The 72089-nt window shown below is 33.7% G+C and overlaps 1 protein-coding gene, 1 long non-coding RNA gene and 2 other non-coding genes across 5 annotated transcripts; 1 reads left to right on the top strand and 3 right to left on the bottom strand.

The window, feature by feature from the left end:
- Positions 1-33715: 33715 nt before the first annotated feature.
- LOC130814349 (small nucleolar RNA snoR136) lies at positions 33716-33853 on the bottom strand. The gene has a single exon (XR_009042379.1). It is a non-coding gene; the product is annotated as a small nucleolar RNA snoR136 (small nucleolar RNA).
- A 70-nt stretch (positions 33854-33923) lies between these two features.
- LOC130814370 (small nucleolar RNA SNORD25) lies at positions 33924-34010 on the bottom strand. The gene has a single exon (XR_009042397.1). It is a non-coding gene; the product is annotated as a small nucleolar RNA SNORD25 (small nucleolar RNA).
- Positions 34011-42103: 8093 nt separating this feature from the next.
- Positions 42104-43141, bottom strand: LOC130813442 (uncharacterized). The gene has a single exon (XM_057679275.1). The coding sequence runs from the start codon at positions 43139-43141 to the stop codon at positions 42104-42106; it is 1038 nt and encodes a 345-aa protein (XP_057535258.1).
- A 2067-nt stretch (positions 43142-45208) lies between these two features.
- LOC130814234 (uncharacterized) lies at positions 45209-47884 on the top strand. 2 transcript variants are annotated; one of them, XR_009042342.1, is made up of 4 exons: positions 45209-45306; positions 46078-46256; positions 46985-47110; positions 47182-47884. It is a non-coding gene; the product is annotated as an uncharacterized LOC130814234 (long non-coding RNA). The 2 variants fall into 2 exon arrangements; XR_009042341.1 differs by having other exon boundaries at positions 46078-46313.
- Positions 47885-72089: the final 24205 nt, after the last annotated feature.

The following is a 72089-nucleotide window of genomic DNA, read 5'->3' as shown; positions in this document are numbered from 1 at the left end:
GTTTCATATAATAATAAAAATGAAATAAAACATTAAAATCATGGCAGAAACTGCAGCTCGTGACTTTCAGCAACAGGCGACGAGTCGTTGCTCCTCAGGGGCGACGAGTCGCATACTCTCTGCTTGAATTTCTTGACTTCAGTGAAATGGCGACGAGTCGTGACTATTATGCAGCGACTCATTGCTTGCTCGCTGATCTTCATTTTGCTCAACAGTGAATCGTCGCATACTCTCTGTCTGGATTTCTTGACTTCTTGGGGCGACTCGTCACTTGTCTTCTGATCTCATTTTTGCTCAGCGACGTGTCATGGCTTTTGACATAACTTAGCTACGACTCGTTACTCCATAAAAACCTAATTAAACTCCGATTTCGCCTCAAAATCTAATAAAAGACAATGCTAATCACATAAGACGAAAATATGAGAACTAATATCAAAATCCACCAATAATACCACAAAACCATCATAAAAGGAGTGTAAAAATAAATATAATAAGTGAAAATAATTGCACTTAAAATAAACATAATAAGTGCAAATAATTGCACTTATCAAACTCCACCATGGTTAAACTTTACTTGTCCTCAAGCAAATCAAGGAGAAAATTTATGAAAATCAAGGTTAAGACACAGTCTCCAATTCCTAAGCTACTTCTTATGCCTCCCTTTGCTAAATTTCACTAATCCCCGGTGTTTGCCAAGAGTCCAGATATCCTTACCACTTGCCCCCTTCACCTGGCGAATACTAACACAGCACAATAGCAACAGTACAAAATAAGTACTCAAAATCCTTGCACTTTTAACTCCTTAAGACTCCTAAAGAATAAGGAAAAGAAAGAATTTAAACATTTATTCCTCCATTTGTGGCCTACCTAAAACCTTCCTTATGTCTCTCACTTCATATGTCGCCGCTCCAAATACAAAATGAAATGCATAAAATTTTAAATCACTCCGTTTCTCTTATTTTGCCTTGGAACTCATAATTGGATTCTCAACCTAGCCACTCATTAACTTTTCTATTTCTCACTTGCTTACCCACTCATGCCGCTCTTTTGCCTAGTTTGCCCATTTCGATTTTGAACCAAGTTGGGCTTTTCTCTTTTCAAGCATTTTTTCTTTTTCTTTCCCTTTTTCATTAAAAAACACCTACAAAATTCAGCTATAATGAAAGTAAATTACAATGTATATGCAAGCTAAATTGAATGAGGGAGTAAGGGTATCTCACATATTTATTTATCTAGATTCATTTTCTTACGAGACCCAACTAAGAGACTCACCTTCGTGTGCTCATTCATTTTAATAAACAACAAAAAATCTTTTTGATTTGAACCTCTTTATTTTAGAAATCGTAATTGTATTTTTAATATGATTATATGTTAATATTTAAATTCTTATATAAAAGGGATTTATTAAAACTACTTCTAAATTTATTTAATATAATTATAAAATCCCCAAAAGTTATTAAGATATTAAATAATGACGTCGGAAAATCTCGGGGTGTTATAGACTACCCCCCTTAAAAGGGGTGTTACAGTTTAATGGCTAGCATTCTCTCTTATATTTTTATTTTTTCATTTTTCCTTGTTTTGGGTAGGGGTTACACAAAAAGGATAAACTATAATAATAACAAGGAAAAATCAAAAATAATTATGACTAACAAAAACTGAACTAGGAAAGAAAAAAAAACTAATATTACTACACTAGGATAGCATAAAATCAATAGCTAACAAGTGTAGATTGCCCCCCATGCTTATCAAAAGTGTAGACTTAGTCAGAGATAGGAACAACAACAAGAGAGGGGGGTGAATTTTTTTTGTTACGAGTTTAAGCGTTTTTGCCCTGTTTTCGCGGAATTAATTAAAATAAATAAAGCTTAAACTTAGAGCGAAATAATGAAAGAGACTACACGATTTTTACGTGGAAACCTTCTAGGCCTAATTAGAAGGAAAAACCACGACCCCACGAGATTTCTAAATTCTCCACTATGTTTAAGGCAATTCGTTACAATTACATTAAACACCTTGCTTCACTCGAAGCGCATCAACTAGGCCAACTTCTCTCTCAAATTGCTTCACTTAAAGCAACAAACTTAGCTTCACTAAAAGGTAAACTCATCACTAGCTTCACTCAAAGCTATCTATTTCCCCATTAGACTCACCCAAGTCTAATTACAAATATCACTCAAAATCCCTTACAAAAAGGAATAAAAATTCTCTAAAATAAAATCAATAAGTTGCACAAGAAAATATTATAAATTATTTGGCAATTTTTAAAACAAAAAATTTCTTGTAAATTTCCAAAAATAATCGCATGAACTAACAAAGCTCACACGTTGGATATGTCTAGGAACAGCCGAAAGGACCTCTTATTTATCGAACTAAAATCCATAATAAAAAGGAATAAACCAACCACTACTCCCTTATCCCAAATAATAAGGAGAGTAATTTGGATCTTAAAATCCAAGTCATCCTACGGTTAGTCTTTAAAAACTAGGTATTAATCTTGACAAAATCAAGCCCACGGTTATCTAATAATAACCGTTGTTCCCAGATACTAATAGTAGATACTGTTTTCTTTAACAACAGTTCCCATATACTAAAATTAGCTGCAATTCCCTTTTCCAATAATAACCACGGTTTACTTTAGCTAAATTTAGATACGGTTGCCCTTAGCTAATAATAGGGACGGTTACCTATTACTAATATTAGCGACGGTTACCTTTAGCTAATAATAGCAAAGGATCCATAAAAATCAGCTGCTGTTCCTTCTTAGCTAAATTTAGTCATTTATTAAACATAAATCCTAAAATAAAGGCTTATATTTAGAAAATCACACGTTAGATATTTTAGAAAATATTTTGCCAGTTAACTTTAATAATTTATAAATGCAACAAATTAACTTTAGTTAATACATCAACTAAAAATAATAATTAAAAAATAATAATCAGAAGTTTCAGTGGACGTAAGCTGACTCCAGTTCAGGAACAGTGCGCTGTCTCCAATTTCCAGTTTTGTTAGAACATCCAACTTGGGAACAGTAGACCTCTTGTCTCCATTTTACATCCCAAGCGATATACTTCTTCTAACATCTTTTGGATCCTTTTGACACGTAGATTTCCATTAACCAAGTCATAGGTACTAGCAACGATCATAATCACGACCGGATATCGACCTTCACACAATCTCTAGAAACATATTTGTTTAAATAATGTGTAGTCATCATCAAAACTCAAGAGGTCCAACAAATTACCCCTTTTTGATGATGACAAACTTTTAAACAAACTTAAATAAAATAGAGTAAAATCAATATTAAAGAGCATGTTAGAGATTAAAACAACTCTTACATAACTTAGTAAATTAATTCATAACAATATAACTTACCAAGCATATCTTAAAAACAAATTACTCTAATAATAAAAATTATTTAAAATAAACATAACAAAACTTACCAAAATTCTGAACAATATCAGCATTTTTATCACAGCATTCATGTAACAATTTAGAGCATAGAGCATAAGTAATCACAGTAATATCAGAGCAAATCACAAATAATTTACTAATTTGATGATCAAAGCTAAAAACAATCAGTTTGGTTAAAATTAACCACAACTAAACTTATCTTAATTTTATCAGAACATATGGATCAAAGTGTAAAGCAATTCAACTCAATCATTTTATATCAGAGCAAGTATTAGAGTATGTAAAATTTATAAAATTAACAGAGATAGAGCATATCACAGATATAGCATAGTACTTAGCCTCAGATCCTCAGATCATAACCTCAATCCTAATGCACAAAAGAATAGACCCGATATAAACTAAGCATACTCAAGCATTATTTAAGTTTGTGCCAAATATTCCCCCTTTTGACATCATTCAAAAAGAAGTAGGATAATCAAGCCACAACACTAAACATATAGCCAAAGATTGAATCAAGATGCAATGATCAAAAGCAATAACTAATAAATGCAAGCATGATGAGCAGGGATTAAACTTCACAAACAGTTAGTAGCATAAAGAAAATGTAGTTCAACAAAGTATGAATTACAGGAACTGTACCCCAGCTGGTACAAAGAAAAACATAAGTAGAATAATGTTTGAGTGAATGATGGTTAGGACAATTAAAATATTAAAAGCAGTAGGAGGAATCAAGATGTAGGAGCTTCTTCATCAATATATTCAGTTTCCACCTCAATAGTATCAAGCTTTGCACCTAGACGAGCTTCCATTTGAGTCATCTAGTCTGTAAGAGAGCTTAAGGAAACACGAACTTCATCTTGGAATGCAAAGAAGCGAGCCTGCAATTCATCTAGCTTCAGGAGTATTGAATAAAGAGGGGCTGTGGGAACTTTGGTCTGGTCAAAGCCTTGGTTCTGTGATGTGTGTACAGGTGGTGGTGAAGTTGGTATCGGTGATGGGGTGGTGATGGGAAATGATGGGATGATGGAGTGGTTGGCTTTGGTGAGGGAGGATTACTTGGTTCAGCCGTTTTATAGGACGTAGAGTCCTCATCAAGAACAACTACAGGCTGTTTCCCTTTGGATGCAAGCCTTCTGCTCTTCCTTGGAGTTGAGCCAGACTGTTTCATAATGGGCATAGAGACCTCCTCCTTACTGACACTAGTATCGTCCTTCTCCTTCTCCACAGCTTACTTCACAACTTCCCCCTTACTGGTTACTTCCTCATGTTCCCTATCAGAACGCCCTTCTGCCTTCCCAGTGGCAGAGGGAACAGGCTCCTGTTCCTCATTTTCAAACCCTTCCTCCTCCTGTTCCTCCATTTCTTCCTCTGCTTTATCGGTTTCCTCCTTATTGTTAGAATTGACATTGATTTGTTCAGCAACATTCTTAAGAGTCCCATTTTCATTCAATTTAAGATGCAAGTTACTCAAACACTTAGGTCCTATTTTGTTATTTAGACCCATGGGAAAGTTTTGACCTTCAAGAGGAACACCTAGCTTTCTAAAAACCCAAGTCAACAAACCACCATATCTTATCACATATCCTTTTGAAATACAGTCACTCAAGTGAGAAATCATTAATGAAGGAAAGTTAATTTTGATGTTATTTGCCATACAGTAAATTAGTGTTGCATCTCGCAGATTAACTTCACTGCGTTTGGAAGTGCGCGGCAAAATGAATCTACGTGCTATGTTATATAACAGTTTGTGCATAGGAGACAATACATTGTGGCTAACCTTTCCTCGTTTTTCATTTATGCCCAAAAACTTCCAGACATTCTTCTCATCAATCCCAGAAAAAGCTATTTTTGACACAACATAATAAACATCAAATCCAATGGCAGGCACTCATAGCCATTCTCCCAACATCAGACTATTAAATTCAATTTTGACCTCCTTAATAATACTCGTACAAACACCATTATCAATAGAAAAGTTTGAAACGAACTCACGCATCAATTCTGGGTACATTGGATTGCAACAGTATTCTGCCATCAAAGATTCCTGGAATTGATTTTGTAAGATTGCGTGTAATTGTGGAAAAAAGGTGGATTCATAGCATTGTTTGTCGAGACCAAACCCAACTATCATTTCCTTGGATAACTCTTCAGTATTCATGTAAACAACAACTTTTTCCTTTTTGGCGGAAGTTGAAGATGATTTGTTTAAAGAAGAGTCTCTCTTTCTTTTGTTGCTTGCATGTATTCCAGAGGCAACAGGAGTACCCTGTTGTTCTCTTGAAGATGACTCTGGTGCAGTGATTTGAGGTGAGGGGTGAACAATTTTTAATGGTTTGGGCTGTTTCATTTTGGGTGTGCGGTTTTTAGTTTTCATTGTGATTTTGAAAAATTAATAGCAAATGAGAGAAAATTTTTGGTTTGTTGATTGCAATTGAAGATGATGAAGTGGTTAGGGTTTGACGTGAGAAGATGTATATATTGAATGTGAGGGGACGTGTGAACTCTTTGTATGAAAAGGAACTAGGCGGATTTAGAGAAGAATTGCGATGATTCGACTCCTACTTTTTAATCAAATTAAAAAAAATGCTGGAAAAAATATATATAAATTGAACAATATAAAATAATTTTATGAGAATGAAATAAATGGAAATTTTATGCTACTATAGTTTGATCAAATTAAACATGCAAACATGAGAGCATTCACAGTATTTACTTTTAAATAGTGCGTACCTGATCCTTTCGATAATTGATTTTTCAATCAAGATTTTTGTGGTTGATCGACCTTTTCAATTTTCATTTTGTCTTTAAGGATCATACTTGTCACTTACTTCAATGCAGCTTAATCATGCCAAGTTCCAATCTCAATTTTTCGTGTTGTTCCCTTGGAAGTGGTTTAGTCATGATATCTGCAACTTGCTCATTTGTGTTAACATACTTGACTATTATATTTTTATTTTCAACGTTGTCCTAAAGAAAATGATGTCTTATATGACTGTGTTTAACCCTAGAATGATGCACTGGATCTTTTGATATGCATATGGCACTGGTATTATCACAATAAGTAGTAACGCATTCAAACTTAATACCAAAATCTCTTCGCTGCTGTTTTATCCAAAGCATTTGGGAACAGCAAGCTGCAGCTGCTACATATTCAGCTTCGGCAGTGGATAATGCAACGGTGTTTTGTTTCTTGGAACACCATGAAACTAAACATGAGCCAAGAAATTGTACCATACCTGAAGTACTTTTTCTATTCACAAGATCTCCTGCATAATCTGCATCACTAAAACCTTTCAAGTCATAGACATCACTTTTAGGGTGAAATAGGGACAAGTCATCTGTTCCCTTCAAATATCTTAAAATTCGTTTTACTGCAGTGAGATGTGATTGTTTAGGATTGGATTGAAATCTAGCACATAAGCCAACACTGAAAGCAATATCGGGTCTACTAGCAGTTAGATATAATAAAGAGCCAATCATGCCTCTATACATAGTTTGATCAGTATTTGTTCCATTTGGGTCTTCATCTAATCTAACATTTGTAGCCATAGGTATAGTTGGTTTTTGCATTATTCAGGATATATTTCTTGAGAAGTTCTTTTATATATTTTTGTTGGTGAATAAAGATACCATTAGCTGTTTGTTTAATTTTTTAACCTAAGGAAGAAGTTTTGTTCTCCCATCATACTCATTTCAAATTCATTACTCATTAGGTTAGCAAATTCTTTACACAGCAGTTCATTGGTGGCTCCAAAAATAATATCATCAACATATATTTGAACAATTAAAATATCAGAACCTTTATTCTTAAAAAATAAGGTTTTGTCAATTTTACCTCTAACAAAATCATATTGAATCAAGAACTTTGACAGTCTTTCATACCATTGCCTAGGAGCTTGTTTCAAGCCATAAAGAGCTTTATCAAGCTCGTAGACATGATCAAGACAAGAGGTGTTTTCAAAGCCTGGGGGTTGTTCAACAAAACTTCTTCATCAAGAAAACCATTTAAGAAAGCACATTTCACATCCATTTGATATAATTTAAAGTTCATGAATGCAGCAAATGAAATTAAAATTCTAATAGCCTCTAACCTTGCTACCGGAGCAAATGTCTCGGTATAATCAATTCCTTCTTGTTGATTGTACCCTTTGACCACGAGCCTTGCTTTGTTTCTTACGATAATTGCATGCTTATCTAATTTGTTCCGAAATACCCATTTTAAACCAATCACCTTTTTGTGCTTTGGTTTGGGTTCTAAATGCCATATTTCTTTCAAATTCATTCAATTCATCTTGCATGACAACGATCCATTCAGAATCCTTTAGAGCTTCTTCATGATTTTTGGGTTCAAGTGATGATAGGAACGCAAAGTGTGCACAAAAGTTTCTCATTTGGGATCTGGTTTGTGTTCCTTTATTCAAATCACTCACAATCAAGTCAAGAGGATGACATCTTTGATATTTCCAAGGTTTGGGCACAAATTCTCTTGTAGGAACAGTAGTATGCTCTGGATCATTCGCTTGATTTTCATTCTGTTCAGCTACTGGATCATCTCGCTCATCTGTGGGAACAACTGGATAGGGAACAGTCTGCTGGTCCTGATGTACTGGCAGTTTCTGATTCTGATCAGACCTTTCTGCTTCTTCTGGAATCAGCTGTTCACCTGCTGTTCCTTGATCTTGCTCTTTCATTTCTTCATCATCGTCCTCAAGATTTGCAAGACCTATTTTAAAATTATTTATATCCTTTATCGCAGAACTGAGAAATGCTAAGTAAGTTATGTTTCAAATTCTCGACTAAAAATACATTATCGATTGCATGGGAACTGGACCTTCCAACTTTTCCTTTGGCGATTATCTCACCCTTTATATTGTCACCGAAAGTTACAGTTCCCCCATTATAGGCTTCAAGTGAGAGAAATTTAGATTGTCACCCGTCATGTGCTTGGAACACCCACTGTCGAGATACCATGAGTTGTTCCCCCTCACTTGGACCTGAAAAAGAATTAATTGTTGGTAACTGGAACCCAGACTTTCTTGGGTTCCTTGTCGATTATGGATGAATCAGTTTTCTTAAATCCTATGTTATCGACATAGTTTCTGTTGGAGACAGTGTACTGTTCCCTTTTGGTACACTGGTCCTTCAGATGGCTAGTTCCTCCACAGAAGGAACACATTCTGTCACTAGGGAGATCAATGTAAGCTTTCTTCTTCTTGTTATTCTTAAAGTAATTTAGGCCTTTTGAATTTTTACTTTTGGCATCTTGAATCCATTTGGGAGTAATTTTGATTTTCCCTTTTTCTCTTGAATTTAATTCAAGCTTATTATTTTTGATACGGTTGGATTTTAGATTCGATTTTAAATTTTGAAAATCATTGCACAAATCTTTAGTAGATGCATCATTCAATACTTTATTCAAGCCTAATAATTTGTATTGCGATAACTCAATATTAAGAATAACATTTTCCTTTTTAATTATCTCCATATTTTCCTTTAGAATTATATTTTGGTCCAACAAATCAAAAAAATCTGTTTTGGACATCGGATCTAAAGGTGTTTATATAGGAGATATGGTCTTTACTTACTTTGAGCTCCTTTTCCAATTGGAGACACTTATCATTACAATTTTCAAGTTTAATTTGTGTCTGCTTTAGCAACTCTATTAATTTATTTTTACTCATTTTGGATGGATGGTCAGAAAATGTGTAAGAAGTGTTTACCTGCTTTCCTTTGGATTTCTCCTCCTTGCTTTCATGCATGGCCATGAGACATAGGTTTGCTGTCTCTTCCTCTTCGGAGACTGCAGTTTCATCATCACTTTCAGATTCTCCCCATGCAGCGATCATGGCTTTGCGAAAGTCGGTCTTGTTAAATTTTCTTTGCTTAACGGTCTTCTTAAATCCCTTGCCTTTCCCTTGCCCTTTTCATTTTTCCAAATTGGGCGATCCTTGATGAAGTGCTCGGAACTTCCATATTTCTGGCATTCAAGATTGGATTTAGTTCTTCTTTCTTTGTTGTTTCTTTTATTTGAATACCTACTGTTCCTGAAGAACTTCTTGAATTTACGTACCAGTAAGGCAGCCTCTTCCTCATCACATTCTGATTCGTCTTGTTCCGCTGCTGCCAGGGCCAATCCCTTGTTCCTGGAACTATCTGCTGTTCCCAAATCTGATTCATGCGTCATTAGGGAACCAGCCAGCTCCTCTAGATTAAACTTTGTAAAATCTCTGGACTCCTGTATGGTTGTAACCTTGGCCCTCCAGCGCTCATCTTGAGGAAGGCTTCTTAGGATCTTCCTTACTTGTTCATCGGTGGGAATTATTCTTCCAAGAGAGACAAGTTTGTTTGTAATGTTGGTGACCTTGTGAACATCTCTTAGATGCTTTCTCTTGGTTCCATAACAAATATTTCATATTTAGACATCAATAAATCAATCTAGGAACGTTTAACTTCAATTGTTCCCTCATGGGTAACAGCCAGCAGGTCCCATTTGGCAGATTTGCACCCCATTATTCGATTATGTTCATTTGGTCCTAGACCACAGTGAAGTAATTTTATGGCAAGAGCATTTATTTCCATCTTCTGAAAATCTTCTTTTTCAAATTCGGTTATGGGTTTGGGAACAATTTCATTGTTGGAGTTAGTAGTGGTTACCTCAAAATCTCCAATTTCGATGACTCTCCAAACTTGATAATTTTTCGCTTTGATGAAGATCTCCATCCTATTCTTCTAATATGTGTAGAATTTTCCATCAAACATGGGTGGTCTTTGAGTGGAGTACCCTTCTTCCATTCGCTCGTTCATAATTGACATTTTGGGAACACCAGGATTCTGCCATCAGGGTTTCCTGATCAAATGGGAACAGGGCTCTGATACCAAAAAGCATTGCCCACAATTTTTAATAGCGAAGCAAACACTACTAAAAAAAGTCTTATTTGTATCTTTGTTTTAAGCTTATTTGTATGTTATATTGGGAGTTACTAATAAGAGGGCTATAAATAACACATTATTTGTATCTTTGAAAACCCAAAGATACAAATAACAATTATTTGTGTCGTTTGTTTGAAACCAAAGATACAAATAACAGGTTGTTGTATCATTTATGTCCAACAAAAGATACAAATAAGATGTTATTGTAAAGAAACAAAGACATAAAACATAAGGACACAGATAGGGGAAGTTTAGAGCATGTGGCTCTTAGTGAACAATTAAAGAACCCCTGCGGAAAAAGGAAAATGACTTCTGCCTCGACCTCATGGACTTTAAATGAGCCCCTTTCTCTTTCTCTTTCTTTCTCTCTCTCTCTCTCTCTCTAGGCTTCCAATTCAGCAATTTAAGTTCTAGGGTCTTGGAGTGAAGTGCCCGCAAAACAGGGGCAGACCTAGTAGGCTCCGACGTACGCAAGTGACCTCACTGATATTTAAAAAAATTAAAAATTTACAAATAGCTGTCGCAAAGGGGAATCCAAACTGCGACATGTGCGCCTCTCTATACTATTTGAACTGCAACCAACTGAGACATAATATCTTAGTGATGTATTATAAGCTAACCTGTATATAACTCTTTTTATTCCAAAAACTAGAAATACTTGAGACTCAGTAGTTGCACTATCAAGTCTATCACGAAATTGCTTGATTGTTGACGCACCATCAGTTTTTAAATATTAGGGCATACTCCAATCGTCAACCACCACTGTGAATCTGTGCCATTAGCCGTGGACCTGCCGCGGTACCGCCGCCAGTTTGCCACCGTAGACTGCTGTTTTCCGATTGCTACGAGCCCCAACCCACCACCATTGCATCCAATTTTGCAAATTATATTCAATTTAAATCAAATGTATGATTTTTTTTATTTTAATCCAATTTTGCAAATCTATTTTATTTTGCAAATTCTATTTAATTATAATATTATAATTTTGAAAATATTTTTTTATCGATTGAAAACATTAAATTTTTGTATTAATATTTTTTTTGTATTAATGGTTTCTTTCATAGAATTAAATTGAAAAATATAATTTTTTTAATGATTTTTTTATTAAATTATTATTTTATCGATTGTGCTATCACTGAATTTGAGTTCTGGGTCCGCCATTGCCGCAAAATATGCAATTTGGGCACCTTGAGCCATCATCAAAGAGCTCAAATGAGTATTAATATCATACATGTCTGAGTCTTAGGAATCATGCAACTTGTTCCACGAATAATTGCAAGTGTCTTGGAGGATCTACAAGCAATCATCTAAGCAGTTTATACAACCCTTCGTCTGGTCAAAGCGGCCTAACATCTGCTGACGCTAGGCCTGGTCTTCCTCATATGAATATGAGGGTACCTGCTACCCATACACAGGCTGCTAGTAGTATTGCTCATCCTGAGAAGGTTGAGCATACTAGGCCTCTTTAGGTTGGAACTCAGCTTGCTATTCGTTGCCCCCTCCTTTTCATCATCGCCACTTTCCTCACCCTCAATATCTACTCCAAACAACCAAACTGCATGATGCAGTTAGTATTGGATGAATATCGAACAATGTGTCGGGCTGTGGGGGAAGAGAAAGCAAATGCCCATTAAGACAGACAAGGTAAGGGTCTTGGTTGCCCTTACAATAGAAGAATTTCACCCGACGTAAGGTAGTATAGTCATAACTGATACTTGCATTGGTAGACAAAGTTGCGCAATCCTGGGGTATCTCAATACCATGATTCCATACAAGTTGGTTAATCATCCCACCTATAGAGATCTTGCTCGTGGGAGATTTTTGTATCTCCAGGCAATTCTGTACAAAGAGTTGTACCCAATTAAGCCGTGTGGGCCGGGGGATCGCTAAAGCTCTTAAAAGAGCCAACTCTGCCTCCGCAACTTGGGTAGGCTCACCTTGACCAAAGATGGTCATGGCAAGTAGTCTATATACATAACGGAATGCAAGAGGCCAGATTTTACTGATTTTATTACCCGTACGTGCATAGGCCAGGCTCTCAGTCATTTAGGACCAAAAGTTATGATATGGGATGGAGAGAGGACTAAGATTTTATACCTGGGGTGTTATAGTAATAGCTCAAAGGATGGAGAAATCACCTTAAACAATGTAGTTCTTTAGGGGATTGAAGAGATTGAGAATTTAGGATTTTAGAGTGGAGGAAGATGAAAAGATTGAGAGTGGAGTAAGAGGGCGATGAGGATGGGTATCGTGTTCCTTGCAATCCCACGCCCATTATACGCGCACCGAAAAAGAGATGAATCGCTATTTCTATGGCGACGAGTTGTCGATTTCCTTTTGACTCGCTCTTCACCTCATGACTTAATGTTGCTTAAATAATTGGAGATCAGTAGGTTTGCAGCGAGCTGTAGCCTAGGGGGGCAATTCGTCGCTTTCCTTCTGTTAGCTTTTTAAGCACTCCAGTGCATGTGCAACGAGTTGTAGCTTTGAGGAGGTGACTTGTGGCTCTTATTCTGTCCTGTACACCCTTATTTATTTTTTCACTACGGATTAGATACAAAATAAAAGCATAATAATAGCAATGAAAGTATTATAGAATAAAAATGAGTAAAAAATAATAATATGCACAAGGGTACAGGTTGCCTTCCGCAAAGTGCTTGTTTAACGTCTATGGCTCTACGCAGTTCAACCTAGTTAACTAGGCTCTAGGAATATATCCTCCCAGTTCTTAATGGTTCTCCTACATAATAGTGTTTGGCTCAATGCCCACTAATCTTAAATGGTCCTCTATCTCCTATCACTTCTATAGAACCGTGTGGAAAGACTTTAGTGACTGTGAATGGTCCCCGCCATTTAGACTTCAATTTACCAGAGAAAAATCTAAGTCGAGAGTTATATACCAATACCTTGTCTCCTTCCTTGAACATTCGTCTATTAATCCTTTAATCGTGCCATTTTTTTGTTTTCGATTTATAGAGTAAGGCACTTTCGTAGGCTTTAAGGCGGATTTCATCTAGCTCATTCATATCTAGCAATTTCTTGGTACCTGTAGCTTTGAATCAAAGTTAAGGGTCTTGATGGCCTAATGGGATCTATGTTAGTTCTAATTCTACAGGAAGGTGATAGTTTTTCCCATAGATTAGCCTAAAAGGTGTGGTTATGATAGGGGTCTTAAAAGTCGTCCTATAAGCCCATAAGACATCATCAAGCTTTTCAAACCAATTCTTGTCGGATTTATGCACACTCTTTTCAAGTTTGACCTTAAGTTCCCTGTTAGACACCTCAACCTATCCACTAGTTTGGGGGTGATAAGTTAAAGAAAATTTGTGCAACACCCCGTACTTCCTAAGAAGTGACTAAAACTTATGCTCAATGAAATGAGTCCCATTATCTCTTATGACTATGCGGGAGCAACTAAAACGTGAAAAAATAGTCTTTTTTTGAAGAACTTGGTTACAACCCTCGCATAATTTGTTTTGGTGACAATGGTCTCCACCCATTTAGAAATATAATCAACAACAACCATAATATATTCCTTTCCAATTGATGAAGGGTAAGGACCCTGAAAATCAATGCCCCACACCTCAAATATATCAACTGCAAGTATAGGGGCCATAGGCATAACATTAGCCTTAAGTAGGTTGCCAATTAGTTGCCAACTTGTTGGCACATCTCTAAAGAGTGTAGGCCAATAAAATCTACATTGGAGTATTTTAGCTGAGGTCTTAGATGCAGTTGCATATCCCACCACAAGGTATATAATAATAATATTTTATGATAGAATGTATCTCAACCTCTAAAATGTAAAGACGCAACATGTTGTCTGCACAAGACTTACGCAGCAAAGAGTTATCCCAATAGTAGTATCGGAGATCATTGAAGAACTTCTTGCTATAGTGTATGGTAAGACCTGTGGGCACTACTCCACTAGCAAGGTAGTTTGCAATATCAGCGAACCAAGGATTCTCATCAACAACTGCAAGATTCATTAGCTCATCATCTAGGAAAGAATCATCAATGTCAGGCGTACCTGACACCTCATTTATAATAACTCTTGAAGAAATAATATCCATCTTATGAACCTGTGTTCAGCATCTTTCTTATTCACCAGAAATTTAAGATTAGAATGGTGAGTATAAAAAATTAATCTTAGACCCTATCATATAGGATCTAAACTTCTCCAAGGCATGGACCATTATAAGGAGCTTTTTCTCTGTTGTTGCATATTACAATATGTGCCTCATTTAGTGTTTTGTTAGCATAGTATATGGCACGTAGCTTGCATCCTTTCTTTGCCCCAACACTGCCCCTATTACTTGATCACTAGAATCGCACACAAGCTCGAAGGGCAGGTTCCAATCTGGGGGCTGAATTACAGGTGCCGAAATGAGTACTTGTTTTGACTTCTCGAAAGCATGTAAACAATTTTCAGAAAATGCAAAAGTTATATCCTTAGCTAAGAGCTCAGTCAAAGGTCGGGCTATTTTAAGGAAATTTGGTATGCACCGTCTAGAAAAACCAACATGCTCTAAAACTACGGATCCCCTTCATGTTAATTAGAGGGGGTATCTTTTCAATTACCTCGACTTTAGCCCTATCAACCTCAATACCTTGGTTTGATACCATATGACCAAGAACAATTCCCTATTGTTCCATAAAATGGCACTTCTCCCAATTCAGAACCAAATTGACTTCTTCACATCTAACAAACTCTTCCTCCAGATTGGCTAAGCAATCATCAAAAGAGTTGCCATATACGGAGAAGTCATCCATAAATACATCCATTACCAGTTTGCCTCTAACTACATCAATTATATCGATCTCGTAAATGGATTCATTTGGGACTAAGGCACTCAAAACATCCCTAATTGCAAATTCTACCTTCTCCACCCCCACATTCATTACCAGTTTGCCTCTTGCTACATTAATTAGGGTACTAGTGGTCGCGAGACATAGTCTCCTTAATATGATGGGGGTATTGACATCCTCAGGTATGTCCATAATAACAAAATCACAAGGTACTACCAGTTTGCCAATCCTTAAAGCCATATAAAATAATATTCTCTTAGAATAAACAATACTAGGGTCAGCTAATTGTAGTGTCATCCTAGTCGGGATTAATTCAGTGACATTCTGAAGTCTCTTATACATGGTGTAAGGCATTAGACTAATACTGGCACCTAGGTCACATTAAGCTCTATCTACAGAATTATTATCAACAGTGACAGGGATACTGAAACTGTTAAAGACAACTAGCTATGAAGGTTAGTTTTCAATCGTAAAAGCATTAAAATTTACCTCTTTAGATACTTGGATTATCTCATTTAGTTTCTTTCTCTTAAAAGAGGTAGTCTTAAGAAATTTGGGAAAGACAGGTATCTTAGACATTGCATCCAGGAAGGGGAGTTCAATAGACACATATTTTAGCAATTTTAAGAATTTCCTATATTTCTTTTCTAACTTAGCTTGCATTAATTTCTAAGAAAAAGGCATATGCTTAATTAGAATATATGTGACCTTGAACTTGGATTTATCATGTTTCTCATTTATCACAATATTAGTGGCATCATTATCATGGACTATAGTATCATCAATACATCATTATTCACCACATCATTAGAAATAACATTATCAGACACTTGGTTTTCAAAAGGTACCTCTACTAAAGGGGGATCAGCTAGCTAGTTACCGCTTCTTATAGTTGCTGCATTGATAGCCTGATTAGGCTCCTTACCTTTACGCTCTGGTTGGCTTGGGAACTAATTCAAGGCACGAGTATTTACTTGTTATGCCATATGAGCGATATTTGTCTTCAACATTTTCATGTGGGATACACTAGATTGGATGTAAGTTCATAGCATGTTCCTTAATTCGCCAACTTAGGACTCAAGACTAGGTTGAGCTTGATGATTGTACTGCTTATATGGAGTTGGATGCTGAAATGGAGGTCGTGGGTTCAGTGTGTTGGAGCTTATGTATGACAGGTTTAGATGATTCTTATAAACTGTATTGTACATGTTAGAGTATGGGTCTCCAGGCTATTTACCGTACAAAGCATTTGCCTCCTCAGAGATTTAGGGGCTATTGCTTGAATAGTGCCCAATGACACCACATATATCACATAAGTTACCAATAGCATTAAAACTAGATGCAGAACTTACCATACTCACTTTAGCCATATGTTCAGTGCGATTGGCTATTGGTTTGGTTAAAGCTTTGATGAACTCAGATCAGTACTACTTGCATGTGAAACCAGACCTCTCTCATTGCTCCATGAGAAACCATTTTTGCCCAAGGTCTTAAAGAGTTTTAGGAGGTCCTTATGCAGTTTAGAGTTCTTGTCTTCGCCATATGCGACATTAATCGATGATTTGTGCTCATCAAACAGTCCTCCATTAAAGGACTGGGCAAGCAACCAATTTGGGATTTGGTGACGAGGGCAACTCATCTAAAGGTCCTTGAACCTCTCCTAAGCTTCATAAAATGACTCATGTTTGTAGTTGTGTCCAAATCTGTAAGGTCTTGCGTAGGGGATAGAACTTAGCCAAAGATCCATTGGCTAGCTCTTCCACGCCCTGTAGATACCAGCTGGCTCAAATTTGAGCCAAGCTTTGGCCTTATCCTTCAAGATAAAGGGAAAAAGCCTCATGCGTACCGCCTCCATGGATTAATCCTTGGCGGTAATAGCTTAGTGTCACATCGCTCTACAAAGTCGGCGATGTGATTATGGGGGCTCTTAGAATTAAGCCCATCGAACTGATTCCATTGAATCATCTGTATAAGATGTGGTTTCAACTCAAAGTTCTCTACACCAAAGTCAGGTTTAACGATGCAGGGCATAGATATGTGGGTGTGCAAAGGCGCACCCAATTGGCCGAATTATTGGTTCATGTTGGCCATCTGTTCGCGTTGTTACCTCAACCGCCTTATGTGTTCGCCGTTTGGTCTGCGTGCGGTAGCCTCAATCTCTGGATGAAAACATTATAGAGATCGTGCTCTCCTATGCATCCAGATAGTTCAAGCACAGATAAGGTCTGGGAGAGGAGACAACATACAAGTATCATGTAGCTCAATAAACTAAACAAATAAATTATCTGTTGCTTCCCGTACAACGGTGCCAAAAAATTGGTAGGAAATTTTATTTTAACCGCAAGCGTATGGTGTACGTGTAGCTGCCGGTCGAAATCGAGGAAGCGAGTTAATGAATCTGTTCAATTAATAACCACTGGATACCAAATAAGGAATTATGTGATATTGAATCCACTCTAGTACGGTACTAACAACAATTAAAGACAATAATTAAAGACAATAACTAAGGGATTTAAATGTGACAAGAAGAAAATTAAAATCAACAATTCAAAGTTTAAGTAATGATTAAAAGGGCTCTAAATTGTCGTTATCACTTAAATTCTCGTATGAACACAACCTATAAAATATCTATAAAAATTGGGATATTTAGATGATTAAAAGTGATCTTGTTAATCTCAAGTTTCTTGCTATTTTGATTAACTATCAGATTCAGACCTTAATATCAACTCTCACACGCTCGTTCCATTTGCTGAATTAATAAGAATTTAACTAAAGTTTATCCTAAAGCAAAGTTAATCCTAATCTTACACCCCCGTTCTATTAGTTAGTATAACAAAACATATTTAGTTTAGAGTAATTAGCCCAATTTAATCATTAAACCCATATTTTATAGACACTCTTAATAGTATTAATTCACATTTTGAATTTAATTTCAAACCCTAATCCTAGAACAAGAAAATTACTCACTAATCATTCTAATAAACATAAAATCAACAATAAACAAACCTTAATTATGGTAATTAACACGATGAACATAAATCATTAAACACAAGATATAAAAACTTACTTATTGAAAGAACATAAATAAACCATCAACTGCATCAAATTAAGTAAAAAGTAACCATTAAAAACAATAAAAACTAAGTTTCTATCTAAGAACTCAAAAAACTAAGAGAAATAATACAAACTAAGCATAAAACTGAAAAAAATTAAAAACTAACCTCTTTTATACTAAATTCTATTTTTAGTAATAATTCCTAAAGAAAACAACTGAAGTTTGATAATAAAAATTAAAAAAACTTTAAAATCATGGAAGAAACCGCTAGCTCGTGACAATTAGTAACAGGCGACGAGCCGTTGCTCCTGAGGGGCGACAAGTCACATACTCTCTGCCTGGATTTTTCTTACTTCAATGAAATGGTGATTAGACATGACTATTATGCAGCGAGTCGTCGCTTGCTCTCTGATCTGCATATGGCATAACAATGACTTTGAGGTGAGTCGTGGCTTCTTAGGGTGACTCGTCACTTGTCTTCTGATCACAATTTTCCTCAGCGAAGTGTCGTGGCATTTGACATAACTTAGCTACGGCTCCTTACTTTCCCCTTGGGATCATTTAAGCCCGTTTTCTTCACTTCTTTAGGGGTTTAAGCTATTTCTCCATGTCCTCACCCTCTTATTACTCCATAAAAACCTAATTAAACTCCAATTTTAGCGTCAAAATCACATAAAACACAATGTTAATCACATCTATGAGAACTAATTTCAAAATCCACCAATAATACTACAAAATCTTCATAAAAGGAGTGTAAAAATAAGTACTATAAGTGCAAATAATTGCACTTATCAGGCCTTAGATTATGTACAGTCGTTTTCAAACCATTTGGAAGCTCAAGAAAACAATATTTATCGTGGCTCGTGATTCTGACACCTTACAACATTCCTCTGTGGTTGTCCATGAAGAAGCTATTGATGCTCCTAGTTGGACTGCTGATGATCGCACAACTCATGAATGTATAAGAGAAAGATGTATGCGTCAAGAAGAGCAAATGACTGAGTTGACGCGCCATATTCTTGCGATAACAGACGCTCGGCTAAGCACACTGATAAGTATTGTATTTTACACTTATTACTCCTCCTTTCTAGTTTATCGAGGGCATTGATTAGCGTTTCGAGGTTTAAAGTGATCGAGATTTGCTATTTTGAGTTTATTTGCCGTCGTATGCCTATTCGTACCTTAATGTCAATGTTCGAGTGTTTTCAGTCGAGTTCCTAGTAGCTATCCCGATCCTCAACCATGTCCATCTGGGTTCATCAAAGCATTATCTTATGTATAAACCAGGGCTGGCCCTAAGCAAGGGTAAGAAGAGCTTGCGTCCAAGGCCCATGAAAAAAGTAATTAAATTTTGCCTTTATATACATCGAACTTGAAACCTTATGTGATTAAATCATGCATTTAACCGAAATCCGAACTAAAATCGAAAGTTAACCGACCCGACAATATGTTTCTTTTTTAGGTTTGTTGAATCGACATTATCAGAACTGAAGTTGCGCCTGAACCGATTTACGACCGAAAATCGTAAAATCGAACTCGAACTGTGACCGATTTTCATAACCGACATATAACTGTTAACCGAGATTACCCGAACCTAATAGTGACCGACCCGAGTCATACCCAACCTGAATCATGCTCAAAACCGAACTGGATCCGGCTAAAACCGACTTAAGCCGAACGAATTTTTAATCGAAATGCTGTAAACCTGAACCAATTTTTAACATAAAGGTATGATCGACTCATATTCAATCATCTTATTAGTTAGTCTAATAAAGTAATAGAAATTTTAATAAATTAAATTTTATACATACATGGTTTCATATATTTAGAGTTAATAATCAATGGTTAGTGTCTATTTAACTATTTTTAATTAAATTAGATGAAAAATGATAAAACTTAAAATTTATAGTCAAACAAGTAAAAGTAACAAAGTAATCATCACTAACTGATTTGCATTTTAACTATTTTGCCTTAACTAAGGGGAATCTTATCATCAATTAAAAAATGTCTAACAACTTAATCTGATATTGATTCGATCTATAGTAATTAGTAATTCATAACCGAATTCTACTGGAAAATAATACCCGAACTCGATCTGTACCCGGTAAAAATGATCCAATTAATAACCGATGACAGTCCGAGGCCAATTGACTACTCGACACAAACTTCAACCGACACCAAACCGATGCTAACCCGATAGCTCAAATAACTTATCTTCAACCGAACCGTGACTAACCGACCTGACCCGAGTATGACCAGCAGTAAAACGCATTCGAAAAATAAAACCGATCCGAAATACAACTGAACCGAATGACACCTGTCCGAAACCGAAGATATTTTATGGATATAAAGAGGTTTAAATAATCATTTGATGGGATTTGAAGTCATTTCGAGTATTTTGTACCAAACTTCGGTCGAGATTATCATAGCTTTGGTCAAAGACATGTGTAATACGAATTCTGGCTCCTGCTGCTCAAGTTTCGGGCGAAACATGGGAAGCTTCGGCCGAAGTTTGTGCTTGGGAAACTTTTGATTGTTGCTGCGTTAAATTGCTGGCGAACCAAGCTAGGCTTCGGGCGAGATGACAAAAATTTGATAGAGACTTCATGCAAATTCGGTCGAGACTACACTTGGACTTCAACCGAAGCTCAAATGCCTGCTCTAACCGCTTCTTTGTTACAGATATTTTAGCTACTTTTTGCAATTAATGGTTTTTGGCGGGAAATTGGTATGGTTGTTACTATTAGCTGTTTTTGTTTGCATGTGGGCATAACAGAATTCTCTTATTGTTAACCTTTCTGTTTTGAGCTTGTGGAGGATCAGTATATATGCTCAATTAGTTGTAATAATCAGTCTCAAGAATATTCTACACAAAAGAAATTTCCCTCTCTTCTCTTTCTCTCTCCTTATTCCTTTCCTCTCTTTTCTGGATTCCTGCAAGATTTCTGGAATTTGTAATCAACCTTATCAGTGGTATCAGAGCAACGTTGCGCATCTCTCTAGTCTCTAAAACATTCTGGCTCCTGCTGCTACCAGAAGTGTGACTAAGATGGAGGCTCAGTTAGCTGACTTAGAGAAGAAGTTTGAAGAGCAAACCAGAAATTCTACACAGAAGTTTGATGAGATTTTACGGATGATGCAGCAGATGAAGGATGGCATGATGATACCTAGAACTGATGACCGGACTGTTCATCCAAAACTAGGGTATAATCCTAAACTTGAATTCCCTAAATTTGATGGTAGTAATGTTAGGGTGTGGATTAAGAAATGCTGCAAATATTTTGATTTATGAAAAATTCCTAATGATCAGAAGGTTGATCTAGCAGCTCTTAATATGATAGGGAAAGCTGAGAATTGGAAAACTAGTTACCTAGCTAACAGATCTGTAGTTGATTGGAATGATTTTGTGATAGATGTGAGTGCTAGGTTTAGAGATGAAAGGGGATTGAATGTGGTAGAGGAGTTCAATAGGCTGCAACAGACTGATAGCATTGAGTCTTATGTGGATGAATTTGAAAATCTTAAATCTATAATGTTTCAGACTGGTTATTGTTTGCCTGAAACCTATCTCTTAGAAAGCTTTATAGGAGGACTGAAACCAGGAGTTAAACCCTGGGTAAGAGCCTTCAAACCACACTCGATTTCTGCTGCTATTGAGTATGCCAGATATCAGGAAGAATCGATCAAAGCCAACTCACCAAAACCCTTGAAACCAAACACATACCCTCAAAAATCCTACTCAAACACAATCCTCAACTCCAAACAACCCCCACTACTTCTTACTCCTTCCACTAAACCCTTGACCTTAACCAATACCACCATAAAAACACCTAAAATACCCAAGTATGTACCAGCTGATGTTAGAGCAGAGAAAATTGCTAAAGGTTTATGCTATTATTGTGATGCTCCATATGATAGAAATCACAAGTGTCCTTTCAAAGAACCCCAGATATTTACTGTTGAAGTGCCTGGGATGGGTGAAGAGGATGCTACTGTTGTGGAGTTGGAAGAGCAGAAGGTAGAACAGGAGCTTGATCCTTGTATTTCCTTGAGTGCATTGTCTGGGGAGCAGAGCTTCCATACCATGAGGATCAAGGTAATGGTGGGAGAATTACCTGTGCATACACTGATTGATTCAGGAAGTACACACAATTTCCTAGACATCCATTTAGCTAAGAAATTGGGGTGTAAGAGTGAGAAAATAGAGGGACAATCCATTATGATTGCTGATGGAAATCAGTTGGTGTGTCAGGATATCTGTAGAGGATTCTCTTGGAGGATAGGGAGGCATAAGTATGAGGCTGATGTGATGTTAATACCTTTGGGGAGTTGTGACATGGTTCTTGGAATTCAGTGGCTCAGAACTTTAGGCTTGATTTCTTGGGATTTCAAGCAACTGACTATGAAGTTCACAAGGCATAAAGAAGAAGTTGAACTTAAAGGACTTCCTAGTAGAAAGCTCAAGGTTCTGCCAACTTGTCCTACACAAAAACTTTTATCTGGAGCTGCACATATTTGTCTGCTGCAACCCATAAACTTGGGACATACTGCTAGTTCTGACCAACTGGTACAAGTAAGTGATCCTGAGCCCACCCCTAGAGAATTGCAGCTTCTTAAGGAGAAGTTTGCTGGTATATTTGAAGAACCTTATGGATTACCACCTACCAGGGGAGAGTTTGATCATAGAATTCCCTTGGAACCGGGATCTGGGGCTGTTAACATCAGGCCCTACAGATACCCACTGAAACAGAAGGATATAATTGAGCAACTGATAGAAGAAATGTTACAAAGAGGCATTATTCAAACTAGCACTAGCCCTTTTGCTTCTCCTGTTGTCTTGGTAGGAAAAAAAGATGGTACATGGAGGCTTTGTGTGGATTACAGGGAACTTAATAGGAAAACAATAAAGAACAAGTTTCCTATTCCCATATTGGATGAATTGATTGATGAATTGGCAGGAGCTACAGTCTTTAGCAAGCTTGATCTCAGAGCAGGATACCATCAGCTCAGAATTCACCCAAATGATGTCTTTAAAACAGCATTCAAAACACATGAAGGGCATTATGAATTTCTGGTCATGCCCTTTGGCCTCACCAATGCTCCATCATCTTTTCAGGGATGGATAAATGCTATCTTTAAACCTTTACTCAGGAAATGTGTCTTGGTGTTCTTTGATGACATTCTAGTTTACAGCAAATCTAAGGAGGATCATTGGTAGCATCTTTCTGAAATATTCAGCTTAATGACTCAACACTCTTTGTATGTGAAGGAGAGTAAGTGTTCATTTGTTACTGCTAGAGTGGAATATCTGGGGCACTTTGTCTCAGGGAAAGGGGTAGAAACTAATCCTGAAAAGATTGCTGTTATAAACTCATGGCCTGTTCCTGCATCAATAAAGGAGTTGAGAAGTTTTTTGGGTCTAGCTGGGTATTACAGGAAATTTATTAAGGGATATGCTACCATCAGCAAGCCTCTGACTGATTTGCTCAAAAAGGGAGCTTTTGAATGGAGTGAGGTGACGCAACAAGCTTTTGAAATCCTGAAACAAGCTCTGGTAGCAGCTTCAGTCTTAGCAATCCCTGATTTTGCTAAAGAGTTTGTGGTGGAAACCGATGCTTCTAGGATGGGTATTGGTGCTGTACTAATGCAAGAGAACCATCCCCTAGCCTTCATAAGCAAATCTCTGGGGCCTAGATGGCAAAAGCTTTCTGTTTATGAAAAGGAACTTTTGGCTATGGTATTTGCAATACAGAAATGGGAGCAATATCTAGTGGGGTCTCACTTCATTGTCAGAACAGATCAGAAAAGCCTGAAGTGGCTTTTACAGCAGAAGATATCAACCCCTTTCCAACAAGTTTGGTTGTCTAAGCTTATGGGGTTTGATTATGAAATCCAATACAAAGCAGGGAAGGAGAATAATGTGGCAGATGCTCTATCTAGGGTGCAGGGTTCTGAGCTGCTCTTCTTAGCCATTTCAGTGGTGGATTCAAATGTATCACAGGCTATTACAGACAGTTACCTACTAGATGTTAACACTCAGCAAATAATAGCTAAGCTTGAGCAAGGACAAGCTGTAGTGGGGTTTTCTCTGCAAGGAAAGTTGCTGAAAAGACATGGAAAAATTGTGGTTGGTCCTGATGAGAATCTCAGAAAAAAATACTAATTGGCTGGCAACATGCTTCTTTAGAAGCAGGACATTCTGGAAGGGATCAAACAATCAAAAGATTGCAGGGCATCTTCTATTGGAGAGGGTTAAATAGAGATGTAAGCCAATTTGTAAGGAATTGTGTCACTTGTCAAGCATCTAAATATGATACAGCTGCTAAACCTGGTTCCTTGCAGCCTTTACCAATCCCTGAGCAAGTTTGGACAGATATTTCCATGGATTTTATCACAAGCTTACCCAAGTCAATGAACAACGATGTCATCTTTGTAGTAGTGGACAGGTTGACCAAGTATGCTCACTTTATTGCTCTTAAACACCCTTACACTGCTATGGACGTGGCTCAAGCATATCTAGACAATGTTTTTAAGCTTCATGGGTAGCCTAGGAGCATTGTCAATGATAGAGATGCAGTATTCCTTAGCCAATTTTGGAAGGGGTTGTTCTCACTATATGGGACTGAATTTCTTTTGTCTTCTGCTTATCATCCAGAGACTGATGGCCAGACTGAGGTTGTTAATAGGTGCATTGAGACATACTTAAGGTGTGCCACAAGTGATAGGCCTAGAGAATGGTGTAAGTACCTCCCCATGGCAGAATGGTGGTACAACACCCACTATCATACAGCTGCTGGCATGACACCCTATGAAGCAGTATATTGCCAGAAACCTCCTGTTCATCTCCCATACCTACCTAGGGAGTCCAGCAATGAGGTAATAGACAGAAGCATGCAAAAGAGGGAAAAAACTTTGAAAATCCTTAAAGCAAACCTCACTAAGGCTCAGCAGAGAATGAAAGTACAGGCTGATAAGAAGAGGTCAGAAAGAAGCTTTACAGTTGGTGATTGGGTTTGGTTGAAGTTACAACAATATAGACAGCAATCAGTGCAATATAGAAGCAACAAAAAACTAGCTGCTAAGTACTTTGGGCCCTTTCAAGTCATAGCAACAGTAGGGAAGGTTGCCTACAAGTTACAACTTCCTAGTGCAGCAAGAATTCATAATGTTTTTCATGTCTCTCAGTTGAAACGTTTTCAAGGAGAATTACCTACAGTGGCCACAATACCTGAAGAGCTAGACCGACCACCTGCTCCCATTCAGGTTCCTTTGGCTGTTCTTGATAGCAGAATTGTTCAGGTTTCTGGAGTTAGCCACATGCAGCTTCTGATCCAGTGGCAAGACAAACCCAGGCATGAAGCTACTTGGGTAAACAAGGTGGATTTCCTAGCTCAATTCCCAGGGTCAGCTCATCTGTTGACTTGAGGGCAAGTCATTTAAAGGGGGAGGGTATCTGTTACAGATATTTTAGCTACTTTTTGCAATTAATGGTTTTTGGCGGGAAATTGGTATGGTTGTTACTATTAGCTGTTTTTGTTTGCATGTGGGCATAACAGAATTCTCTTATTGTTAGCCTTTCTGTTTTGAGCTTGTGGAGGATCAGTATATATGCTCAATTAGTTGTAATAATCAGTTTCAAGAATATTCTACACAAAAGAAATTTCTCTCTCTTCTCTTTCTCTCTCCTTATTCCTTTCCTTTCTTTTCTGGATTTCTGCAAGATTTCTGGAATTTGTAATCAACCTTATCCCTCTCTTGTGGGCTGTTCTTCGAATCCTACGATTTTTATAGTTTGATTATTAAGTTAGTGGAGGTTAGGATCTTTTTTCTTTCTTTTACAAGAAAGGTTAGGATATTTTTATCAGTTTCTTAAATGAAGTTAGGTAGCAACATTTTATTTGTTCTTAGTTTTAGAACTTTTCATTTTGATATTTCCATACTTTTAAATTTATTTTCCTAATTACATTTTAATCTCTTTTTAGTTTTAATTAGTACCTTTATATAATTTGAAGTTATTGCTTCCTAATCAATTTAATTAAGTTAATTATTATTAGTTTTATTTATTTGTTTAATTTACTCATCTCTATACATTACATTAGTGAGTGGCCTTCTTACTAAGGTAGAGGGATGAACCCTACAAAACATGATTGGATTGATGGGAAAAAGTATTGTTTTTGTTTATTAGATTTATTAGATTAATTGGTTGATTGACCCATTAAGTTAAATTCTTTGTTGATCTTTTATCAAAATGCGAGAGTTGCAATTGTGATTCAACTTTGTCTTAAAAAATTAAGTTAAAACCTTGTTAATTATTAATCAAGATGCGGGAGTTGCGATTATAATTAGTCTAGTCTTAATATTTAATTAATTATTTATCAATTTAAATTATCCTTTAGTAGAACGCCCATTATGAATTCATGTGTAGTAGTGGAAATTCCCAAAGCCTTAGTCTTTCATGATTTAATCCATTTTAGTCGTAGTTGTTTTTACTTATCACCAATATTTTGTTATCAATTGTGATTAATAGAAGTTTGATAAACCCATAATTAGTCTTTCTTCCTTGTGTTCGACCAGTTAGCTACCACGTAAACCGTGCGCTTGCAGTATAATAGAATTCCCACAGCAACAACATTTGGGTAAGTTGCAACATTTAGCAAGTTTTAAAAATAAAAATGCGCGATTAAAAGAACCTTCGTGTCGAGGGCATTTTAGTTGTGGACCAAAGGGGTCTAATAGGGGTGGTTCAAGTTCTTGTTGATGTATTTTTTATGTAATTATTTGTGACATTTCACTTTAAATAATAAATATATTTTGTAGAATTTTTAATGTTATAGTAATATTGTTATTGATTGTCTGCGTATTGTTTGTATAATTTTAATAGAATTATATATCAAATCATATAATTATTCTTTTTTTTTTAGAAAAGAAAGATTTCATTAATTCAAACCAAGCAATACAACTTAAAGAGAAGCAAAACCTTAATAAGGCCTATGGAAGCTTAGGCAATCTCCAATAGACGCTTACATCAAGTAGAGCCAATAGGGAGAAGTAAGATACAGACTCAATACTCTAAGTTTAGTATCATGCTTTACATTCATTACTATTTTGGTGGGGGAGAGTGATTTCAAGAGCTAAATACACTCATTCCTAGAGTTCTAAAGGTCCTAAGTAAGATTGCATATTGAAGAATATCAATCTTTTTCATGAACTTAAGTGTTTTCCAGTTGCTTGGGCTGGTAGTCAAAGAGATGATATTGATACTAAGTCATGAGTTGAGTAAATTGATGCATATATGGCTATATCTGCACTCAAAGAAGACGTGTGCAATAGTTTCACTAGCATCACAGTAGAAAGGGCAAAAATCATCCACAATGACACTTATTGCCTTTATATAATCCCTCGTTTTAAGCTCGTTTCACATTGTTAACCATAATATAAACCTTGCCTTGGCGATGGAGGTCTATCCCACACTGTTTTGCATAATTTGATAGAAGGATGGGCCATGTAACTCTTTATACACAATGTTGATATCATAGTTATTAACATTTATCCAGTTGCTTAACTTCTTCCTCACAAACAATAGACCAAGCTGCTTTATAGACTTTACCATTGTATCAATCGAGCCCTGGAGCTTTTCCATCTGGAATGCTCCATAAAGCGTGTTGGATCCCATCATGACTAAAGGATAAGGTGAGTTTAGACCTGAAGTAATCATTCAAAACACCATGTTTGATTTTGATCAGATTAATTTTCTTCCTGCTACTCATACTACAACACAACAAATTAGAGTAAAAAGAAAGAAAAGCATGTTGTATTATAATAGCATCACTGACCAAATGTCCATCCACTCGCAAGACATTGATGTTATTGTGAATTTTCATGTGCCTAATAATCTGATGTAAGAATGTAGTTTTTTCATCCCCATGTTTCATCCACTAAATTTCGGATAACTACTGAAAATAGGATTGTTAATCTTCTTTAGCTTGCTTATATATAGCAGGAGCTTTAGCTTTTGAATTGGCAAGTTGAGGGTCACTAAGGCATACATGAAGAACCTCCTAAACCTGCTTCAACTGAATTTTAGCTGCATCAAGAATGGCCTTGACAGGGACTTTATGAAAAGCAACTTTAAGACACTTTTTAAGGTGTGAAGTTTTGATTGAATCTAGAAGCTAAGAGTCCACTCAACCTCCTGTTCTCGGGTCTATTTGACTACATTAATGAAGTTTTCCTTTTGAGACCAAAGGTTGCAGAATCTGAACAAACTTCGCTTATGGGGAGATTTGAGGAATTGAATGATCTAAGGAGAGTGATCAAATGTTCTGTCAGGTAGAAATTGAAAACTCAGCTCCTTAAAGTGATGATATTCAAAACACATATTAAATTAAACAAATAAATTAAGTAATTATATTTAGTTGTTTAAATAGGTCCAAAATGATATACGATATAAAGTGGTTAATTGATAAATAATTTAAGTCCAAAATAAGCTTGAAATAAGTTTGAAATATGTTGACTTAAGTTAAATGTCTTTATAAGATAAGGTTAAATTTGAACGTTTGTTTTAATAAGTAATTATTTGTTATTTTACACGTCTTATAACTTGATAATTTGAATAAATAATTTACTTGGTAAATAAGTTAATACTAATTATAGGTTTTCATATAAATATGGAGTTGTTTTTTAGGTCACCTAAAAAATAGGAAGAATAATTCAAATTAAGCTACAATTTAGGATCTTTATGTGGCTTATGTTTTTCGGTTCCTTTTGTTTGAATTATTTAATGTTCAATGCTTGGCATGAGTACTAACACGACAGCATATTAAAAAATTAAAAGAGCTAAAAATAGTAACAAAAACGTGTATTGAACAAGTCATAGTGGAGTGTTAGATTTTACTTGCTACTTAAGGTTTTAAAGACTGATTCAGTATGACAGATTGGCGAAATATAAGGAGTGATGTTTCATTGGTTTGTACGACTATGTTGAGGCGTTACATATATATAAGAGGCTTCATTCAAGAATTAAGACATTGCAACACTACTTACAAATTAGCTTTTTACTTACTTTGAGATTTAGTATTCAAAAAGTGTTGTAAACTTAGTTCATCCAACTCTCACATTTGAATAGGATTTGGAGTAAAAAGAGAGTTAGAAATTTTGCTTTTCATATACGCCTAAAGCTTGGAATACTTTTTAAAGTATTTATTTTGCTTTCTCTTTTGTGAGACTGGGTTTAGTAATTTTATTAAGGTAACTTGTAATACGTTCTTTAAGGGGAAGAACGTGGTGAAAGAAGATAGAGAGATCTTCTTAGTCATCTAAAGTTCATTAATAAAAGGCGTTGAATCCTACGGGTTGGAAAAGAATCCATAAGCAGGAAGTAGGCTATTGATAGCTGAACCTTGTTAACAAATCCTTTGTTCTTATTTAAGTACATTTTTGCGCTTAGTTCATAAATCTATTATTCGACCTAAAACAGTTGCAAAAAACTGTTTTGAAAGGTCTCCCAAGCTCTTGACCTAACCTTCCAGAGAAAAAATTAAAACGGACATATTCTCTATTCACCCCCCTTCTAGAGAGTATTCGATCTCCTATCAATCTTAAATTGGTATTAGAGCTAAATTTAATTAACATATAAAGATTGACATCTTGTGATGGATCCAATAGGAGAAGGGTTGTTTGCTCAACATCGTTCGTGTTCTTGGCGTCCTTTGTTTTGTGGAACAAATTTCTCTCATTGAAAAACTTTGATGAAGATGTTTTGATTGATCAATATATGAAACTTTAGGACATCATTACCAAAGGACCTAAGGTGCCAATAAAAAAGGATGCCCAAGGTAATGATGTGGTAAATTTGAGTCCGAATACCCACTAAGTGATTTGAAATCCTTGTCCAAAAACTATAGAGCAATGAATCAATAGTGTTGTGCTTTAAATGATACCGAGTTAAATAGGGTTTCATCATGCACAAGTGCTAAGGAAATATGGGATAAGTTGGTTGTAATGTATGAAGGAACAAGTCAAGTCAAGGAGACAAAGATCAATATTCTCATGCATCAATACAAAATGTTCAAGATGAAAAAGGATGAGAATATAAATGAAATGTTTACTCATTTTACATTAATTACTAACAGTTTGAATTCTCTTGGTAAATTTTTTACTAATGCAGAAATTGTCTAAAAGGTCTTGAGGTGTCTTCCAAGATCTAAATGTGGTCCAAAAGTAACTACCATTGAAGAAGCTCAAGACTTGAGAGTACTTTCCCTTGACGATCTTCTTGAAAAGCTCACAACACATGAACTTACTCTACATGATGATGGAGAAAGTGATGTAACACCATCCATGAAGAATCTTGCCCTAAAGGCAAAGAAACATCAAGAATCCTCAAGAATCCTCAAGCGTAAATGCAAAAAGTGATGATGAGGAAGATCCATTTGTCTTAATCACAAGAGATCTAGAAGGAATCAAGAAGATGCGAAAAAGATTTAAAAAATTCAAATCTAGAAACAAAGGTAAATCTTCTAATTTAAATTCTAAAACTAACAAATTTGCTTGTTTTGAGTGTGGATCTACAGAGCATCTTGTAAACGAATATCCCAAAAAGAAAAATGAACACTACAAGAAAAACTAAAAGAAACAAGCAATGGTTGCTAAGTGGAGTGACTCCGAAGGATCAACCAAATCGAAAAGTAAAGATGGTCAAGCTCACTTATGTCTAATGGCAAATGATGGCAAAGATGACGATCTAGAACAAAGGTATAAGGAAGTACGTGACTATCTTAACTCTTGTTCTAAAGAAGAATTAGTTAAAGCTCTCCTTGATATGTTTCAAATTGAACAAATCTTAAAAGATGAGAAAATCATTTGAGAAGATAAAATTCGTCACTATGATCTTGAATCTGATCTTAAGACTTTAAGATATGAGTTTGAGAAAAGTTTACAATCCTTAAAGAAGCTAAATGATTCCGAATTTAAATTTGTAAAAATGCTTACTCGACAAAAAGGATCTAATGATAAACATGGTATCGGTTATAATAAGGCTACACATAACTATAAGAGTCAAAATACGTTTGTTAAAGGTGCATATAAGCATAGACGCTTGCCTATTTGCTCTTATTGTTGCAAAGAAGGACATTTTAAGTTTGTATGTCCTCACAAACGTAAGGACAACTATATCATCAAGAATACATTTTCTTATGAATTACATGAGCAAATAAAAAAAATATGGGTTCCTAAAGAGACAAGACCACCTAACATGGTCTACCCCGAATATGCTCCCAAATTTGTCACTTAGTTGGCTAAGTAAGGTTGAGAAAGGTTAATTTTTTTGGGGAAAAGCAAAAATGGATCTTAGATATTGGATGTTCGAGACATATGAGTGGTAAAGTTTCTTCATTTTCTGACCATTTCACCACATTGACTATGATTTTCATCTCTAACCACTTCAACACAATAATATATACCAAATTGTGTTGTGTGCCAAGTTTCGTGCAAAACAAACCAAGTTTGAGCTATTTTATGTACGAATGTGCAGAAAAAGCTTAAAAACCCATAAAATCCAACTTAACACGTAGTTTCTATTATATGACTATGATTTTCAATTCTAACCATTTCACCACATTAATATATACCAAATAGTGTTGTGTGCCAAGTTTCGTGCAGAATAAACCAAGTTTGAGCTGCTTTATGCGCGAAAGTGCCAAAAATATTTAAAGACCCATTAAATCGCAACTTACCAAGTAATTTCTAGCATATGACTATGATTTTCAATTCCAACCATTTCAAAAAAATAATATATACCAAATAGTGTTGTGTGCCAAGTTTCGTGCAAAACAAACCAAGTTTGAGCTTCTTTATGTGCGAAAGTGCCAAAAAAGCTTAAAAACACATAAAATCGCAACTTAATATGTAATTTCTAGCATATGACTAAGATTTACAATTCTAACCGCTTCAACACAATAATATATACCAAATAGTATTGTGTGTTAAGTTTCGTGCAAAACAAACCAAGTTTGAGCTATTTTATGTGCGAAAGTGCCAAAACATTTAAAAACCCTTAAAATCGTAACTTTCCAAGTAATTTCTATCATATGACTATGATTTTCAATTATAACCACTTCAACACAATAATATATTACAAATAGTGTTGTGTGCCAAGTTTCGAGCAAAACAAACCAAGTTTAAGCTACTTTATGCGCGAAAGTACCAAAAGCACTTAAAAACCTTTAAAATCGCAACTTACCAAGTATATGACTTTCAATTCTAACCACTTCAACATAATAATATATACCAAATAGTGTTGTGTGCCAAGTTTCAAGCAAAACAAACCAAGTTTGAAGCTACTTTTTGCGCGAAAGTGTCAAAAACACTTATAAACCTATAAAAACGCAACTTATCAAGTAATTTCTAGCATATGACTATGATTTTCAATTTTATCCATTTCAACACAATAATATATACCAAATAGTGTTGTGTGCTAAGTTTCGTGCAAAACAAACTATGTTTGAGCAGACAGTTGCTGGAGGCCTTAGTGTGGCATGAAGCACAACCAAGGCCATTGAGTGGGTCCAAGCTTCGTTGTTGCACCTTGATCCCTCTGGTAGGGCTGCTTTTGGGATTCACAATTCTTCTTACGAGCGACAACTTGTTGGTGCAAAGAATAATATTCCAACCAACATGAGTGGTGAGATGCCTCGAGTGATTGGAGTTTGAGGTCCTAACCTTGTTATTAAGAGCATATGATAGAAGGGTAGATACGGTTTAATCATGTCACTAATGTTAGTTATTGATATAGCATACTAAATTAAGCTATTGTTCACTAATATTTTCTTTTAGTGAAGGGAAGATAATGTATAATTACGACCTATTAAGGGGTTAATAACCGTTGCCCTAGTTGGAAGGATGCACTATTAGTAAATACAATGTGTCAATGTCTAATGTATTAGTTTCTTTAGTTTTGAGGTGCCATTTGTGTTATGTTAATGTGAGTCAACAGAATTACTACTTTTTGTTTACTCGTTTAAGCATGTATCATCTTTAATAAAGTATGAGTTGGTGAAAATCAAATTTTATGTCCCTTAGAGCAAGTGCCTCAATCCTTACTTACAGTGTTTGCACAATGTTATTTGGTTGTATAAATTTTTGTTGGTGTCACGTGATCTTTGGATTATTGACTTATTGTTCTTGAAATGCTTTTAAGAGGCCATGATTGAAAAAGAAAGGAAATTTTTATTTGACTAAGATTTAATTGAATAAATATATCCATTAATGTTTGTCTACTTGGTTGATGTTCCTAATTTTCTTATAAGGCTATGTCCAAGATTAGTCATCAGTTTTTCTGAGCCAAATGCTATCTCCCTGAGCAATGCCTTAATCCCTTGTTAAAATATCAACCTCTGAATTTTTACCTACTCTATCTCATCGTGAAGATTCATTTTGTTTCACAAATTATAATACATTTTTAATTGAAAAATATCCAACAAATAAAAATAAAACAAATTAAATTAAATAAAATGTAGTTTCCCAACGTCCAAATGCAGTATTAAAACATACACCGGATAGCGAGGGGAACATTTACTTTAGGATTCAACTTATAAACAATGCTCAATCAAAAAGAAGCACCATTTTCAGATCTAAAAGTGAACCCAATTACTATTTCAGTTCAAAAACTTAAAAATAAAAATAGGAACTAAATTATGAATTTGAAAAGGCAAGAAAAATAAACTCAGTCCCTTAGATGTTCATAATGATTGCGATCATTTCCGCAAAATCATTACAGGTCTGTAAATTTCCTCATCACTGTTACATTTTTCTTGCCATTATTTGTTTCATTTAATTATGCAAGATTAAATGAAAATTAACGTATATTGAAAATTTAGCTGCTTCTATTCTCTTCTTCACAACAGTTATAGTAAAGAAGATATTTCCATAGAAGGCAACACAAATTATTATCGCTTCAAGGGAACGGGTCAAATGGGAATTGAAAATATCCGCATAAACCAACAAATGAAGCTTTTCTACAAGATTCAAAACATTTTAGATCGGATCTTAATCAAAAATTAATTGATAAAAATATTGAAATGTGAGGTTTGTTTCTGAGAAAATTAAAAAGATTGATTTACAAACATGAACAAATCAAGATTACTTCAAAAGAATTGATCATCAAAAATCAAAATCAAAATCAAAAACAGAAATTTTTTCAAGAGGAAGCAATAAAATCTTCACCAAGATGATGCATTTTGAATACAAATTTATGAAAGAAATATAAACATTATTAAAGAAAATTGCAAACGCACAGACACTATTATGGAAGAATGGAAATATAATGAATTGAGCAAAAAAGGAAAAAAGGAAAGGCAATGAACCCTAACTAATGGTTGAGAATGAAGGAGTGGATGAGTTTATATAGTGGAATAAATTAGGGGTTTTCAAGTGCTTATTTAGCGGCGCTTCATATAGATTTAGGTTAGGTCGACTTGATGGATTGGGCTTATGGACCGGAGGTGGATGTTTGTGAGCGTACGACCAATATTTTTCGCATCCATGCTACCTCTTCCGATTCAGCCTAATCACTTAAAACACAAATTTTTATGAGGGACCGTCTCTTTAAGAGACCTATTCTAAGACTAGTCCATTAAAGATTAATGTCTACTTATCGTATTTTTAATGTCTACTTATATTATCCTAAATGTTTACTTACTGCATCCTTAATGCCTATTTTCAATATTTTAAATGTCTACTTATAATATTTTAAAAATTTTATAATTGACCGCTACAATTAGAGATGGTCTCTCAAAGAGACCGTCTCTCCCAAGAGTTTGTGAATTTTTAAATGTTACGATATTATGGTGGGACCATCTCTATTGAGTTTGTTCATGTACAATTTGTATATAAAGTGAAAACTACAATTTTATAGTGATCAACTACAAAAATAGATTAATTATATAAGTTTGTCTCATGATGGACGGTCTCAAACAAGAAGAGTTGTCACCTAAATCTATCTCATTTAAGTTAATTTTTTATGAAAGGTTTTAAAGTGTTTTAAAAAATATATTTTTTATAGTTGCTTGGAATGGGCATTTAGATCTTGTAATAGGGATTTTAAATCTTCAAATTAATAATTTTAAATCCTTTGAGTAGTCATTTTAATTTTTGGTGAAGACGGTTTTAGACTTAGAGTAGGAATTTTAAACCTTGGCGTAGGGATTTTAAGCGTTGGAATGAACATTTCAATGGTTGTACTAGTTAAAAATAAAATTTAAGTCTTTGGAGAATGAAAGCTAATTAAGGGCTTCAAGTCTAAAAATGAATCTTTTAAGCCTTGAAATGAGTGTTTTAAGGGTTCGATCCTACGGTTGCATATAACATGTCATCATATGAAATTTATTTTTTAGTTATGGACGTGTCATCATGAGACATCTATTATATAACATGGCTTAGTTATTATAATACTAGTCTAGAAACTCGTGCAACACATGGAGTTTTTTTTTTGTATAAATTAATATAAGAAGTATAATTTTATATTAATCATCCATTACATATTATCGTCATTTGATTCAATTATTTCCAATCAATATAGTTATCACTAGAATTTTATTATACCAATTATATAACAAATAATTAGATGTGAATAATTATGCAAACTATTATATATAATTTATTAAAAACTATAAGAAAACAAATTTAGATAATATATATAATAATTTGAAATATAATGCTAAATAACATCTAGAGGTTTTGAAGGCCTCTTTGTATACAATATTGTCAGTGCGAGAACTTATTTCACCATATTGATCACATATGAGAATTTCAAACATTTTATGAAATCGCGACATAAAATTGTTTGTGACTAAAAACAAGCTTAGGTAGGAATAAACCAATTTGTGATAAAGATTGTCCTTGACTCTTATTATTAATCATGGCAAAATACAAAGACATGGAAAATTGCCTTCTTTGGAGAGCACCTGGTATTTAGAATTTTGTGAAGGTATTTAGAACTTTGTGAAGGTGTGAGTGTAATCCTTGGAATAAAAACCTTATGACCAATATCAGATTCAGATATAACAATTGCTTTTATAACTCAATCGCTCAAATGATCAATCAATAAGCTTGTACTATGGCATTAGCCGGCTGAATGATCCATGTTTTTGTGAATCATTATTGCAGCACTAACTTTAAACAATAACATATTGTTAGGAACTCTAGATGCACGTATTGAGTGGAGATTCTTAATTGAAAATGTAATGTCGTTGCTATTGTAGCAACCGTTAGATTTTCAACTTGAATCCAAACTCAAGTACAACCTCTCTTCTGCTTCAAAAAGTGACAACACATGTTCGTTGACCTTATCAATAATTTCATTTTTTGGTGCAAATAGTATTGTAAAACTACGAATTGTTAATTGACCCTCACAAATTCCTGGATAAGTTGCATTGACAATTGCACCTGTTATGAATGGTGTGACTTGAGTGCACATTTGGTGTGTGCATTCATGTAGTGACTCTTGGGAGTTATGGGACTTAATGAAGAAGTGCAAAGGTTTAACTCTTGATGGTGATTAAAAGTATGGATTGATGAGGTAATGAAGTATGAATTATTCATGGGAGTTATGGGACTTAATGAAGAAGTGCAAAGGTTTAACTCTTGATGCTCCTAGGATGTTGTTTTTGACTCTTCATATACTTGGAGATGTTTCATTATCATTTATTCATAGTTTTAATGTACTTAATATTACTTAGTGAGATCTCTCCTATAAATAGAGAGCTCTCATTCACATTGTAATAATCCACAAATACACCCCAAGCCAAACACTAGCCTATATCTCTTCTCTATTGTAATTCTCCATATTTGAGAGTTCTTTGAACTCCTTTTGATAATATAAGAGATACTACACATCGGAGGACGTAGCCTTAGTTGGGTGAACCTCGTTAAATCTTTGTGTCGTTTTATTGCTTTATTTTCTCCTACAAACATCGATATTATTGATAGCGTAATTTGTTTGTCACAAAACCTCATACACTCGATCTTGGTAATATTGGAGTTTGGAAACACATTGTTCGAACTCTAATACATCGTCGTTTTCAGCACCCATTGGATCAGATGAATCATTTATCAATAAATATTGAGGTATGTTGATCGTACCCTTTCCATCGTTAGGTCCTCTAAGATTTTCTTCCCCAACTATGAGAATCCAGTTTGCAAAATTCGTTGTTGTTTCCAAATGGGGATTGTGGATGGCACCAAGGCTTAAGAAAGGAATCTTATGGTCATAGAAAATCGAGACAACGAAACCATATCCCAATCACTCCAACTTTAGCTCATACTGCAGAAGAATTGCTTTTGCATGAAGCATCCAGTTCGTGTATACATGACTATTAATTAATAGATTTCCTTTCTATTTTTATCATATACTTATATTATTGTATTCTTATTGTAGTTGCTGAAGATGTTTTGATAGATCGTGAACAAAGGTTATCATGTCGTGAGTACTATGCTTATAGGCTTCAGATTCGGCCGCATAATTATCTCGTATGAGCTGGTCGCCTGTTCCAGCAATTTGTGGTTGATATGTAGATTGAGAATACTCGCCTCGATTTTGTTCGCCACAATCAAGCACAACTGCGGGCTGAACTATACTAAAGACTACTTTATTGTTGAATACATTTCTCTTTACTAACCTGAATCTCTATGACACTTTATAATACCTCTTGATGGATATGGATTTTCTCAGATTGTAGCAAATATACCTATAGATGATTAAACAAAATGGCTCATTATGCTGAGCTGCTCATCAATGTTAAACTTTGATACTATTTTATTTGTGTCTCTGCTGCATTTGTCCCAAACAAGCATACGATATTAGAATTCGTTCATTCATGTTAAAAAAATGTACACTTCCTCACTTAAAATAACAAATAACTATTTAAACAAATGACTAACTGGTTAAACAAGTCACGCACTTAACTTTTGTCCGATAGTAGCAAATATATCTATAAATGATTAAACAAAATAGCTCATTATGCTGAGTTGCTCATTAATGTTAAGCTTTGATACTATTTTAGATATTAGAGTTCATTCATTCATGTTCAAAAAACATCCTCACTTAAAAGTAACAAATAACTATTTTAAACAAATGACTAATCGGTTAACCAAGTCACGCACTTAACAAGATTCGTTCATGTTAAAAAAAGTGTATGGATCGAAACACTTGTGAGTTGTGATGTGAGTCTTGAATCTTGACGATTACGGGAAGGATCGAAAATGATATTCAAATCCAGTATTAAATTACTTCCTCAACTGCAATACTGCAAATGGGTTGGTTTATTTGCTGTTTGCTATAAACTACCATATTACTATCACAAAAATTATTGTTTGTATCATTTAAAATATATGATAAATAGATCCACATACTAATTAGTGAAACGGAATAATAAATCAGAGAATTAGGGTTTTGAATACTCTTTGTATTAATTATGAACAATGGTTTAAGCCAGAATATGTACAGAAGCTAGGAGACTAAGAATGGTAACAAAATATATGACAAAATAAATACAGAATAAAAATATCTCTAAATATGTTAACTTTCCTACACTCCCCCTCAAGTTAGGTCTTCGGGTCACCGATACCTAACTTGCATAGTGTTTGTTCGAACACCTCAGAACTAACAGCCTTTGTAAGAATATCAGCAAGCTGGTCCTTTGATCTGACAAAAGGAAGGCTGATAATGTTATTCTCCAATTTCTCCTTGATAAAATGTCTGTCAATCTCCACATGTTTGGTTCTATCATGTTGAACTGGATTCTCGGAGATGCTAATAGCTGCTTTGTTATCGCAAAAAATTCTGTAGGTTTGTCTTCTCGGAAAGTCTAACTCACTTAGGAGCTTCTTTAACCACATTACTTCAGTTATTCCCTTTGCAATGCCCCGGAATTCTGCTTCTGCACTTGAAAGAGCAACTACTTTCTGTTTCTTACTTTTCCATGTAACTAGATTGCCTCCAATAAGAGTAAAGTATCCAGATGTAGACCTCCTATCATCTCTGTCTCCTGCCCAATCAGCATCTGTGTAGGCAATAAGATCTAAGTGCCCATTCTTCTTATAAAATATCCCTCTGCCACTGGTACCTTTAAGATACCTTAGAATCCTCATAACAGCTGCCATATGGTGAGTATGGGGTTGGTGCATAAATCTGCTTACAACAGTAACTGCATATGCAATATCTGGTCTCGTGTGAGCAAGATAAATAAGTTTCCCGACCAACCTCTGGTATTGTCCCCTATCTGCAAGTTTTTCTCCTTCGATCATCTGTAACCTGTGATGAGTAACAATAGGAGTCTCTGCTGGTTTACAATCAATCATACCAGTTTCTGTAAGCAAATCCAAAATATATTTCCGTTGGCTTATAAAGATACCCTTTTTTGACCTCAGAACCTCAATGCCAAGGAAATATTTTAGCTGTCCCAAATCTTTCATTTCGAATTCTCTAAAAAGTTGCTTCTTCAAAGTATCAATCTCATGTTCGTCATTTCCAGTAATAATCATATCATCTACATAAATGATTAGACATGTGATCTTTCCTTTTCGCCGTTTGAGAAACAAAGTGTGATCTGAGTTACTTTGTTTGTATCCAAACTTCCTCATGGCTGCTGTGAACCTTCCAAACCACGCCCTAGGAGACTGCTTCAACCCATAAAGAGCCTTTTTTAGCTTACACCCTTCTCTTGGCTTATAGTTATTTGAGAATCCTGGAGGAGCTTTCATGTATACTTCTTCCTCTATTTTCCTATGGAGAAAAGCATTCTTCACATCGAATTGATGCAAGGGCCAATCCTTATTTGCAGCAACAGAAAAAAGGACACGGATAGTATTAAGTTTTGCAACCGGAGAGAAGGTTTCTGAGTAATCAACTCCATAAGTTTGTGTGTACCCTTGAGCTACTAATCTGGCTTTAAACCTTTCAATCGTACCATCTGCTTGATACTTTATAGTGTACACCCATCTGCAACCTACCATTCTCTTTCCTTCTGGTAGTTTACATTTTTCCCAAGTTTCATTCTTGTTCAGGGCAGAAATTTCTTCTTCCATTGCTTTCTTCCATCTAGGATTCTGTAGGGCTTCTTCAATATTTCTTGGTATGTTATTGGAGTAAAGAGCAGCATTAAAGGCAATAGCTGAGAGAGAGATTGTCATTGTTTTCTTTAAGAGGATATTTCGATCTCTGTGCTTCGAACTTCGGATCATATCTCTTAGGTGGTATACCTCTCGTACTCCTAGGCGGCAACTCATACCTGTGTGGCAATTCCATATCTGCAATATTGTTATCAGAAATGCTTTCAACAATTTCAGGAACATCAGAATTTACCTACTGTAACTCCTCTGGATGCTCAGTGGGTTGGACAGAATCAATCTGAAGATCAGTCTGAAGAGGAGATACTATGTTTTCAGTGACAACATCAGTGACAACATCAGTGACAACCGGATATAATAACCAACTCAAGTCATCACTAGTGTTCTCCCCCTGAGGACGAGGCTGGGTATAATAATAAGACTGTTTAAAGAAATCACAGTCCATGGTAGTATACATCCGATTATGTACTGGTCATAACACCTGTATCCCTTCTGATGTATTCCATATCCCACAAATACACACTTAAGAGCCCGGGGTTCAACTTTGGTTCGGGTGTGTGGAGGAAGATGAACATAAACCACACATCCAAAGACACGAGGTTGAAGAGAATGAGAGGGAGGTATAGGAACAAAAGAGGCTAGGGTTGCAAGGGGGGTTTTATAATGGAGAGGTTTGGAGGGTAGACGGTTAGTAAGATAAGTGGCAGTGGCAACAGCTTCAGGCCAGAAAGAGGCAGGGGTATTAGACTCAAGGAGTATAGCCCGAGTAATATCGAGAAGAGTACGATTTTTACGCTCGGCCACTCCATTTTGTTGAGGAGTATATGGGCAAGAGGTTTGATGTATCATGCCATGATCAGAAAAAAAACGTTTCATAGAGGAGTTAACAAATTCTCCTCCATTATCAGAACGTATAATTTTCGGAGTGGCTTGAAATTGGGTATGAAGCATATTATAAAAGGTAACAAACACAGAAAAAACTTCAGATTTGTGTTTAAGAAAATAAACCCAGCTCATACGAGTGTAATCATCAACAAACAGAATATAATAAGAATAAGTACTAGTAGCAAAAATAGGGGCTGGCCCCCAAACATCCGAATGTATCAAAGAAAAAGGAGTACTAGTACGAGAAACACTCGGTAAGTAAGAATGTCTACGACTCTTAGCCAAAACACAAGTTTCACAATCAAGAGTCAACATTTTATTCTTAACTGAAGGGAACAAAAAATTTAAATAAGCTAGGGAAGGATGACCGAGACGTCGATGCCATAACCAGAAGAGTTGATCAGATGAACCACGAGCAAGCAAAGCTTGGCCCTTTGGAGTCGTCTCATCAACATAGTATAATCCTCCTCGTTCAGTACCATGTCCAATGACGGTCCCGGTCTGAGCATCCTGCACAACACAACCAGTGGAAGTCATGAGAATAGTACAATTAAGTTCTCGAGTAAGATGACTAACAGAAAGTAATTTATGTGATAAACTCGGGACCAATAAACAATTTTTTAAATGCATAGAGGGAGACACATGAACAGAACCGGCACTTTGAACTTGGACACACTCTCCATTAGCAGTTTTAATATGAGATCGATGAATGGGTTTATGATGGGTAAAATCTTGTGGGTCGAAGGTCATGGTGTCGGTGGCTCCACAATCAAAAATCCAAGGTGAATTATTAATTATGGAGTTATGTGGGTTTGGGAAGTGTATTTGGGCTTGTGGAGTGGGCCGATTTTTAAGGTTTAAAGAGGAAAAAATTTTGTTTTGATTTTTTTAATAAATGGGTCGTGGGTTTGAGAAGGTAGGGTTAGGGTTTGTGTTTGTGTCACTATAAAAAGCCAAGTAAGGAAAGTTTTCACTCCCTCCCTCACTTATGGCCGGTTTTTCCTTTCTCTCTCTAAATTGTGGGTCTTTCTCTTCTTCCTCATTTCTGGTTCCTTTTTCATGAGCATCCTCCATTATTTCCTCCCTATACAAACCTCCATGGTTGTGATCCTCTTTGCCGGTGAACTCTGCTGTACTGAGAAGGGCTTTGCCGCCGGCCCGGTGTACCGGTGCCTTGGTGGCAGCCTTTTTCTTTTGTAGATCTTCCCACCAATCCGGATAGTCTACAAGATTGAAACAAGTGTCCTTGGTGTGTCTCGAACCTCCACAGTAAGTACATTTTAAGTTTTTTCTATCCTCTCGCCGGAGTGACGGTTTTTCCGACCGGTGATGTGCGATGAGGCCACAACCTATTTCTGAGGGGTTATGCCCCAATGATGATGTGTGGACCATGATCCCACACCTTGAAATCTCCCTTCGAACCGCCGCATAAGCCATGTCTAAAGTTGGAAGAGGCACTTGATTTATCAAATCTCGTCTCTCCTTATCAAGAGATTCATCTAGACCGGCCAAAAACTGGTACAGTCTCTGAGTTTGAATGAATTTGTTGAAAATGGTAATGTCCTCATCACTTTTCATAGGATTCGGCTGCCTCCGATCTATTTCTTTCCAAATGGTATTTAGTTTACTAAAGTAAACCTCAATAGTATCATTATTGTGTTTTATTGCACTTGCCCTTGTACTGAGATCAAAAATTTGGAGCTCGTCTCTTCCACTACCAAGAAGCGTTTCAATACCCTTCCATAAATCCCATGCTGTATTGTAATCTAAAAATTGATTAACTAGATCAGAATCAATATTTGTGATAATCCATGAAAGAACTATCGGATCTCTTTGTCTCCATTGTTTGTAATTTGGATCTGCAGGTGCAGGAGGGGCGGCAATGATGTGTTTGAGCCGTCCTCTGCTGTCTAAGGCTATGTGCATTAGCTTGCACCATTTTGTATAGTTGTGGTAGGTTAATTTTTCGGATACCTTTAGATCTGTGTTGAATGTTCAAGTTCTGTTCTGGTTCAGGTTTGTGGGTTTTGTTCATCTGTTGAAATAAGCGTAGTACATGCTCCATTTGTGCCATGGTTAAAGTTTGGTTTTCTGGATTTTCAGAATCAGCCATAGGTAAGGTAAGGTTTAGGTTTAGAATAACAAAGGTAAATGATGAAGCCAAAAAAGGTGTTCGACAGCCCTGGAATCACCTTTCGGCTCCGATGGTTGGATCAATAATTTTAAAAAAAATAGTAGGTTCGAAAAGAATGGCGTTCCTACCCTAATTGATTACTCCCACATGCGAACTTGACGGTGGTTCGCATGTGAGGGGGGTGTTGGGATGAGTTATCCCACATCGATAAATTGAAATTGGTGTGCACACTTTATAAGCTATTAGAGACCTTCTTCCCATAGCCATATGGTTTTGGGATGGTATATATCTCCTTGGCTTATGAAGTGTGTGCACTTGTGTTCCCCCGTTAATATGCTGGCATCCACAATAAGTCCAGCCTAATTTAACAATTAGGTTACTGTGCGCGTTGAGTAAGACTGTCATAATTACTTAAATGGATGTTACAGGACTGTGGCCACTGCATGGGCTTGCCGTTTAAAAAAGACATGCATTGTCGTATTAGTGTACCTTTTATCGAATCTATTTTTTCTTGAGCTACTATACAATTGCGACAATTCCTCACATGTCTAGTGTTTATGATAGGATTGGTATGCATATCATTTTTGCTTGTTTCTTGAATGATCGTTCAAACGCTTATGTCATGAAGTACCTTTTGTTTAACATATGTGTGGCAAATTACCTTACATACCAATTCTTTACTTTTTAGATATCCTAGGTGTTGTCCTATTCGTTGGAGATACTCGCACTGTTAATGGAGCCTATGATCAGAAGAATATTGTTGCTGAAATTATAATTACAGATCATAGGTATTGTCTTATCATATGTAATTTTTACAGAAGATTTGAAAAAAATAAGACATTTTAACAACTTATGTCCCAAAATAAGATCCGTGAAAACTTATTTCTCAAAATAAGCGTCCGTACATCCAAACCACTGGTTTGGATAAGTCGCTGTTAGTAACAGCGAAAGAGGAAAAAAAAAAAGAAAAATAAAAACCCCAAAGTCGCTGTTAGTAACAGCGACTTAAAAAAAAAATATTCTTTTTTTTTAAGTCGCTGTTAGTAACAGCGACTTAATGTTTTTTAAGTTTTCAGTTCTCAGTTACTTCCTCATTCCAACCTACGAGATTAAGAAGTTATCAGTTAACCTTAAAGTCGCTGTTACTAACAGCGACTTTGGGGTTTTAATTTTTTTTTTCCTCATTCGCTGTTACTAACAACGACTTTGGGGTTTTTATTTTTATTTTTTTTCCTCTTTCGCTGTTACTAACAGCGACTTTTCTTGAGGCTAGGCTTGGATGTACGGACGCTTATTTTGGGAAATACGTTTTCACGAACCTTATTTTTGGAATTAAGTTGTTTATTTATCTTACTTTTTTCAAATTTTCACTTTTACAACACATTTCTTTAATTACGTTTTTGTTGTTTTATTTTGCAACAATGCTTTTGCTTACTTTAATTTATTACATATTTTAGTTCAAATCAACCTCTAACAATATCCGCTTGGAATGATCTTTCCAAGTTCTTTAAAGAAAAGCCTACTACATATCCTGTTTTCGGCTTCACTTCTCTCCGCGTCATATCACACAAAGGTAATACCTAAATATTTATTTACAATAGACATGTTATTTCTCCATGCCAACACCTACAGCTTTTTTTGCCTAATAATAACTCACTTTTACAACTATTAGGTTTTGGATTATTGACCACCATGTCATGAACAATCATAACAGCACTGACTTGTGAAAAAGCAGATTTGCTAAGACCCTGGTGCAACTCTTGAAACAATACAGCCTACCTCGCTTGTACCTTTAACATGACGTCATATGTTCTATAGAATAGCTAATGCTTTCCATTCATGTAGGGCTTCATCTCATGAAGAATTACTTCGTGAACGCAAAGGAAAGCTTTTAGAGAGCCACAGCCCATCAACAAAGCGCCAAATCACAACAATATCTTTCATCAAGAAGAAAGCAGTACGTCTTACATTCTGATATTCGCTATATCTTAAAATATTGTTTACGCTTTTTTTTGTTGCTTTTTTCATATACTTTCAATTCTATATACTCAAATGCATTTCTGATTTCCACTTTGAATTTGAGGTAACTACATTTAAATGATCTTCTGAGAACTTAGACACCTTATTGATATATGATCCAATATATTAGTACAACAAACAAGCAGAGCATAAATAGCTGACCCCACTTTCTTTCTTTGTAAACTGCATTTTTTTATATGTAATGCATTTTTTTACATGTATTGCAACTTGTGTGATTACTTGGTTTAATCGAATTAAGTATGCACTTAATTATACACCGAACAAAAATAAAACAAGATTAAATGCTATGCAGAATTCTTATACTGCATTATGTTGTATTTATAACGTCACAATATTTTTATTTGTTATTGTGAAATCGTTGTTACTTTGCTACTACGTATGATGATGTAGATTGGCTTTGCAGCTTATTGTACTGTTCTTTTATTAAAATGCATTAAACTGCTGCTAGCTTAGCTTACTGTTGGTTTTTTTTTTTGCTGTTGCTGACTCAGCAAAACCATCATGAGTCCATCACAACAGCACAACCAACTGCCCAATCCAATAATTAGATTGTATATGACAAAATCAAATATCATCTATGAGTAATCAGTACTTGCATAATTAGATTATCACTTCCTATACAACTGCCACTATGGTTTTGTCTATACCATGATTCCATCGCAACAACGCTAACTTTGATATTTTGTAGGCTGCAAATACAATCCAAGATGAAAGGCATTGGATTATATCGTTCGTTAGCAACTGTTGTTACAAAGAAATAAGAAAATTCCTAGGTTGCGATAGTTGTCATAAAAGGACAGACACTGAAAAAAATGAAGTGTTTAGTTGCCAATGGTGTCACCAAAAAGATAGCATATCAATGCCCAGGTCTGATTTTATAGTTCTATATGCTTGACATTGAAGTGTGTTCACTATTTTGTAATGGTTAGTCACTCTACACATATCAAAACCATTAATTTCAGTCACATGTTACAATTTGTATTGGTCTATGTGTACATCAATATTGCTGCCTATACTGTTGCTATTTGTACGATTGCGACCTTTTTCGATGCTGCATGTACAGCTGTTTATGCATCTTTTATGCTGCTGCCTCAACAATTCTGATCACATCTTAATAAATCAGTTTTTGCTATACTAGGAAAGCATGTCACCTGTACACTATCTACTGCATCTTCAAAGTCCTTCACTCTTTCTACTGCATCAACTATACGAAAGCATGTCACCCTACACACATCAAAAAACATCAGTTTCAGTTATATGTTCACATTTGTCCTCCATTTGAAAATATTTATCTATGTGTACATCGAATATTGCTTCCTATACTACTTACGCTATTCCGACCTGTTTTGCAGCTCTTTATGCAGCTTCTAATATAGCAGCCTGTACACATGTTGTCTTGCTTTCTCTATGCGTTTTGTTATCCTTATCATAGTTCAAAGTCATTTATTCTTTCTAATGTCTTTATTCTGCAAAAGGCTATTACTTGGTTTCCACTCATTCTGTGCATTATACACTATTATAGTTCACACTTTCTTTAGTCTGTCTATTGTATCCATCTATCTTTATATACTAATACATGTTTTACATTTTTTCAGATTAGCTCTTAGTTTAATTTTGATGTCCAATATAATACCGAAACTATTCATCTAACGGCCTTTAACGACGTCGTTGCACAACTATTTCGAAGAACAATCAATGAACTTTATGCTCATGAAACTTATGTAAGTCACAACGTCAATACCCTCTAATTTAACAAACAGTACATTGTGATTGATCTATCTTTATACAACAGGACCAGATCACCTCTTATGAAGAAATCGCAGAAGCACTTAGATCTACGCCTATCTACATTGAACTTGGACCTACTATGGCCTTAGCAAAGAATGGTGTTCTGAAATGGGTGTTAAAGTCAATCTCACTTGAACCAGTGACTGCACAAGAGCCGAAGACCAAAGAAATTCTGATACCAAATAGCCCGTCATCAAACGCTCGTAGCATCAACTGGAAAAGAAGAGCAGTTCTTTGCCCCGTGATCTGGAAAAGGTGAAAGCTCACATATGGTATCCACTCTGACTGCGAGCATCACTCCACTTAACTCCCAACTACCAAACTCTGAGTCCGTACAACCTGCTCAATCCGAAAATGAAGTTAAAGTGCGCCGTAACTTAGATTTTTCTCAAATTCACTCTTCATCCAATCCTCCCAAGTCAAGCTCTTGAAATTCTTCAGTTTCTGTTGCAAACATGATGGCTTTGCTCTTTTGAACTTTTAATCAAATGCTTGGTTTTCAAACATTACATTCTGAAGACTTTATTTTGCCCACGAATGCTACATTTTGCTTATGACTATGTCAACATATCTACATTGTAGTGTATGTTAACATAAAGTGCTTATCAATGACCTATATTTGCCTTTTGTCATCCATATGTAGTCATTTAGATTAGCATATTAGTTTTCAATGAAGGCTTATGTCTATCGGAATGTCTAAACTAATATATGCGATTATTATTTTTCCGAACCGCTTAATTTATTGCTTTTCTTGAAATACAATTAACACAACTTTGTGTCTTTTGTAATGCATATTGATTAGATTGATTTATTATCTTGTTTTTCAATCAAGAATTTAATCTCATTGATTTCAAGCTTTTTGTTTTTCACTCACTTAACTTATTGATTCTTGCTCTTTAATAGGTAGATTCCTATAGTAGTCTTTCTGTTTATTGCTGTTGAACTGAGCTTTGTTGCTGATTCTGATTCTTGTTTCCCAATGTTGGAGTATTGAGGATGAATAGAGGATTAAAGGAAGGCTAAAGGAAGACTCTACTGTCTTCAGATTTCAAAATTACAAACTTTTAAGAATTGAATTGTAAATAATGCTCGATATAGGTCCTTACTAGCCGCTTCTAGGAAGTTCGACTTCTAACTATAGTTAACCTTTGCCTTCATTCAAAATATTTGTCCCAAAGCTTATCAATGAAAACTGAATAGCGAATGCCACAAAACTATATCAACATAAGACTCTTATACTATGCAACTATAATTCACTGAACTATATGTAAAAGGTGGTTATGAGTTATGACTAACTAATACTTTGACTTGTAAAAAAGCATTGTTCAGTTCAAAAATTAAAAAAACAGCCATAATAAAGCTGCTCCAGTCTTCTGTACCCGAACAATAGCTTCTTGTCCACATCAAAACAGCAACTTGCTCACTTATTACTGTTTTCCCAAGAAGGACAATTGCATTGGATTTTCTAGCTACACAAAATCGTAGCATTAAATATAAGTTGCTTTTCTAATTCTTGAGGTCCTTATTAATATAACTTTCCCCACGTATTTAAGGACTTGTTATGCAACATTCCTTTTATTCAGCTTATATATATAATCAAAGGTATATTCCATTACTTTTTCATTGAACAAACAATTGATTAACAATAGTATTTTGGCATTTACATTTACATTTAAATTGATTTTAGTGAAGAGTGCACTTAACATAAGTCCTAAGGTTATCATCTTTTAGTGATGAGTGCACAGTGTGTTTGATTGTTGTTATAAAAATTCTTTGAGATCCAACCATCCTTCGAAACAATAGAGATTGATGAAATTGGTGACTCTATTTTATTAGTATTTTATCCATAATCAGCAAATTATGTTTAGTTTGTTTGTAACAAAGAGTTGTTATGTTCAAAAATTAAAAAAACAGCCATAGAAAGCTGCTCCAGTCTTCTGTACCCGAACAATGGCTTTTTGTCCATATCAAAACAGCAATTTGCTCACTTTTTCCTGTTTTGCTATATTAGCAAGGACAATTGCATCGGATTTTCTAGCTACACAAAATCGTAGCATTAAATATAAGCTGCTTTTTTTATTTTTGACGTCGTTATTACTATAATTTCCCCATGTATTTAGGGACTTGTTATGTAACATTCCTTTTTTTCAGCTTATATATATAATCAAAGGTATATTCCAATAACTTTTTCATTGAACAAACAACTGATTTACAATAGTAATTTGGCATTTACATTTACATTTAATTTGATTTTAGTTATGAGTGCACTTAACGTAAGTTCTAATGTTATCAACTTTTAGTGATGAGTGCACAGTGTGTTTGATTGTTGTTATAAAATTTCTTTGAGATCTAGCCATCCTTCGAAACAATGGATATTGACGAAATTTGCAACTCTATTTTTTTTGATATTTTATCCACAATCAGGAAATTATGTTTAGTTTGCTTGTAACAAAGCATTGTTCTGTTCAAAAATTGAAAAAATAGCCATAATAAAGGTGCTCCAGTCTTCCGTCCCCGAACAATAGCTTTTTGTCCACATCAAAACAACAACTTGCTCACTTTTTCCTATTTTGCTATAAGCAAGAACAATTGCATTGGATTTTCTAGCTACACAAAATCGTAACATTAAATATAAGTTGCTTTTTTGATTTTTGACGTCCTAATGAATATAACTTTGTTATGCAATATTCCTTTTATTCAGCTTATCTATATAATCAAAGGTATATTCCATTACTTTTCATTGAACAAACAGTTGATTTACAATAGTATTTTGGCATTTACATTTACATTTAAATTGATTTTAGTGATGAGTGCACTTAACGTAATTCCTAAGGTTATCATCATTTAGTGATGAGTGCACAGTGTGTTTCATTATTGTTATAAAATTTCGTTGAGATCTAACCATCCTTCAAAACAATGGATATTGATGAAATTTTCGACTCTATTATTATGGTATTTTATCCATAATCAGTATATTATGTTAAGTTTTCTTGTAACAAAGCATTGTTCTCTTCAAAAATTGAAAAATCAGCCATAATAAAGGTGCTCCAGTCTTCCGTACCCGAACAATAGCTTTTTGTTCATATCAAAATAGCAACTTGCTCACTTATTGTTTTCCCATAAGCAAGGACAATTGCATTGGATTTTCTAGTTAAGGAAAATCGTAGCATTAAATATAAGTTGCTTTTCTAAGTTTTGAGGTCCTGATTAATATAACTTTCCCTACGTATTTTGGGACTTGTTATGCAACATTCCTTTTATCCAGCTTATATATATAAACAAAGGTATATTCCGTTAGTTTTTCATCGAACAAACAGTTGATTTACAATAGTATTTTGGCATTTACATTTACATTTAAATTGATTTTAGTGATGAGTGCACTTAACGTAAGTCCTAAGGTTATCATCTTTTATTGATGAGTGCACAATGTGTTTGATTGTTGTTATAAAATTTCTTTTAGATCCAACCATCCTGCGAAACAATGGATATTAACAAAATTGGCGACTCTATTTTATTAGTATTTTATCCATGATCAGCAAATAATGTTTAGTTTTCTTGTAACAAAGCATTGTTCTATTAAAAAATTGAAAAAAGAGCCATAAAAAGTTGCTCTAGTCTTATGCACCCGAACAATAGCTTTTTGTCCACATCAAAACAACAACTTGCTCTTTTATTACTGTTTTCCCATAAGCAAGGACAATGGCATTGGATTGTCTAGCTACAAAAAATCGTAGCATTAAATATATGTTGCTTTTCTGATTTTTGAGGTCCTTATAACTTTCCCCAGGTATTTTGGGACTTGTTATGCAACATTCCTTTTACTTAGCTTATATATATATAATCAAAGGTATATTCCATTAGTTTTACATTAAAGAAAAATTTGATTTACAATAGTATTTTGGCATTTACATTTGCATTTAAATTTATTTTAGTGATGAGTGCACTTAACGTAAGTCCTAAGGTTATCCTCTTTTGGTGAAGAGTGCACAGTATGTTTGATTGTTGTTATAAAATTTTTTTTGAGATCCAACCATCGTTCGAAATAATGAATATTGATGAAATTTTTGACTCTATTTTTTTTGTATTTTATACATAACCAGAAAATTATGTTTAGTTTGCTTGTAATAAAGCATTTTTCTGTTCAAAATTTTAAAAAACAACCATAATAAAGATGCTCCTGTCTTCTATACTCGAAATTTAGCTTTTTATCACTAGTGGAAAAAAACTTATCTTCCGCGTGACATTTGCTGCAGTTTTTAGCAAATGCAGCATAAAATTATTAGGAAAATAAAAATAAAGATTAAATGCTGCGGTTTTTTGATGCCCGCAGCAAATAAGGTGGTTATATGCTGCGGTTTTATTTGGCTTGCAGCAATTAAGTTCTTATATGCTGCAGTTTTGTGTTGGCCCGTAGCAAATAGCTGTTTCATCTCTCATAAATTAAAACCCGCCTTTTAACGTTCCATTTTCATAAACCCTTTTAATACTGTTGCATAAACCCACGAAAACACGAACTGTTTCATCATCTTCTTCCTTCAAGCTTCAATTTTTCTTCAAACCCACAAAATTTCATCATCTTGCTACTGTCTTCACACACGCCTTTAACTTGCTACTGTACTCATCTTGCTACTGTTTTCATTCCATTTCCTTAAAGTTCCATTGTTTACTTTGAAAACCCACGAAAAAGTTTGCTTCAAACCCACAAAAAAATTGCTTCTTCTTCACTGTCTTCATTCTTCTTCTTCTTGTTCTTCTTCATTAGCTTTGAAAACCCACAAAAAAGTTCAAGGTATTTCGTTGGGTTTTTGTTTTTTGTTTCCTTTTTTTTTTTAGAAATGGTTACAATTACTAATTTTGTTTTTCTTGTTTTATTGTAGGTCACATTGTTGCTATTCTTCATCTAGATACACAAGGTAATTTCTTTTGATACCAATTTTCATTGTTTTGCAAATTTTTAGGGTTGAGTGTTGTTGTTTATTATTTATAGTTTAAATGTGATTTTATTTAGAATGTATTAGTTGTTAATATTACATTTGTCCAAGTTTATATATTTAGTATGTTAATTATTTTGTTTTATATGTATGAATATTAATATGAATGTTAATTAATTATTTGTTCAAATTTATGAATGTGATTTTATTTTTATTGTTTTTATATGATGTTAATATTAGTTGTTAGTATGAATGTTAATAATGGTTATTAGAATAAATATAATTTGAAAAATTTAAAAAAAGTTGTATTATTATTAGGGTTAATTAGGGTTAAAACAATGTTGTTATTAGAATATACATATTTTTTTTTAACAATTTATAGATTATGAAGGTTAATTATTTTAAATTAGGGTTAAATGAATGATTATTACTTAATTTTATGGTTAAATTAGGGTTAAGTATATATGTTAAAAACTGATCATTAATTTTGTTTTGAATTAATGAATCACACTTAGGATGACAAAAGCTCAATCTTGGATGTATGGAAGCATTGAAATCGTCAGAATTTATTGACGACATATTAGAATTTTGTAGTATTGTCGTTGAACATCAAGTTAGGACGGGGGGAGTTGGTTTTTATTGCCCATGTGTCAAGTGTGGCAATGTATCAAAGGTAGAGAGTGTTGATATCCTAAAGGAGCACATACTTCGAGGTGGGTTTAGGCCTCAATATCATGTTTGGGTTTGGCATGGTGAGGAGGGAGTTTACAAAGAAAAAAGTATTGTTGAGAATGTCAATAATGTGGATGTCAATGAGGATGTAGTAGATCGTGTTTGTTGGCTCTCTTAGGTTTTGATGATGACTACACTTTATTTAAACAAATGTATTTTTGAGATTATTTGCAGGTTGATATCTGGTCTTGATAGAGATCGTTGATAGTACCTTGACTTTATCTATGAATGTTGTACATGTCAAATATTTCCAAGAAAGGAAGTTAGATAAGGTAAATCGCTTAGGATGTCAAATGTAGACAGGAGGTCTACTGTTCCCAAGTTTGATGATTTGACGTTACTGGAAAATAGAGACAGTGCTTTGTTCCCAGATTGGAGTCTGGAGAATTTACGTCAGCTGGAATTTCTGTTAATTTTATTTTTTTGATTTTTTAGTTGATGTATTAGTTAAAGTTAATTTGTTGCATTATTTATTTAATAAGTTAATTGGCAAAATATTTTTAAACCACCTTAAAATAACCGTGTACTTTTTAAGAGTGGAATATTTCTCTCCTTATTTTTCTCTTTAAAAATAGGCTTGTGTTTTGGATCTAATTAAGTGAAAAACTACTTTGCCTATTCTTAGGAAGAATAAACCGTGGCTATTTACTTGTAAATCAAGCTTCCACCTATTTATCTTTTAATAAAGAATTAATTGTGGTTTTTTAATCTTTAGATCTAAGATCCACTTAATTCTCCTTAATGTTAGGAATAAGGAAGTAAGGGAAAGTTATTCCTTTTTACTAGCTATTTGAGTTCCTATATAAAGGGAACTTGATTCAACCGAAATAGGTAAGCCAGAAAAGCCAAAAAGAGCCTAAGAGTCCACTCGTGAGATTGATATCAACAGGAAATATTTTTGTTCCAAAAATTGCCAATTAATTTATAATATTTTCTTGTGCAACTCTTTAATTTTATCTTTAGGAATTTATCCTTGTAAAGGGTTTTGAGAGAATTGTTGTAACTAGTTTTGGGTAAGTCTAGGGGAGAATTAGAAAGCTTTGAGTGAAGCTAGAGAAGTTAGAAAGCTTCGAGTGAAGCTAGAGAATTGGAGAAGATTCGAGTAAAGCAAGAGAAAGAGAAAGAGAAAGAGAAATTGGCCTAGTTAGAGAAGCTTCGAGTGAAGCTAGTTTATATTTGTTTTATATAATTGTAACTAATTGCCTAAAACATATTGGAGAGTTTTGAAATCCCCAGGGGTCGTGGTTTTTCCTTCTATTTAGGCCTAAAAATTTTTCACGTAAAATTGTGTTGTCTCTTTTACTTTTTCTCATTAAGTTTATGTTTTAATTCCGCAATCTAATTCCGCAAAAACAGGTCTAGAATACTTAAACTTATTAAAACAACAATTCACCCCCTCTCTTGTTGTCGTTCACCATCTCTAACAGTTTCTACAGTGTTGATGGGTTTGAGACAGATGAAGAGAACGTCGATGAGGATGTAGATCGTGTTGATGAGATGATGGAGGGAGTCGAGGATGAGTTAGGAAAACGTCCTCGTGTTTTTGACTTGTTGACAGAGGCTTCTCAAAAGCCGTTGTACCCTAGATGTACAAAGTTCACCAAACTAACAACCGTGTTGACAATTTTCAACATTAAATCAAAGTTCAATTGGAGTGACGCTAGTTTCACAATGTTATTAGAAGCGTTAGGTGAGATGCTTCCTGAGGGAAATGAACTTCCAAGGTCGACATATTATGCCAAAAAGCTCATGTGTCGTTTCGGCTTAGAGTACCAAAAGATTCATGCGTGTCCGAATGATTGTGCATTGTATCGGAATGAAAATGTGAACTTAGAAGAGTGTCCTAGGTGTAGATTATCGCGTTAGAAGCGTAAAGGGGCTGGGGATGCTAAAGGGCCCCCGACTAAGGTATTGTGGTATCTTCCAATAATACCTAGATTCAAGCGCTTGTTTTCTATTAAGAAAGATGCGTTAAATTTGAGGTGGCATGCAGATAGGGTGAAGAAAAGGTCACTTGCTCACACATCCATCTGATTCTCCGGAGTGGAAGAGCATTGATAGGTTGTATAAGACTTTTGGGGATGAAGTTCATAATTTAAGGCTCGGACTGTGTACGGATGGAATGAACCCATTCGGCAATCTTAGTTCTCAACATAGTACTTGGCCAACACTGTTAATGATCTATAATTTGCCACCTTGGTTGTGTATGAAGCATAAGTACATTATGCTTTCGCTTCTTATCTCGGGTCCTAAACAATCTGGCAATGACATAGATGTATATCTTGCACCTCTCGTTGAGGATTTGAGAAAGATGTGGGATGAAGGCGTTTCCGTGTTTGATGCATATGCTAATGAGGAGTTCACCTTGCGTGCAATGCTTTTATGCTCCGTTAATGATTTTCCGGCATATGGCAACTTATCAAGGTATAAGAACAAAGGGAAGAAAGCATGCCCAATATGTATCGATGACATGGAATGCACGTGGATTCCTAAGTGCAAACACGTATTCATGCACCATCGAAAGTTCCTCCCACGAGATCACCAATATCGTAAGAAGAAGATGTTCAATGGGGAGGTTGAGGACGGTGTAGCTCGTCGACCATTGACCGATTATGAGGTTTATGAACAGGTTAAGAGAGTTGAAACTGTTTTTTGTAAAACAGGGCAAATGCAAGGGGGTGAAGACCGATTATGGAAAAAAGAATCAAAGGATGTAAAGGCATTGTCTTGACGTTATGCATATAGAGAAAAATGTATGCGATGCCATACTCGGGACTCTCATGAACATTCCGGGTAAGACAAAGGATGTTAAGGCTGTGCGAGATTGGTTTGAATGTAAGGGTATTCGTCCGGAGTTGTGGGCACAGGTTAAGGTGAGTAAGAAAAGAAATAGAGCTGATGAAGTTGGTGGCAATAACAAGGGAAAGGGCGGTAAGAAGAAGATGAGTAATGAAAAAGTTTATTTGCCTCCAGCTTGCTACACATTGTCCAAAGCAGAGAAGCGGGCATTTTGTGAGCCTTTGTATGCCATTAAGGTTCCGTCTGGGTAATCATCCAACATGAAGAGATTTGTGACCAAGTTGGGAAGCATGAAATCTCACGATGGCCATGTAACGATGCAAGTGTTCTTACCAATTGCAATCCGTGGAATACTGCAAAAAAACATGTGAGATATGCTATTACCGAGCTATTTTCGTTCTTCAACACAATTTGTAGTAAAGTTCTTAATCCCTTAAAACTTGATGCTCTTAAAGTCGACGTGATTGTAACTTTATGCAACTTTGAGATGTATTTTCCACCTTCTTTCTTTGACATAATGGTTCATCTTATTTTCCATCTCGTTCGTGAAATCAAGCTTTTGGGTCCAGTTTTTTTAAGGTGGTGTTATCCTTTTGAAAGACACATGGGTGTTTTACAAAACAAGGTGAGGAATCCAGCACAACTTGAGGGGAGTATGATTCAAGGCACTGTGAGCGATGAGATTGATAACTTTGTAGCCGAGTATTTGGCCATGGCAAAGCCTATTGGACTTCCCACCTCTCGACATGAAGGAAGGGTTGAGGGAAAAGGAACAATTGGCTCCAAATCGATCACACCTCCTCGAGACAGTCTTCTACAAGCACACTTGTATGTGTTGCATCATATTTCTGAAGTCCATCCTTTTTTGAATGAGCAATTAGAGATATTGCGTGCAAAATATCCTTCTAAAGAGGATAGGGGATTGATGCAGTTGCATAACAAGAAGTTTATTGATTGGTTTTATAATCGAGTAATATGTGAAGAACTCAAGGCTGTATCATAAATTGTTAAGTGGTTAGCTTTAGGTCCTCGTGATGATGTCAACAAATATGAGGGTTACGATGTCAATAGCTTCACATTTTGGACTGAGGGTCAAGATAAGAAGTCATCTTATCTACAAAATAGTGGGGTTTCTCTTCTGGAGTCATCTACATTTTATGCGAGTGCCAAGGATCAATCGCCGGTTGATGCTATATTGGTATACTACGGGCGGGTACATGAATTATGGGAGCTTGACTACTCTACTTTCACGATTGGTCATTTCAAATGCAAGTGGGTAGATAATAATTGACGATGCATAAAAAATGACGACCCTTGTGGATTCACTCTTATAGACTTAGCTCGTTTGTGTAATAGTGAGGAGCCATTCATACTAGCCACACAACCTAAGTAACTATTCTACATTCTACATTGTAGACCCGTCTGATAAAAAATGGTCTATTTTTGTATCGGGAAAAAGAAGTATCCTTGGTATACGTGATGTTGAGGATGAGGAAGAATATGATGCTTTTGAAGACTCCCCGTCCTTTATCAATCCAAAATCAGTGGATGAAGATGATGTACATGTTGGTTATATATGCGTGTAGATCACACAGAAGGAATACATTTTAATAAGTGATTCACAAGGTATGAATCATTTATTCTCTTTTGGCATATGCTTGATATGACGTGCTAAGTTGTGATTTCAAGGTTTTTAAAGCGTTTTTGGCACTTTCGCGCATAAAGTAGCTTAAACTTGGTTTGTTTTGCATGAAACTTGGCACAAAACACTATTTTGTATATATTATTGTGTTTAAATGGATTAATTATAAAACGAAAAAAACAAAAAAAAAATTTAAGCTATCTGCTCCTATCACTAATGCTTGGAGTCACAACCGCAACATATTATGGCAAAAAAACCGCAGCAAATGATGTTATTTCCACTAGTGTATCCACTTCAAAACAGAAAGTTGCTGACTAATTACTGTTTTCCCGTAAGCAAGGACAATTGCATTGGATTTTCTAGCTACACAAAATTGTAGCATTAAATATCAGTTGCTTTTCTATTTTTTGAGGTCCTTATTAATATAACTTTCCCCACGTATTTAGGGACTTGTTATGCAACATTCCTTTTACTAAACTTATATATATAATCAAAGGTATATTCCATTACTTTTTCATTGAACAAAAAGTTGATTTACAATAGTAATGTGGCATTTACATTTAATTTAAATTTATTTTAATGATGAGTGCACTTAAAGTAAGTCGTAAGGTTATCATCTTTTAGTGATGAGTGCACAGTGTGTTTGATAGTTGTTATAAAGTGTCTTTGAGATCTTACTATCCTTCGAAATAATGATATTGATGAAATTCGCGACTAAATCGGCAAATAATGTTTAGTTTGCTTGTAAAAAAGCCTTGTTCTATTCGAAAATTGGAAAAACAACAACAATAAAGCTGCTACAGTCTTTCGTACCCGAACAATAGCTTTTTGTCCACATCAAAACAACAACTTTATCACTTATTACTATTTTCCCATAAGCAAGGACTATTTTCTAGGTACACAAAATCGTAGCATTAAATATAGGTTGCTTTTTTGATTTTTGAGGTCATTATTAATATAACTTTCCCCACGTATTTAGGAACTTGTTATGCAACATTCCTTTTATTCATCAAATATATATATATATATATATATATATATATATATATATATATATATATATATATATATATATATATATGTATATATATATATATGTGTGTATATATATATATATATATATAATATATATATATATATATATATGTATATATATATATATATATATATATATATATATATATGTATATATATATATATATATATATATATATATATGTATATATATATATATATGTATGTATATATATATATATATATGTATATATATATATATATGTATATATATATATATATATGTATATATATATATATATATGTATATATATATATATATATATATGTATATATATATATATATATGTATATATATATATATATATGTATATATATATATATATGTATATATATATATATATATGTATATATATATATATATATGTATATATATATATATATATATATATATATATATATATATATATATATATATATATATATATATATATATATATATTAAAAGCTATATTCCATTACTTTTTCATTGAACAAACAATTGATTTACAATAGTATTTCAGAATTTACAATTATATTTAAATTGATTTTAGTGCTGTGTGCACTTAGCGTAAAACCTAAGGTTATCATCTTTTAGTGAAAAGTGAAAAGTTTGTTTGATTGTTGTTATAAATGTTCTTTGAGATCTAACCATCCGTCGAAACAATGGATATTGATGAAATTTTCGACTCTATTTTTTTGTTATTTTATCCATAATCAGCAAATTATGTTTAGTTTGCTTGTAACAAAGCATTGTTGTGGTCTAAAATTTAAAAAACAGATATAATAAAGCTGTTCAATATTCTGTACCTGAACAATAGGTTTTTGTCCACATCAAAACAGCAACTTGCTAACTTATTACTGTTTTCCTTTGAGCAAGGACAATTGGATTGGATTTTCTAGCTACACAAAATCGTAGCATTAATTATAAGTTTCTTTTCTTAGTTTTGAGGTCCTTATTAATATAACTTTCTCCACGTATTTAAGGACTTGTTATGCAACATTCCTTTTATCCACCTTATAAATATAACTAAAGAAATATTTTATTACTTTTTCATTGAACAAATAGTTGATTTATAATAGTATTTTTGCATTTATATTTATATTTAAATTGATTTTAGTAAAGAGCGCACTTAACATAAGTCCTAAGGTTATCATCTTTTAGTGATGAGTGCACAGTGTGTTTGGTTGTTTTTATAATATGTGTTTGAGATCTAACCATCCTTCGAAACAATGGAAATCGATGAAATTCGTCAACATATCTTTAGTTTGCTTGTAACAAAGCGTTCAACTGTTCAAAAATTGAAAAAAATAGCTATAATAAAATTGCTCTAGTCTTCTGTACTCGAACAAATAGCTTTTTGTCCACATCAAAACAACAACTTGCTCACTTATTACTGTGTTTCCATAAGCAAGGACAATTGCATTGGATCATCTAGGTACACAAAATCGTAGCATTAAAAATAAGATTCTTCTCTAATTTCTGAGGTCCTTATTATTATAACTTTCCCCACGTATTTAGGGACTTGTTGTGCAAAATTCCTTTTATCCAATGCTTATATATATATATATATAATCAAAGGTATATTTTATTACATTTTCATTGAACAACAATTGATTTACAATAGTATTTTGGCATTTACATTTACATTTAAATTGACTTTAGTAATGAGCGCACTTAACGTAAGTCCTAAGGTTATGATCTGTTAGTGATGAGTGCATAGTGTGTTTGGTTGTTGTTATAATAGGTCTTTGAGATCTAACCAACATTCTAAAAAATTGATATTGCTGAAATTTTCGACTGGTATTTTATCCATAATCAGTAAATTATGTTTAGTTTTGTTTTAACATAGCATTGTTCTATTAGAAAATTCAAAAAAATTGCCCCAATAAAGCTTCTACAGTCTTCCGTACCAGAACAATAGCTTTTTTTCCATAACAAAAAACAACTTGCTCACTTATTACTATTTTCCCATAAGCAGGGACAATTGCATTGGATTATCTAGCTACACAAAATCGTAGCATTAATTATAAGTTGCCTTTTGATTTTTGAGGTCCACATTAATATAACTTTCCCCACGTATTTAGGGACTTGTTATGCAACATTCCATTCATTGAGCTTATATATATAATCAAAAGTATATTACATTAGTTTTTCCTTGAACAAAAATTTGATTTACAATAGTATTTTGCAGTTTACATTTACATTTAAATTAATTTTAGTGATGAGTGGACGTAACGTAAGTCCTAAGGTTATCATCTTTTAGTGAATAGTGCACAGTGTGTTTAATTGTTGTTATAAAATTTCTTTAAGATCTAAGCATCCTTCGAAACAATGGATATTTTTTTCGACTCTATTTTAGTGATGAGTGCACAGTGTGTTTGATTCATCTTATATATAATCAAAGGTATATTCCATTACTTTTTCATTAAACAAATAGTTGATTTACAATAGTATTTTAACTTTTAAATTTATATTTAAATTGATTTTAGTGATGAGTGCACTTAACGTAAGTCCTAAGGTTATCATCTTTTAGTGATGAGTGCATAGTGTGTTTGATTGTTGTTGTAAATGTCTTTGAGATCTAACCATCCTTCGAAACAATGGATATTGATGAAATTCGTGACTATATTTTTTGGTATTTTGTCCATAATCAGTAACATATGTTTAGTTTGTTTGTAACAAAGCGTTGTTCTTTTCAAAAATTGAAAAAACAGCCATAATAAAGTTGCTCCAGTCTGCTGTACCCGAACAATAGCTTTTTGTCCACTTTAAAACAACAACTTGCTCACTTTTGATATAAGCAGGGACAACTGCATTGAATTTTCTAGCTACACAAAATCGTAAAATTTAATATAAGTTGCTTTTCTGATTTTTTAAAACCTTATGAATATAACTTTCTCCACGTATTTAGGGACTTGTTATGAAACATTACTTTTATTCAGCTTATATATATAATCAAAAGTATATTTCATTAGTTTTTTCTTGAACAAACTGTTGATTTACAATAGTATTTTGGAATTTATATTTACATCTAAATTGATTTTAGTGCTGAGTATACCTAGTGTAAGTCCTAAGGTTATCATCTTTTAGTGAAGAGTGCACAGTGTGTTTGATTGTTGTCATAAATTTTCTTTGAGATCTAACCATCCTTCGAAACAATGGATATTGAAGAAATTTTTGACTCTATTTTTTTGGTTATTTATGGTATTTTATCGGTATTCAGTAAATTATGTTTAGTTTGCTTGTAATAAAGCATTGTTCTGTTCAAAAATTAAAAAAACCTTATAATGAAATTTTCGACTCTATTTTTTTGATATTTTCTCCATATTCAGCAAATAATGTTTAGCTTGCATGTAACAAAGCATTGTTTTGTTCAAAAATTGAAAAAATAGCCATAATAAAGCTGCATGCTCCAGTATTGTGTACCCGAACAATAGCTTTTTGTCCACATCAAAAGAGCAACTTGCTTACTTATTACTGTTTTCCCTTAAGCAAGGAGAATCGCATTGGATTTTCTAGGTACAATAAATCGTAGCATAAAAAATATGGTTCTTTTCTGATTATTGATGTCCTTATTAATATAAATTTTGCCATGGTAATTTGGTACTTGTTATGCAACATTCCTTTTATTTAGCTTAGATATATAATCAAGGGTATATACTTTTTCATTAAACAAATAGTTGATTTATAATAGTATTTTAGCAATTATATTTACATTTAAATGGATTTTAGTAATAAATGCACTTAACGTACGTCGTAAGGTTATCATCTTTTAGTGATGAGTGCACATTGTCTTTGATTGTTGTTATAAAATTTCTTTGAGATCTAACCATCCTTCGAAACAATGGATATTGATAATATTTTCGATTCTTTTTTTGGAATATTATCCATGATCAGCAAATTATGTTTGATTTGCTTGTAAGAAAGCATTGTTCTGTTCAAAAATTTTAAAAATAACCATAATAAAGCTTCTCTAGTCTTCTGTACCCGAAAAATAGCTTTTTGTCCACATCAAAACAGTAACTGTCTCACTTATTACTATTTTTCCCATAAGCAAGGACAATTGCATGGGATATTCTAGCTACACAAAATCGTAGCATTAAATATTAGTCGCTTTTGATTATTGAGGTCCTTATTAATATAACTTTCCCCACGTATTTAGGGACTTTATATGCAACAATCCTTTTATTCAACTTAGATATATAATCAAGGGTATATTACATTACTTTTTAATTGAACAAACAGTTCATTTATAATAGTATTTTAGCAATTATATTTACATTTAAATTGATTTTAGTATTGACGGAAATTAACGTAAGTCCTAAGGTTATCATCCTTTGGTGATGAGTCCACAGTGCGTTTGGTTGTTGTTATAAAATTGCTTTGAGATCTAGTCGTCCTTCAAAACAAGAAATATTGCTAAAATTTTCGACTCTATTTTTTTCGAATTTTTTCCGTAATCAGCAAATTATGTTTAGCTTGTGTAACATCTCGGAATAACTCGGGTCTTTGAAAAGAAAAGAAAATGATCTTTTAAAACAAAACAACTAAAACCCGAGTCAAACCGAAACGTTAGGAACAGTTTAAAACAGTTTTGAAGTTAAGGAAACGTGCGGATCGAGTTCTATTAGCGTTATTTAAAACTATTAGATAATAAGAAATACTTAGCAGCGGATAAGAAACGAAAAGTCAAATCTACTTATTACAACTTGAGAGCGAAAGTCGCCTCATAAAAACCAAATGCTCTTTAACTAAACTTTGAAGTTCTTTTTAAGACTTCTTTACTTTAATAATTTATTTCTTCAAGGGACAATCCTCACTCCCCAGACCTGCAACTTAACTTACTGCTAGTCATTGCCCAGATAGGACACAACATCATCGCAGGGTCGTTAAGACCAAAAGCACACGTCAGCGAAAGTCGCATACCAATAAATAATAACATCGAGAAAGTTTAATTTGATTAATTAACAATTCACAGAACCGTACGCTTGATCATACTTATTAAGAATATTTATTTTTCTTGTAAAAGTTAGTCAGCTATATTGCTGTACTATCCGGCCATACTGCCAGTACTATCCAGCCATACTGCCGGTACTTTCCAGCCATACTGCCGGTACACACCAAACTTCATAAGTGAGACAATACATTAGGGGGAGCTAACCCCTAAGCAAGCCTCTACCATAGACACTCGCCATACTTCGGTGCCTATGGTTAAGTATGCATACCCCCGCGGTGGCTCATAAAGCCCTCATATGCCGCGAGTAATTCTTTTCCACCAATTGACGACATACTACGTCCACTTTTTAAGTTAGTGAGGTCATACTACCTCTACTTTCAAAACAATATATAAAGATTGACGTCATACTACGTCCACTTTTGAGTTAGTGAGGACATACTACCTCTACTTAAGTTATTGAGGACATACTACCTCTACTTATCATAACAATGTATAGAATTATTGATTCGAACGATAGCATTATTCGTTCTATATACCCATGCCTTACTTTTGGGTATCATTAATACATGATACATCGATCTATTGCGAACCACGCTGCGTGTACATACCTTAAGCAAAAATAACCAACTCGCAAACGTCTCAATCAATTCCCGGTCATGAATCGACTTCCTACAAGGTTCAATCGTATTCGGGAAATAAGCACACATACACATTTTCCTCAAATCACACATAACACACATATACAATCACATCCATACCTAGAATGCTACACACAACATGAACATCCATCACATACTACAACATGGTATAAACACAAAACTGGACAGCTTATACATTCTGTCCAGAAACTCATCTTAATACTGTCAAACTGAAAATCCGACTTCACCGTTGCGTCCGGAAGGCGTCAAAACCCCCGGGTACCAAATTTCATAATTTATAACATAGTATAAGTATTTTTAACTTAATTTCAAAGCCAAAAATGCTCCAAAAACACAAATTTTCCACTATTTCAAAACCTACGGGATTCCATTTTTTTATCACCAAAATATAAAATTTCAATGCTTTATTCTTTAATAAATCTAAACAATAAAATTTACATAATTTCCATGATCACATACAAAAATAAATTTTAATTAATTATCTATATTTTTCTTAAAAATAATTCTTTTTACTCCAATGTTCAAACACAAACACATCACATATATATACATGCAAATTTTTCTTCTATCAACCTTATACTTCTCTTTTATTAATCAATAAAAATAAATTTCCATCACCACATACACATTTTTTTTTATGAACAACCATTTTTTTTTTTTAATGTATATATATATATTTATATATATATATATATTTCAATCATTCATCAAACAATTCTACACACACATGTGCACAAATCTAAAACCCTAAAACCATACATTAAATTTAAATAGAAAAAACATCATACATCTAAACATAAATTTTTTTAATTCATGAACAAAATCATAACTATAAAATCACACATATAAAAACATAGAAATTTAAATTAAAACTTAAAAATAAAACTAGGTTAAGAATTACTTACAATTGCTCAAGAACACACCAAAATTTGATGAACCAATTTGATGATATTAGGCGTGAGGATTAGAGAAACTTTGAGAGTATTTTTTTTTTTTTTTTTTTTTCTTACTTGCAATTGAATTTGAAAATGAAAAGGAGTAAGGAAAGGAATAAGGAAAGGAAAGGAATTGATTAAGGATTTATGAGATTTTATTATAATAATTTCCTTAACCTTCCATTTACTCAAATGGAAGTTACAAATCCTCCCAAATATTCCCATATGGCCGGCCAACCTTTGCCATTTCCCTTTTTTTTTTTTATTTATTTATTTATTTATTTATTTTTTTTTTTGAAATTAAAGATAGATTAGGAAAAGATTTGGACTTAAAATGATTTTATTTGCCTTAAAAGTTGGATTCTCATGATTTAACCTACTAACAAAATAAATAATAAAAGAAATATATATTTTTTTTTCTAAAAGAATAATAATAATAAAAATAATATATCGGGAAAATATCGGGGTGTTACAGCTTGCATGTAACAAAGCATTGTTTATTGAGGTCCTTATTAATATAACTTTCCTTGCGTATTTAGGGACTTGTTATGCAACATACCTTTTATTCACCTTATATATATATATATATATATATATATATATATATATATATATATATATATATATATATATATATATATATATATATATATATATATATATATATATATATAAATATATATATATATATATATATATATTATATTATATTATATATATATATATATATATATATATATATATATATATATATATATATATATATATATATATATATATATATATATATAATCAAAGATATATTCCATAACTTTTTCATTAAACAAACAGTGTATTTATAATAGTATTTTCGCATTTACATTTACATTTAAATTGATTTTAGTAATGAGTGCACTTAACGTAAGTCCTAAGGTTATCATGTTTTGGTGATGAGACAGTGTGTCGGATTGTTGTTATAAAATAACTTTGAGATCTAACTATCGTTTGAAACAATAAATTTTGTTGAAATTTTAAACTCTGTTTTTTTGGTGTCTTATCCCTAATCAGCAAATTGTGTTTAGTTTGTTTCTAACAAAGCATTGTTCTGCTCAAAAATTGAAAAAACTGCCTTAGTAAAGCTGCTCCAGTCTTCTGTCCCAGAACAATAGCTTTTTGTCCACATCAAAAAAGCAACTTGCTCACTTATTTCTATTTTACCATAAGCAAGAACAATTGCCTTGGATTTTCTAGCTACACAAAATCGAAAATATTAAATATAAGCTGCTTTTATGATTTTTGAGGCCGTATAACTTACCCCACTTATTTAGTGACTTTTTATGCAACATTCCTTTAATTCAGCTTATATACATAATCAAAGGTATATTCCATTAATTTTTCATTGAACAAACAATTAATTTGTAATAGTATTTTTACAATAATATTTACATTTAAATTGATTTAAGTAATGGCTGCACTTAACATAAGTCCTAAGGTTATCATCTATTAGTGATGAGTGCACAGTGCGTTTGATGGTTGTTATAAAATTTCTTTGAGATTGAACCATCCTTCGAAACATTGGATATTGATGAAATTTTCAACTCTATTTTTTTGGTATTTTATCCATTAGCTTTAAAATATGTTTAGTTTGCTTGTAACAAAGCATTGTTCTGTTCAAAAATATAAAAACACCCTTAATAAAGCTACTCCAGTCTTCTGTATCCGACAATAGCTTTTTGTCCACATCTAAACAGTAACTTGCTCACCTATTCCTTTTATCCCATAAGAAAGGACAATTGCATTTGATATTCTAGCTACACATGATCGTAGCATTAAATATTAATCGCTTTTTTGATTATTGTGGTCCTTATTAATATAACTTTCCTCGCATATTTAGGGACTTATGATGCAACATTCCTTTTATTCAGCTTATATAAATAATCAAAGGTATATTCCATTACTTTTTCCTTGAACAAACAGTTGATTTGTAATAGTATTTTGGCCTTTACGTTTACATTTAAATTGATTTTAATAATGGGTGCACTTAACGTAAGTCCTAAGGTTATCATCTTTTAGTGATGAGTGCACAGTGTGTCTGATGGTTGTAAAAAAATTTCTATGAGATCTAACCATTCTTCGCAACCATGGATATTGATGAAATTTTCAACACTATTTTTTTGGTATTTTTTCCATAATCAGCAAATTATGTTTAGTTTGTTTGTAACAAAGTATTGTTCTGTTCAAAAATAGAAAAAACTGCCATAATAAATTTATAACTGGCTTCTAGCACGTCGTTAATGCTAGAAGCCTTAGGTATATAAACAATATTTATAATCACCTTGATACTACTACAACGAGTGTAATGGTAAGTCGGGGGTCGAACCACAAGGACAAGGGATGCTAGACTAAAGACTTGGTGTGTGAAGGTTATATGGAAGGTAGGTTGGTGGGTGAACTTAACTAATAACAAGAATAAAAAGTGAAACTCAACAATGAAAGACAAGCGGGGAGTAGACTATGTCCACCCTAGGATGGTCTATTGGAAATAAAGATAAGCTAGGTCACGGGAGTTCGAACGATAATCAATCAAGACACTCTAGATATTGAGAGGAAGTTGGTGACCGTATAAGCCACACGAACGACCTATATTCGCCCTATGTATCTCTAGGAGTGGCAGGACAAGATTCAAATCGAATAACTATCAACAACCATCATCAACCTCAACCCTAATCCTAAACATTGAAGACAAGACCAAACCTAGGGTTTCTCTAACCAAAAACCCCTAAAGAAACTATTCTAACATACTAGAGGTAAAAGCAATAAACAAAGAAAACATTAAAGGAATCGAAGAACATGAAAGCATTAAATCTAAACTAAGAAAGCATGAAATGAAAGCATTCAAGAAAAGCGATAGAAAGAAGCAATCGAGGAATGTAATAAAGACATCAAAGCATCAAAGAAATAAAGTTACATTAATGTAAAGAAAGCACAAATGAAGAACTACAAATCTACACTAGGGCAAAAACTAGAGAAAGCATTAAAGGGTTTAATGTTCTAAAGTGAGGCATAAGAGCCCTCACAATAGGCATGGGGTTTATTCAGATACAAGGGGGTATTTATAAGCTATGGAACGAAAGGGGTAAAAATCCCTAAAAGCCCTTGGGAATAAACTTGCGAAGAAAACGAGTCGCGCAGTCTGGGGGGTCCATTCGGCCGAATGGTATCTCATTCGACAGAATGGAAGTGCATTCGGGCTTCCCAGGCGTTTTGAGCACGTTTCTTTGATGTTTTAGTTCCAGCAACCATTCGCCCGAAGCCAGTTACAATTCGACTGAAGCCTGGTCGAAGCGTGGTCGAAGCCAGATCGAAGCCATCTCAAATTCACCCAAAGCCAGCTCTTCTTGGCCTGTTTTCGTCTTTTGAAGTTTTGGATGCCTTCCGGACTTTGCGGGGACCTTGAGGAAGACTTGGAATGCTTGTCGTGGCTCCGATACGCGCCTCTAATCTTTGATCGACATGTCTAAGTCTCGTACGCAACGTAAAATACCTTGAAATCTCCGAAAATACTTGAAATTACCTGAAAACACCATGGAGACAAGAGCAAGGTAAAATCATGCGTAAAGTGTGTAAAAAGAATTCTAAAACGCGAGACTCGAATCTACAATGGGGAGATAAATGTGCTCTACAAACGAGCACATCATAAAGCTGCGCCAGTTTTTTGTACCCGAACAACAGCTTTTTGTCCACTTCAAAAAAGTAACTTGCTCACTTATTACTGTTTTCCGATAAACGAGGACAATGACATTGGATTTTCAAGCTACACAAAATCGTAGCATTGAATATAAGTTGCTTTTGTGATTACTGAGGTCCTTATTAATATAACTTTCCCCGCGTATTTAGGCACTAGTTATGCAACATTCCTTTTATTCAGGTTATATGTATATATATATATATATATATATATATATATATATATATATATATATATATATATACATATATATATATATACATATATATATATATATATATATATATATATATATACATATATATATATATATATATATATATATATATATACATATATATATATATATATATACATATATATATATATATATATATATATACATATATATATATATATATACATATATATATATATATATATATATATATACATATATATATACATATATATATATATATATATATACATATATATATATATATATATACATATATATATATATATATACTTATATATATATATATACATATATATATATATATAAATATATATATATATATATATATATATATATATATATATATACATATATATATATATATATATATATATATATATATATATATATATATACACATATATATATATATACATATATATATATATATATACATATATATATATATATATACATATATATATATATATATATATATATATATATATATATACATATATATATATATATATATATATATATATACATATATATATATATATATACATATATATATATATATATATATATATATATATATATATATATATATATACATATATATATATATATATACATATATATATATATATATATATATATATATATATATATATATATATACATATATATATATATATATATATATATATACATATATATATATATATATACATATATATATATATATATATGTATATATATATATATATATATATATATATATATATATATATATATATATATATATATGTATATATATATATATATAAATATATATATATATATATATATATATATATATATATATATATATATATATATATATATATATATATATATATATATATAAAATCAAAGCTATATGCCATTAATTTTTCATTGAACAAATTGTTGCTTTATAATAGTATTTTGGCATTTACATTTATATTTAAATTTATTTTTGTAATTAGTGCAGTTAGCATAAGTCCTAAGGTTATCATATTTTAGTGATGAGTACACAGCGTGTCTGATTGTTGATATAAAATTTCTTTGAGATCTAACAATCCTTCGAAACAATGGATATTGATGAAATTTTCATCTATTTTTTTGGTGTTTTATCCATATTAGAAAATTATGTTTAGTTTGTTTGTAACAAAGCATTGTTCTGCTCAAAAATGGAAAAAACTGCCATATTAAAGCTGCTCCAATCTTATGTTCCAGAATAATAGCTTTTAGTGCACATTAAAACAACAACTTGCTCACTTATTACTGTTTTCTCATAGGCAAGGACATTTGTGAAGACTCAACTCTCTTAAATCATGATAATTGAAAACACATATTAATTAAACAAATTAATTAATTAATTATATTTTAGTTGTTTAAGTTGGACAAAAATCATAATAAATATAAAGTGAATAAGTATTATATATTTTAGGTACGAAAATATTGAAATATGTTCAAATGACTTAAGTTTATCTTAAGGTTGATTTAAGAAGTTTTGATATAAGTTTAAATGCTTTTAAGATAATTATGTTTAAGATAAGGTTATTTTTGTAATTATTATTTTAAATATTTTAATAGGTCAAAGTTTATTAAAATTATCTTTGAAATATTATAATAGGTAAGAATATATTGAAATTAAGTTTGAATTAAAAATAAAGTATGTTTAAACGACTTATTACTATTTTCCTATAAGCAAGGACAATTGCATTTGATATTCTACCTGTACAAAATCGTAGCATTAAATATTGGTCGCTTTTATGATTATTGAGGTCCTTATTAATATAACTTTCCCTGCGTATTTAGGGACTTGTTATGCAGCATTCCTTTTATTAAGCTTATATATATAATCAAAGGTACATTCCATTACTTTTTCATTAAACAAACATCTGATTTTTAAAAATATTTTGGCATTTACATTTTCATTTACATTGAATTTAGTAATGAGTGCACTTAACGTAAGTCCTATGGTTATCCTCTTTTTGTGATGAGTGCACAGTGCGTTTGGTTGTTGTTATAAAATTTCTTAAAGATCTAACCATCCTTCGAAACAAGGGATATTGAAGAAATTTTCGACTCTATTTTTTTGGTATTTTATCCATAATCAGCAAATTATGTTTAGTTTGCTTGCAACAAAGCATAGTTCTGTTCAAAAGTTGAAAAAACAGCCATAATAAAGCTGCTCCTGTCTCCTGTACCCGAACAACAGCTTTTTGTTCACATCAAAACTGTAACTTGATCACTTATTGCTGTTTTCCCATAAGCAAGGAAAATGGCATTTGATTTTTCCAGCTACACAAAATCATAACACTAAATATAAGTTGCATTTGTGATGTTTGGGGTCTTTATTAATATAACTTTCCCCGCATATTTCGGGACTTTTTATGCAGCATTCCTTTTATTCAGCTTATATGTATAATGAAAGGTATATTCCATCACTTTTTCATGGAACAAACAATTTATTTACAAAAGTATTTTGGTATTTACATTTACATTTTAATTGATTTTAGAGATGAGTGCACTTAATGTAAGTCCTATAGTTATCACCTTTTAGTGTTGAGAGCACAGTGCGTTTGATTGTTGTTATAAAATTTCTTTGAGATCTAACCATCCTTCGAGACAATGGATATTGATGAAATTTTCGACTCTATTTTTTTGATATTTTAACCATTATCAGTAAATTATGTTTAGTTTGCTTGTAACAAAGCATTATTTTGCTAAAAAATGGAGAAAACAGCCACAATAAAGCTGCTCTAGTCTTCTATACCCGAATAATAGCTTTTTGTCCACATCAAAACAGTTACTTGCTCACTTATTACAATTTTCCTTTAAGCAAGGACAATTGCATTTGATATTCTAGCTACACAAAATAATAGCATTAAATATTAGTCGCCTTTTTGATTATTGAGGTCGTTATTAATAAAACTTTTCCCGTGTATTTAGGGACTTGTTATGCAGCATTCCTTTTATTCAGCGTACATATATAATCAAAGGTATATTCTATTACTTGTTCATTAAACAAATATCGGATTTTTAATAGTATTTTGGCATTTACATTTACATTTACATTGAATTTAGTAATGAGTGCACTTAACTTAAGTCCTATGGTTATCCTCTTTTTGTGATGAGTGCACAGTGCGTTTTGTTGTTGTAATAAAATTTCTTAAAGATCTAACCATCCTTCGACAAGGGATATTGATGAAATTTTCGA

This window comes from Amaranthus tricolor, chromosome 5, assembly GCF_026212465.1.
Source record: "Amaranthus tricolor cultivar Red isolate AtriRed21 chromosome 5, ASM2621246v1, whole genome shotgun sequence".
NCBI lineage: Eukaryota > Viridiplantae > Streptophyta > Magnoliopsida > Caryophyllales > Amaranthaceae > Amaranthus > Amaranthus tricolor.
Note: the sequence above shows the minus strand (reverse complement) of the source record. Positions and strands in the feature narration are given on the sequence as shown.

Excerpts from the sequence above, each read along its gene's own strand:
- LOC130813442 (XM_057679275.1), bottom strand. The coding sequence starts at position 43,141 with ATGCACATAGCCTTAGACAGCAGAGGACGGCTCAAACACATCATTGCC.